Raw genomic sequence first — 72,089 nt, 5'->3', positions numbered from 1 at the left:
TAAGTATTAAACAACATGTTATTTCGCCCTACTCGTCATATTTTATTCGAATAACATGAACGTATCTGACCTAACCCCGACACGAATGTGTATATAATACGTAATATATATAGTGGTCCGATTCAGATGACCAACACCCGTGTTGTATTTAAGTCGTATATAATACGTGTTATACCTACTCAAATCGCGAAAAACTGTAAAAGGTCTTGAGCCCTACGCGCATATTATATAAAATTGGTATTATAACCGTTATAATAATATATAGGTGTGTGTATTATACGGGCCGGTTGCCGACGTGGCGGTGGTGGTCGAATAATTAATAATTTTATTTAAGACCCTATAGCCGCTACAGCCACGGCAGAACGGCACATCCCACACACACACACACACACACCACACACACACACACACTGGAGCGGATGATCGCACCGCGGCACGTGCGTGCGCGACGACGTGTAATTGGACTAGTGCAGTTTAAGTGTGTAATTCGATTTCGGCGGCGTCACTAAATTGCTTTGCACGCGCCCGTACACCTTTACCCAATCCTCTTAGCGGCGGCGTCGTCCGCAGTGTACGACGAAATCCTTATAAGTAGTTAAATTTTGGTAATTCGCGGTGTACAGTCGCGGGAGGAGCAGATGAGCTCCTCGAGGATAATGCGCAGTGCGCGTGTTTAAAATATAAATTATTATGCACTACCTATGTGTATATATATATATATATATATATATACATAGGTCTCGCCGTGACCAAAAATATTTTGATATCCTCCTAATGCCGCCGCCGTAACAACAACAATAATAACAGCAACAACAGCCATAATACAACTTGGCTTTTTTCCCGCGGTAGATTATCGCGCGCAGACGTGCAGCGCAATAAGCCGAGCGACCCGCGGCAGCCGATTGACGCGTAAAACAAATAAATACGATTTATATGTACACACGATTACAAGAGTAAAGCGCGGTAGTATATATAGTTGCAGGGTGCAGTATAGTTATACAAGTATAGACAATAACAACGACGCTGCATCGATAACGGTAGTAACCACGACCGTAGTTTAAATCACATATATGATATATATATATACACGTCTTTGTGTGTAAATATGCATTTTGAGTTTTACAAACGCAATTCTTATTTAGGTACCCGCTTTAATAATATTATATTATATAATATGACTTATGTCAATTTGTAACTCATAGTACAATACTACAATGTCTGCAGTTAACTGCAATATTATATAACAGAATACGCGAAAAACACAATTTATATAAAATTCATAACATATTAACATATTGACACACTTTAACTGCACTGCTAGCTGTTACATACATTTTTCTCTGAACACTGCACTTTCTTTCTGCGATTGATATGTACAAACATTTGTTAAAAAAATAAATAGCTAAGCTATACGTTGCAAATTATAAAAGTTATAGGTCTATTTAGCATGCTCTGTATATGTAAATAACTCATAATATTTCATGGTCACCATCTGAGGTTATACATTTGAAACTGTTTGAACTTTGTAGACGTTAAAAATATGGAAATTCACGCTACAGTAGAAAGTTTTCGTCTACTCTTTTTGTTATAGCGCTTGCTTATATTATTTCAAAATATCTTCCACGATTCGGTCTAAAATGATTCATTCGAATACGGCGAGTTCCATGTGTTTCTGACTTTCAACCACTCACCTGGTGATGACCAGTGTTGATCAAAGATAATTAAATATTTATTTAGATAAAGATAAAGATAAATATAAAAGAACCAATATAATATTATTTTAAAGCTTTAATCTTATTAATTATTATAAAAATAATCTGATACATATGCATTTGTATTTTGTAACTGTTATTTTATTCTCATATTTTATTTAGTAGGTAGGTAATGATAAAAAATAAAAATAAAAATAAAAATAAATAAATAAATTCATTCAATTAATACTGTTTTCAAATTGTTCTGACTTTATTATATCACTATAATGTGACTAATATAAATAAATATCACTATGCCGTGTATCTATTGAACACAAACTGTATTCCAGAAAAAATCGTTAAACACATTTTGACTATTTCTCATAAGCACTGCAGTGTCTCTCAGCTGCAGAAAATGTATGTTAGGCATATGGAAATAGGTTTAGCACAAGCAAACATATTGTAAAGAATCTATAAGAAGTGAGCACTCAGCGCGATATGTATTATTATTTATTGCTAGTCGAACAAATAAGAAATTTCTGTGTAGTTCCATCTATATTATAATATACTGAACACAATCGTTAATCGTAAATGATATAATATACCTAATTGTATTGTAGAATATACCTATTCTATATTATGTTATCTGAGTCTATAGGTTTATAATATTCACGGTGTGTACCTAAACGATAAATTAAAACATAAAATACCCATGAAAAACAATATACATTATGTTATTACTATTATACGCGTATAATATATTCCGCTGTTTAGTATATTATATTTATAGTGAATCGCTGCCGAGTGTCAACTGAAAATATACGATTATTATTATTATTATTATCTCCTTCTCCAGGTTCCGAGTTCCCCTCGTTTCCACCAACCGGCCATCGTTTCCCATGGACCACGCGTTATTATATCGTTCCTTCCAATACTATATATACCTATATATAATATGTATATATTATTATATATTATGTATTATCCAACAACGCGCGTATACCTATTATAATATCGTGTGTGTGAATAAATATTATTTTAATAACGTCGTACGCGCCACATCCATAATATTTATTATAATTTATAAATAGAAGACAAATATTGTTATTGTATACATTATAAACGCACGCGATATAATATTTAAGTATATCATAAAAATATAATACAATAATGATAACTTATATACGCGCGCGCTCGTAACTGATGTATCCGCGCGTATATAGCGGTTGGATTATAATAATAATAATATTATTTAACGACGACAAAGGATTAAAAACGAAATAAAAATGTTTAAAAACTGTATACACATATATACCTATTATAATGTTTGCTCCAAGTCGGCGACAGTACCGGTGGCGGCGGCGGCGGAAGCGGTGCACCTGTGTAAGGTTCTGCGAGTGCAATGTGTGACAAATGTACACGACGCGTGTTTGTTTTCCTAAGCTTGCACGCTGCAGATGGGCGAGCGAGCGACGGGTCCGCTCGTGAAATAATTTATTTGTCGAAAGAGCTACCCGGCGGGGTTGTAATAAAAACACGAGAGGTTTCGCGAAACTGTCGTCGACGCGGAACGCCGCTATATGGTTCAGTCCGATCGTCCGCAATGACATTAGATACCTATATTTATTTTCAACATAGTCCGGTATTTTATTGAACTACTTTTATTACTTCTATAAATATCCAAACCTTTTGAAAATTAAACTTTTTTAAATTATAATATACCAAAATTTTTTTTTGTTTAATTACTCTGATATTTAAAAAAAATAGAATTTTCAACATTTCAATTCAGATATTAATTACAAAATGTAATTTTAAATATTTTAAAATTGTATTTTTACGACCAAAATATATGATATATTATATGTATATAGATGAATAAATAATTAGATTTCGAGTGGAGCAATAAAATTTATTGAACTTAATATAATGAAAGATTTTTTTTGCGTGTGATGTCTAAAGAAATTTTTTAATTTTTTTAGAAAAAAAAATTCCAAATTATCAACTTTGAGGGTAATTTTTGGTTACTTTTTGGATAGTAATTTGGAGGTTAAAAAGTAAAATAATGGAAATATTTACGTAAATAATACCAGTTTTGGATAAAATTAATTTTGTTTTTTCACTGTAATTCAGAAATAAGAACTATAAAACTATATGAACTACAAACTTGAAATATTATGAGTATATTATAATTATCATTTTATATTCACATAATATATTATATATTCCCAATATTAGTTATAGGTATATATGAATAATTAAACGCGTATATAAATGCATAATATATAACAATGTATTATTTTCTCTCTCTTCGAGTTCGATTATATTGCGTCTCACCACCGCCATAATTTAGATGCCATTGTTTCGATTGTGCCTTATCAATCAGATGACGTTAACGAGTGGATAATAAACTCAAAAGTTTACATGACAATACGATTATATATAAACGTATATCAGCAGTTTCTAAAGCATACCTACAAATGACTATACCAATTATAGTCTATATATAAGTTAAAACCGCCGATTATAAACACTAATAACAATAATAACACACATATTTATGTATATAGTATATATATTATGCATGTAATGTGGCATAGGTATTATGTTAAGGTAACGGATATAATTGCAAAATGTTTTTGGTTTCTAATTTTTTAGGTATATCATAGTATATTATATAGGTATAAAAAACATGAGGATTTATTATTATATCCTCGTGTCTTACGTTTTTATTCATAATTAATCTGAAACTCAAAATATTAACGATATTTCAGTAACTATATACATAGTATATATAGTGCAAAAGTACACTATTACTATACATATTTATTTATTTATTTGTTGTTGTTATTGTTGTTGTTGTTGTTGTTTTTTTTTGTTAAATTAAGCCGCGAATACAATTCCATATATATATTATTTCTATACTACTGAAAATGAAACATCAAAAAATATTTATCTCTGATACATACAACAATACATTTCAAAGTATCAAATATTTTGAAAAGCTACCTTGTTAAAATTTATATTTTAATCTTTCAGAATTTACCCTTATACATTGTAGACGGTAAGGTATATTAATATATTATGAGGCCATGAGGGAAGGATTTCGTTTGGGAAAAATACCTTTTTGTATTTTATTCTAAATTACTTATGCCGTACTGACTGTATATTATATATAACTACAAGTATAGAATTTATTAGTCGAGTCGGTTTATCGAAGTAAGACAATATCATAAATCGGGTTAAAATAAATATCGCAGTTTATATAAAAATGTTTGCGGACATCGACAATCGACATATTATTTGATCGTCGTATTAAACTGCAGTGTTTCTCAATAAACTTTTTGTCTTGGACCCCTAAATTTAATATAAAACTGTCAAGACCCCCTAAATCAAAATCATTAACTATTTTTTCTTAATTTATACCTACTAAATTTGCATGCATTATTTCACACAAAATGTATAGTAAATAAATGTTTTTTAATATATTTTTGAAACAATTCTATAATAGTATATTAAACTTTAAACATAATATATAAACAAAAAATTAATAAAAATTTTTTTTTATATTAATTGGTAATAAGTAATGTAATTCCCATAAAACAATACAAAAATATTCAGTAATAATGTTAATGATTATTAATGTGACGAGTGGCCTTGTATATTTCTGCATAACATATTTATGTCCGGTGTGATAACTGAAATACGCCAGTTTGCTTCGCTAAAGACTTTTGTGAAATGAAAATGCAGTTTTACAAAGATATGTCGATGCGAAAGGAATCACTGGATACTCTTGCTGTAGTCTTAACCAAAATTCAGTAAGTTCTTATTCATTAAATTCGGTTTTACACTGCGTAAAACGATGAGAATAACGTCACAGAGAGTAATAATATCTAATAAATAATAATGTGTTTTAATTTGGATATCAGTTTCGACCGGAACAGGCTGAGGTCGATGCAGATTTCTATCGATGATCGTGCTCTGGGTGAAAAGGGACCGAAAAGGGTGAAAAAAAAAATTGAAAACAAAAGTATATTCGTTTGATAATATACATATATACATAATATTATGATATAATATACGCGCGGCCGTACATAATATTATTATTATTATTATTATTATTATATGCGCGTACTATATACGCTCGCGGAGGAAAAAAGGTTTATGGCGACAGCTGCTGCGGATCCGGCGCGACTTCATCCTATATTATTGTATATATATACGCGTAGGTATATATTATAATATGATATGCCATGCGACGCGGATAGGTGTTATGTGCATTATTATACGCGGTGTAGCAGTAAATACGGCGGCGGAGATGAGTTTTCCCGGAAAAACACGCGGCGTTGGAAATAAACCGAAAACCGAGAGCGACTGTATCGTATGTTAATATTATTATTATTATTATGATTATTATAAATATAATAACGATGACGAAAATATCGCGTCGCCCGCACACACACACGAATAATAATATTACATTATGTTATTATTATATAATTCCCAAACCACATACGTATATATATGTATCATTATCGTGTGTAACAGCTATACCAGCCCGCGGAGCTGCGCAGTGATGGTATTATACAATAATATATGTAATATTATATTAAATGATATTGTCATATTCATATATTATATTATAATATCATGTCGTGCCTTATCGTATATATATATATATATATATATATATTGTGTGCGGTGTGCGGGCCGGAAAACGGGAAGCGTTTCCGCCGTGAAGTTTTTTCCAGCTCACCGCCGCCGGAAAACCTCTTTACGTCGTCGTCTTCGTGTCGTCGTCGTCGACGTGTGTGTGTGTGTTCGGGAATGCGCGCGTGTGTACGAGTGTGGTAACAAAATGGCTGCCGCCGCCGCCGCCGGGATCAATATATTTCTCTCTCCACACGCACACACACACGCGCGCCCGCACATACCTACTACACACATACCGACACGAGCGCACTCGTAAGTTTTTATTATTATTATTATTTTTGCTATACTCTCCGCGACGACGATCGTGGGGGAGGACAAAATAATATATAGTGCATGGCGATCTCCGTCATTCGACCGGTCAAACCATGACGACGACGACGACGATAAATATATAATATTATCATGATGTGAACACGGCGATTTTACAACACACGACAATAATAATATATCGTACGACGATATTTGCCACATTTTTTTTACGATATTTTTTTATAGTATTCGTTTCGGTTTATGGCGAATCAATTAGCGACGACGACGACGACGACGCGATAACAACATTTTAATAATAATAATAATATACAATACATTAAACTCGGCCGCGTTTTTTTCCCTCGCCGCCGCCGCCGCTTTAATGCGCGGGATTATATTTCGCCCCCGTCGCCCGTCCGCAATTAGCACAACATCGGTCGAGTCGCGCGCACATACATATATATATATATCGTAGTCGTGCGCACACTGCACACAAACGCATCGCGCGTATATAATGCACACGACGTGTATATATGTGTATACATATACAGTATAAGATATTTTATTATTATCATCATATTATCATTATATATATATATCATATTATTATTATTGTGTGTGTGTGTGTGCGGGTGCGGCGTATTCCCAATTGGTTACGCCGCGACGAGGAGTATCGAATTACCGGCGTGCATGTGTTGTATATAGTGTTCCAGAGACGGTGTGCACGCAGCGGCGGCGTCGCGGCGAGGGTCGTCGTGTAATAATATCAATCGCGGACTTAACCGCGGTATAGTCGTACGGCGAAAAAACTACGTATACTAATAGAAATCGTGTGCGCACTCGGGGCTTATACTGCGGTTGCAGCGGGGGCGCGACATATGGTCCATTATAATAATATTACACGCGCGCGTATATTGTGTATGTAGAATATATGATTTAGGTCTGCATCGTCGTCGCCGGTATATTATTATACAAATAATTAAGTTACATTATATTATTATCTGGTCTATTGCGCGGTAGGTATACCTGCTGGCTGCTGCGTATATAGTGATGGATATCGTCATCGGTTATTGACGATTTAAATACTTGTAAAAAAGATTAATGTTATAGTGCAAATCGTATTATTTTTAATACCTTTTTCGCTTTGGTAGTATATGTCATATATATATATATATTGAGTATAACAGGTGTATAATGTTATTAGCCTGGCGCTTAGGTATATGTGTGTCATATTATAACCTACGAATTGCCGTTTGCCACCCAAATCGAGATTTAGTGCGGTAACCGTTTTTTTCTTTTTTTCTTTTACTCGTCTCACCTCCGAATTTACTATATACTGCTGTGATTCGAATGTATATAGGTGGTATACCAACACTATAATCGGCGATATCCGATTGCGGCTCGAATTTTAGTTACCCTCTATTGGCTCTGTTGCGTCCTAAATATAATAGTATCCCGTTGTGTCCCATCACGAATTGGTTCCCAAAACAACGTATAACTATATAACTACACATAAATAATATAAATATCTACTTAATAAAAATAAAAATATATTATAGTTTTTATACACAGCGTTACACAAATATCAATTTTTATAGTTAAGAATATTATTAATACAGTCGACTTATAATAAATATATATAATAAAGTTGATTTTATATTTATTAAAAGTTGATTAAATATTGTCTGTTTCAAGGTCGTTTCAGTCGAAACGTTTCACTTAACCACGGTACTTTTACCCTCTGCAGCAGGCACTCACGCCATGATGTCATTATGGCAAATAACTCCCCTGATTGTGAGCGATTATAGTCAATCTGCTTTGTTATACATTTCATTATAAAAGTTATACCCAGTATATGATAGCATAAATGCATTTAAATTAAATTAAAAATAATTATCCAAGTGATTTGGCGGTTAAAGTATTTCAAAAAAATATTTATAACTCATATAGTACATTATACAGAAACATTTAACTGCCTTTTAGTCTATAATATACACCTATATAATTATGTAATCGGCTTATTCTGATGTGTATTTTGAAGAAATTAATAAATATATAAAAGTTATAACTTATAATAGTACGAATAATAATAAGGGTTGTGGTTATGAAACAAAAAATTATTTTGCATATCGATGATATATTTCATTCTGAATTAAAAATTAGTGAGATACAAATTTAATTCAAATAATCAAGAAGTTACCATTTTATTAACACAAAATTGTAGGTTTATTGCTGCATATATTTGCATATTTTAGAGTCAATACTTAATATTATAAATGTAGGTTTATCATACTGTTTTTTTTTTATTGCATATATTTTGTGGAAAATTGTTTAGCCAGATTTGATAGGTATAATAGCTTATTATTTTTACAGTACTAGTATATTCACACATAATATTTGAAAAAGACATTTTAAATAGAAACATTGTTTTAGGTACATAAATTCTTTCAATAAAAATATTTTATCAAATATATACGTATTTTTTAATTTTCTTTTTAGTATACTATATTTCATGTTTTTTTTTAGTGTAAAAATACTTCAACCTTGCTAATAGTACTTATATATATATAATAGGTATTATATGCAATGATAAAAGACAACTGACAAGCAATATTAATTTTTATTTATTATAAATACGAACCCATCTGACGACAGACTCACGCGCGATGATAAAAATATGTCGTTTTATCTGCAGCTGTAAGCTATATGTAATTATGTTATATACATATAAATATAAAATAATTCAAATTTGTTTTTATTAAATGCAGTTATAACCATATAAATATAATTTGAGATAACAAAATACAGCAAGTATAATTAGGTTAAGATAGTATAAGATATATAAATTATATTACAATTTTATATTTTGTGGTATTGATTTGAAAGTTTGAGATATTTGAATAGATTTACTGTAGATTATTTCGGGTCTATAGACTGGCAAAAAGGGAGCTCGCCGAGAGAGGAAAGAAGTTTTGCCGTTTTTGCTGGCCATAAATTACGGTATTCAGTTTAATATGATGTGTTGGACTGCCTGCAGTTATATACGCCACAGGTATTGCGAATAAGATACAATTTGTATTTATCGTGCGTACAACATGAAATAGGATATACCATGCTGTGTGCGTTTTAGCATTTGGAGCAAAATTAACTTTACCACATTTCATCACTTATACACTCATACCTACCTGACAATAGGTATACTAGCGTTTGCATCACGTTGTGTAAATACTCCATTTATTTTGTGTACAAGATTTACACCACGATAATATGATGGGCATATCATGTTACAGTCGTGTAACTACGTCACACATAATAATATATATATATACCTAAGGTGTACAAGTACCTATGCAATACCTATATATATATATATATATATATATATATATATATATAGTATATACTATTTACACTATATGTGTCGTACACTAGTATACTTATTACGTACATATGTTAAATCAATATATAAATGCAGTGCACCATATTATCGATTATTATATTGAATAAATTATTACTATTTACTAATAATAGTTCATTATAATATATTATAAAAACTGCACTGTAAAATAGTGTTATTTATGTTAATAATATTGTTTCTATAATACTGTATAGGTACTTAGTAGTCAGCAGACAAACAATATAATTATATAGAAATAATAGTAATACTTCTATCATATTATGTAATTTATTTACACAATAATATTCATATGTTTATATACATATAAAACTATATATTAGGATATATAGGCTGGAAATGTTGTAATTATACACTCCAAGGAGTGCCTCGCTAGGATAAACACGTTTTAAACGATAACAATATTTATTTACAATAACATATAATGACATAAATCATGGGAGTATCTGCTTATAGACTAGTTATTATAGTAGGTTTCGAGTTTACTTACTTTATTATTGAATAAGTCATCACTAACACTGGATGAGTTAATACATTTTAATTTAATAATTATTCATTGGATGCACAAAATGAATCTGAACAGAGACGGTGTGTTTCTAGGGGTTTTGTTTTTAAACATATGTTAACTATAAATTTTACAAGTTATATGACGGTTGGTAGGTTAAACTTGGACAAATTATTGATAAAAAAATTATCGTAAAATCTTCATATATTTTATAAAATAATTATTTTAATATTTGATCAAATAAAATATATTATTTTCTTAAGTCTATGGACGATTATTTAGAATGAATATACCTATTCGTGATATAAATTGGCAAACAACAAAATCAGTAATTATATCGCAAATAATCAATATCAATCATAAAAGTATTTTTTCTTCTATAAAATGTGTCTTCAGATATATATAAAAACCGCATATATTATTGTAAAATACTAAAATCAATACATTAATTACTCCGTTTAGAAAATCTTAAAACGATTGTAAAAAAATTTCGTTTTTTTTTTTCAGATTTTTTCAATTTAAGGACGTCGTACACTTTTCAGTGATTGTTGTGCTTTAGAACGAAGAACCCGCTCCATCACTTAACACCATAAAATAATATCATAATACATTAATACGTATGACTACTGACTATACATAAAAATAAATACACCATCAATCGTCATGTTTAACGCCGCCACCGTGGAACAAAGGCAAGTGATGCATATTATACATTAAATTATTATATTATGTAAAATCGCATTTGCATGAATTTTAAACTTATCCAATTACTCCTCCGCTCAAAGATCTATGAACTTTGTCTTGTTTTTTTTTTTTTTTTTTAACTTTTATTAGTCTTGACATATTTTATTTTGAATTTATGATTTGTATTCGTAGATCAAGCATAACTATAATGAAACCTAATTATTCTACGTGTACATAAAAATTATTTATATAACTTTCAATTTTAATTATTACACCTACAACTTACAAGTCTATCGTGTAATTAATGTGTTACAAAAAATGTTAATGACCTATGTCAGTTGTATCTAATTTGTATTTGGTCAAAACTACTATTCAAATGACTGTAAAAAAAGGGTATAGTTATCATTTAACGGGGTTATAAACAGAATAAATCTACTGGCATTATATATTTAATTGTCACGTGCAACCCAGTGTTGGATAATATACTATATATTTACAAAATAGTTTTAATTGAGTAAATTATACCAATATTTTTCAGTTGGCAAATGAACAAATCGTTCGATGATTTATAAATAAAAATATTAAAGCAGTTTTTAGGTAAAATCAAAATTATTTGCAGTATACATTTACATTTTTAGAAACATATAGTTTAATTTGGCAAATGAGACAAAAATTCGAGTATTCAAAGCTTTATATCGCCTTTGACGACGCCGCGCTTAGTGCCTATAAACATTATAAATCATATTATATCTAGAGGTTATATTGTATTATTATTTCTATGGCTCAAATATGTTTTCAAATTGTTGGCTTAGTTTTTGTTCCCATCCTATTATTTGTTGTCGTTGTGATGACAGTGTGAGTACACATAATATTTTTTTACGTGTTTAGGTAGATTTGGGTTTTTGACGTTTTGCTAAAGATTTGTTCCCCAAATTTTATGAAAATCAACGCGAATAACAGGGACGTACAATAATAAGAGGAATATTATACACACGATTTATATATATCAGCAATGTTCGCGCTATCGTTTCTCCTATAATATATATACATATATATATATATACGGATATGATATTGTACGATGTACACATACAACTGAAGAAGCCCCACAATCACCTCCTGTATATTATATGAACTATATATTATTATATTAGGTATGTATACTGCTGCGTGCTAGGTGACCGCGTTGTGGAAGTTACCCCGCGTAATCATACGGCTTCAACGCTGCGGCTATAATAATCGATAAGAAAAAAAAACTTTAATTATTATACCATTCATATGTTTATGTCCACGTGCGCGCGTGTGTGTACTCTCAAGTAGGATTAGATTTCTTTGACGGACAGCCAAAACCAATACTGTACTTTTGCGTACTTTCGATATCTCAATATATCTGCTGGTCGACAGTAGGACACTGTCGCAGCCAAATACTTTTGACCCAAGTTGAACAAACTAATATACGTAATATATATATACTATATACGCCAACATCATTATCTAACAGATTTCCCTTGACGATATGCTTCCTAGTCCTACCCGCAGAGGGGAGTGAGTGAGATTTGGGCATAAATAACGTTCTTATAATATGAAAGAATACAAAAGTAAATTGTTCATTAATTCGTATAATACATGCTATGTGCATCACATGGATACTAAAATAAATTATTATTATTATATAAATTAATGTATAACTATTTATTATAATATGTATATTATATCATATGCTTAAATAATCAAGCGCAAAATATTTCTACATACGGTCATAGCCCGTTTGGGCGCAGTTTAAAAAAATTACCTGAAAATTGTTAACACGTTATTGGGCGCATTTTTATGAAAACACTTTAGGGCACAATATTGAATGTTGTAACTAGTAATCAAAAGTCTTGTGTAATCTTATCTGAAAAAATAAAAGTTTGATAAAAAATGTTAGGAAACTTATGAAGTTGAAAAAACATTAAAAAATATAAATTAGTAATAATTACGTAAAAAAATTAGAACCACGTTTTGCGGCAAAAAAAATTATTAATTACCTTTTACCTACTTAATAGAAAAGATTATAATATACAATAATATTATTACTAAATAATGAACTAGTTATATACAAAATTACATTAGGACATTTAAAAAAATTAATCTTTAAATACTTTTGGAAGACTTTTAAGCCAACCTCCTTGCGGTGTCTTCTGAGTTAAGTTAATAGGCTCAGATTTAGTATAACATTCTAATATATGCAAAAAATATTTTTGCTCAAACGTGCTATTATGAAGGGAAATATAATTACGCCCTCAAGTGTTCTGTTTTGGGTAAATGCGCCCAAATGTATTCCCCCAGATTACATACCAATGCAAACCATCGGAGGTCCCAGAAAATTTGTTTAGCGTTTCTTATAACGTCTCTCCTTTGTTTGAAGAACTATAAATTATTACCCTATTATGCACACTCTTCACATGCAGATGATGGCTGAAATAATTTAAATTGCTTATTATTTTATTAATCTCATTTGCGTTGATATCGTGAAATTATTTTAATTTACCATTCATACGTATGATTCTCAGTCATTATATTATAATATATAGTAAAATACAGCAATCACATTATGTTTATCATTTCTAATAATGTACTAAATTACCTCTAAATTAATTTTGCTTACGTATAGGTACTAAAAACTATAGAAAAATTTTAATTTGTTTTTGAAAATAATTATCTAAACCTCCTACAGTTCTATTAATTCTCTCATTTTTAATGTTAGATTATCTGTAATCAGATTTAGTATATTTTCCCAGATGTTTTCCCGTGATGATCTTTGTATGTACCATAATTCAGCTTCATTAGGCATATCACCGTATATCAAATTACTTTATATAGTAATAATTGGTAAAATAATTTACTTTAAGATTGAAGATTTTATTTTCTATGTCTCACATATCAAAGGATGTGTAATAAAAAAATCGAAAACTCCAAAACGTTATTATTAGAAAACCTCCACTCTAATTGTCGTATTTCTTACGAAGAATTCAGTTGCATTTTCCGTATTTATTGTTTTATATTTGAGTAAAAAACGTGGCAATAAACGGAGCGTATACAAAATATGACGTAAAATGCAACGTATAGCCCTATATATATATATAGGGTAGTATATACAAGCTAGTTATAGTAATAAGACATTTTAAAATGCGTATTAAATACAGTTATATAATATATACCCGTAATATTTAAAATTATAAACCTCACCAACCATAGTCTTGGAGTAATTTAGTTTTTATATTTTCATTTTTAATAATATATGATTATTTTTATGTTTATTGCAATTATAGTTATCCGATTTCGTTGTATATTTAATGTAGGTACCTACGTATTTAATAATGTTTTATATTTTCTGTCAGTTTAATTTTTCTTTGTGTAATTGACCGAAGATATCATATAACTACCGCGAGTGCCGAACGACAGGGCTAATATTACACAATAATACAATATACCTACTGCGCATTATATAATATTGTACCTACAACTGCAGTAATAATTAAATTCAATTTCTGACTCGACAGGTTAGTTTGTAAATTATTAATATTATTGTAGTCATAATTATGACATAGTAACTATACTATACAATCCAATTATTAATTTTGATGTACCCAAATTATTGATGTCTGACCAATTTTTCAGCTTCTCGAGTCACTAAAAAAGTGTCTCATATAGTCATATCATGTTACGTATACTTAATGTTGGTTTTCACGGTACTTTATCATTTTTATTCTAAGTATAATCATTTAGAAAGTATTTAGTTATGAATGATGACTTTGGTTTGATGATTGATATAAACGCATAAATAGTAAGTACATATATATTATAGCAAAACTACAGCAGTCTCGGACGCATATATTATAGAAGAAAGTGAAAAAAAACAATCGTGCGAACGATGCCCCTCCACGTGTGTAGATATGATAATAATATAATATTATATTAAAATGTATCATGCGGAAGAACAGAGCTAAAATCGTTTCGTGTTTTCGTTGTGTATAAAACTATAAACTATAATAAATGCATGATATATATAATGTGCGTGTATATGTATACTATACGTATATACCTATGCGCACTATGCCGTCGCGGGCACGTACGCATTGTAATGATGCATATAATACAACTAGCTATATAATATGCGTATGCGATGATCAAAGTTGTTGCTCTTCCTCGCGATGCTTCTCGTCGGCTTTTTTCGGGTGTAAAAAATCGATAAACGTTTCGGATAAAAGGATTTAACCACGCCGCGAAGACGGTGGCGGGTCACCGTCCCAGAGTATATATATATATATATATAGGTACCCAAGGCGGTAGCGGCGTGCAGTCTTCCATATATATATATACACGCATCTAGAATTAATATATATTATTATACATATATACGCTAAGACATATACCTCGCACGCCCACACGACAGAATGTATATGTGTGAACCGTGTAATCCCGACCGAAAAAATATCCAAACTCCCGGCCGTACCAGATCGGTAAAATAAAAAAATATATAATATCACACGCGCATAGTATACACACGTACGCGACTATTATTGTAATGTGCATACATATATGTATATAATATTATTGTTATTATATTATATTGTTACAATAGGTACAGCCCGACCGTCCGGCGATAGTGATGTATAAAAACAACGACGCGTGGACTTTGGCGGGAAGGGGGTAACGCGGACGGGCTTGAGCCGCTTGCGGGGCACAGTTTGGGGGGGAGGAGCGGGCGGTCGACGGTCGGTTCCCGCTGACCCGCCGCCGCCGCCGCCACCGGTTTTAATCCTAATTTATGAATCGGATTCACCCGCCGTTCACCCGCGCGTACACCACGCGTACAAATTGAAATGTCATTGTTTTCCGCACCGAGATGTATATTATATTATACGCGTCTATCTGTATACACATCGGCGACTCCCCTTCGCTGTATTATTATAATATATAAACACGCGTATAATATCTAATATTTATTCATATTCGTGTGCAACGTATATATTCGTCGTGCGCGCGCGTTTGAATGATTTCGTCTCTGGACACCCGACTATACAATAATATAATAATAATAATAATAATAATAATAATATAAATACGTATACCTAAACAACATCGCGCGCGGCGGCGGTTCGGGCGTGCACACGCGGATAATAAATCACGCGCGCGTTATCTGTACCTAATCGATCCCGGGCCCGAGCGATTAGTGTCTACCGCCACCGCGTATCTCCTGCCGCTACCTCGTACGTATATAGTTGATATATTACGTGTTTGATATACATCGTATATAATATTATATATAAACGCACACCCGAAACCTGCACACGGGTACACGTAACGTACACACACACACACGCACATATATAATATATATAGTATTTTCAAACTTCAAAGTAGCTGTATCATAATTTTTGACGCGATTATCGATCGATAGCTGATGTGTGTGCGTTTGTATTACGGTGGAATATGAGGTATATATATGTATTATATATACCGACGACGACGACGACGGCGGTCGGAGAAACAAACGACTGGTACCCATAGAAATCGACGAGGTCGTGGGAGCCCGACGACTTGTACGCGCTGCAGAGACTCCTTCGTTTATCTATAATAAGGTGCGTGTGCTGGGTGCGTATTATACGACGATGACGATCTCGCGCGACGACGACGATCCGCCGCGGTACGTGCCGATGAGCCGCGGCCGACACACGCATTTATTATATATTGTGCGTATATCATAATAATAATATTATCGACGTCAAAATACCGACGTGTCCCCGGACGGCGATCCATCAAGTCGCGCGCGATGTACCCACAATAATACAAAATAAATAACGAAATCTCGGGGGACCGCTACGTGCGACAATGATATACACGGGTATGCCGCACATGTATATAGGTACACACGAATACGGTGTGCACCTACGCGCCGGGTGACAAATCGTCCGGCGATGACTGGGCGAGCCCGCGCGCACGTCGATGCGAAACCGATTTCTGTGATGATATATTCACTGCTGCTGCTGCTGCTGCTGCAGCAGGTAGGTACACACACTGCAGGAATACCTGTGCAGCAATCGACGGCATTGTTACAAGTGCGTGTACGGCATTACCAATGACAATGGAAATAATCGAATGGTGTACAATATGATGTTATGTAAGTATACTCACCCGTGTTGCGATCGCGGTGAGACCCATAGAAGAATCGAAAAATACTGTATGAAAATAATGCGGTACACGCCATCGCAGCCGCGAGAGATAGACGGCGTGATGGTGTGCCGCAGACGTGTATTATACACTGCAGGTACGAGTGTATATTGCATGATGACAACGCCAATGGGAATACAATCCCAGAAAGCGCGGTGTATTGTCGGCGAGATGTCGATTTATCGTTCAACTGTTGAATTGGCCAATTATCCAGTTACAAAATATTATAGATATCTATATATTGTCTAATGTATCGTGTAATAGTAACGTGACATTATATATTATATTATATGGCCCATAGCGTTTTCTCGTTTTCCTACAACTGCAGGGTTAGTTGAATGAGAAAACGGAAAGACATATACATATACAGGACGTATATATAACACACACACACACATCACGTATATAATATAATATGCAATAGGTAATAGTGTAATTATGCGCTTTTTCTCGATTATGAAAAAAAAAAATTAAACGCGGACAATTTGTTCTTATTGTCTGCGCTTTACAAGTGCGCGTATATGTATAGATATTAAAAGTAGGTATATTATACGGCAACGAAAAGGGTTTTCTGTGGGGGTCCCTCTGTAGCACTAGCCATATGAACATGTATATATAATATATATGCGATGTATATATATACTACAGCCAACTGCCCGAGGTCTCTGTCTGTCTCTCTCTCTCTCTCTATATATATATATATACTCGAGGGATTAGCGCGTTTGATCTCTCGTCCTCGTCGTTATGTATATATATAATATATATATATATAGGTACACGTGTATTGAATCTCGTATCACCACTCGAAAACGAGGATCTTTTCTCCCTCGTAGGTACAGCGCCCGAAGCTGCAGCTCATATATTGTTGGCAAAATTTTCTTCTCGTATTATATATATATGTATATAAATATTATATTATGTCTTTATTTCCATGGCTTTTTTTTTCGTTTGAAAATATATACATTCACGCGGGATGGGTAAACGGTATAGGTATAAGTATTTTTTCACCGCAATATACGAACAATATTCATCATACATAATATAACATTAGCTGCCGCGTTGTAACGCTGTTATATATTCAACTGCCTATGTATTATATATATAGGTGTACATATTATTATTGTTATACCGGGAACAGACCTGCACACATACACATATATTATATTATATTATATTATATTCGACGTTGTTGTTTGGTTAAGCATCGTCGCGCCCGGAGCAGCCGGTACGAAAACAATAATAATAATAATAATAATAATAAAAAAAAAAAACAGAGAAATAATAATAATCACGATTTGACGACTGCAGACTATTATATACGACGGGTTGTTGTTTTTGTTTTTTTCCTCTTTTATCTCGACGATTATGATATTAATCGTCTCGATGCAGCTGCGGCTTTCCGCGTGGAAATGTTATGGAATAAAAGTAGGCAGATATAATAATATATATATATATATATATATAATAGATGTATTGTAATAATATCTACCGACTAAAATGCGTGAAAATGCGTGTATTTTTCTTTTACAGTCCATATTATTTTTAGAACGTTTTAAACTATTAGAACGGACGGTTTTTTTACGCGCGGGGTGGATTGAAATGGTTTATTATGTGCAGTAGGTACCAATATATATATACGTACATACTACATTATATATGTGTACATTTATTTTTACTTATATTCAGTTGCGGCCGTGTTATATCAATGACATTAGAAAATCTGCAGCATATATGTAGTTTGCCTAGGGTTTTGTAACTTTAGCCGAGCCATTTTAGCATATTTTCATTATACTATGTTATGTTATATTGAAAATATTTATAAACCATGGATTATCAAGTATATAAAGTATAATAAAACAAACTATGAGAAATCCATACTGCATAATATTGATCCATAGTATATATAAATATTTTGTTTGTTTTTAGTTTATAGAGCTTATTGTGAAATGTGTAAATATCTTTTTTATAATAAGCAAAATTGACGTTTACAAGGTTATAACCTCAATTATTTATTTTATAAATTAGCAACATTTTAAAAAGACTGACGACTTGAGTGAAGGATCCATCCTGCAGTGATGCCAGTGATGGAACTTTAGTCAAAAATAATAATAAGGGCGGGTTTTGTGTACTTAAGTATATATATAATGAACGTTATAATATTTTGGTTTATCCATGAATAAATAAATCGACGATGATAAAAAAATAAATAATAACTTAATAATATTTCAATATTTAACAACGACTTATTGAAAATGCGTGTCATACGTCACGTGAAACGTGCAATCGAGCTTAAAATGATGTGAAATTTATTTTTGAGTATTTCATACTGAACTGATGGAATTTTAGGTACCTTATACTGGTAATATTTATATAATTATGTTTTAAATAATAATATGTAGGCTATTATAGTATATATAGAATTTACGTATTAGATATTCGCTCGAATTGAAAGAAAATACTAGGTAAATATAGTGAATAGTGAATTAGATGAGAAATGAAAACATCGTCGTGATTCCAAATTCATTAAACATAAATATTATACATGTAAATATATACAAAGAGCGTATAAGTTATCTGTATGGCAGTGGTGATTATGAGGGGAGAGGAGTGGTAGCTTAGCTTCTATAAAACCACTGGGTATAAATTCCAAAAAATAACTTTAAAATAAATAGAATTATAATTATGCACTCGTCCCTGCTTCCCAATTAAATACTGTTATGGTGCCACTACTTCTATATATATGCATAATATAGGTATACATGGTATACATATAAGTTATACAATACGGTTTTATGTTTTACAGCACATGAATATAGTTATTGAAGGAAATTGTTCACTAACAATAACAATTCAGTTGATAATTATTATTATAATCATTTTAATTTATTATATACATTATATTGTTCAACTATCTATACTATATATAGATCAATTGAATTTATTGTATATTTAAGTTTATCACGTCGATAGTTTTGTGAGTATATATATCTATATAGTTTATTTCACATTATTATCTCACTATATACGAGTATAGCATATTATATTTGTGTACACATTATATTAACACGAGGTGGAATGAGGCCGTTTCACATGGACGCGTATGAATCGTGTATTCACGTGCGTTTCGTTACAATTTATATTGTTTAAGTTCATATTACGTGCCATCCCGGCGCGTCGACGCATTTCCTTCGTCGCAACGGTGCGTTTATGAAGTTATTATAAAATATAATATATATTGCGTACCAATGTAAACCGAAACGCGTCCATGCGAAACGGGCTTTGAAATATACAAAACACGTTTCCCTTATATGAATTGACGAACAATAAAACATATATTATATTATATGAATCGAACACATAATATATAGGCACAGTTAAAACTTAAAATAATACAAAATTATATATATATCATATTAATTATACCTACCACTATAGTATACATATATATACTATAAAGTGACACAGATACTGTAAAATATCATATACTGCATATATATTTACACCTATACAGTTATACTCAAATATATGATGTATAACATCGCATATATATAATACTACCTATATCTGTATACAATAATAATATATATATATATATATATATATAGTATGCCTGCAATATAATTCAACTGCACATGCATTATATATATATATATATACTATGTATATATCGTATAATATTATATTATCATATATATACCTATATATAATATGTACATATCAATTTCTCTTTCGGAACGCTTCCTTTCGAGAATTTTTGATTTTTTGATTTTTTTACCATCACTGTTATTATTTGCTATATTATTACTATTATTTACGTATGGAGCTGTGCGGCGTGGGTGGGCGTGACCCGAGCTCCGCGATTGGTCCGGCCGCAAGAGCGCCGACCGTCGCCGTGGTGGTGAGGGGGGCAAGGACGGCGGCGGCGGCGGCGGCAGCACCAGGTGAACGACGCGCGTATACCGTGGCAGCCCCATCGGGAACCGCGCGCGCGGTGCACGGAACCGCCACCACCGCCGCCGCCGCCGCCGCATCACCGGGCGCGCAACGGCCGGCCAGCGCACGAGCTCCGCCCCACGCCCGTCGAGGCGTTGGTCGCCGTAGTACCGCTTTCGGCCGATAGGGCGCAATCACCGCCGCCGCCGCAGAACGACAGCGGCAGCAGCAGCAGCACCAAACCGCGCATTACGGTGAACAGTTTACAGCGATCGGCCCGTAGAATCACGTCGTCGTCGTCCTAGTAGTCGTCGTCGTCGCCGCCGCCGCCGCCTGTCGTTGTCGCGTTCTATTTCGAGACGGTTATCGCGGTTCGATCGTTTTCACAACGCCGTAATATTAATAATATTTATTTTCGGTTTTTTTTTTTTTATCATCTTATCGAGTACGCGAGAAAATAATAAAAATATCAAAACGATTTGACTGACACGCAACGACAATTCCGTGTCGTCGCCGCCGCCGCCGCCACCCACTCGACTGCGTACGACGCGACGCGTCCTTTGCCCTTTTCACACCGGCGCCACACGACCCGTTTGTTTACGACACAATCAAAACCGCAGACGGCCCGAGACAGCTCCCGTTCGCCCGCCGCCGCGTCGTCAGCCGATGTCAACTGCAGCACGGCGCTGTAGTCACGACGCCGCCGTGGTCGGCAGCCGACGTCGCCGCCGCCGAATCTGTTCCGCGCTGCCGCTGTCCGCCGCCGGTTCGCACACGACTACTGGTTGTAGTGGCCACCACCACCGCCGCCGCCGCTGTCGTTCCGACTGAACATCTGACCGACGACTGCAAACTGTACGGGGTGAGTCGTCTATATAGTACAGTACCTACACACAATATCATCATAATAGGCTTATAATAATATAATATATACCGTAAAATAACACATCACGACTTACGAGTTTGTGCACAGACTTAGTATTGGAAGTGTTGGAAGTATATGTAGTGAGTATGTATACGACGTAAGACGGATGTCGTCGATCAAAAAACTCGTTTATACGTCCCGATACGTTTGTCGTTTCGTATATATTATACAGTCGCTCTGTATACATTTAGGTTCTCCAGTATGCATATTATACCAAACTGCAGAGACTTATATTATTTACGCGTGTCATAATAACATTTCATCGCACACTGCACTTTAACTGACCCGTTGACATTCTGAAAAACATGACATACTCGTATATGATATGCAGTTCTGACGAGGTTACGTATATAGGTATATTGCTTGCGTTATTAATTTAAGACAATAATATTAGCTGCTTAAATTGCTTGCAAGTATTCGTACGGTTTAACGGATTTTTACATTATATGATGTGATACATTTTTGAGGCGGTTAAACCTATTTAATAAAATAATAATATATAGAGCACAATATTATTATGTTACTTATAAAATTATTGCTAGTCGGTTTTCTAGAGCTGCACGGTGTTTGAATTATTAGGCAAAGAGTATATCGGCCTACCGAGTGTTAGGATATCTAAAGTCTGCAGATTACAGCTACGAACTAATGCACAGTTTAATAATTCGATTCAATTATATTTTCCGCTGATGTCTACATTAATTAATCACCTTATTATTTGTTATTATAAAAAATAAAATTACGATTTAACACTCATAAACTGGTTGTTATTTTGTGTGGTCCACCGAGATTTTCTTATTAGTAGCTCGCCGGCTCAATCCGAGCCTGATCAGGAACCGTCGTGATGGTGTCAATGTGTCATCATTACATAATGTATTTATAATAAACTTTTTCAGTGCGTATCAATCATATTATTTAATATTATAGGTATTATAATATGTATATAATATAAAATATGCATAGGTATACCTCTTGTATTTACAAATACTTAACATATTAACTGTCAATTGATAATAATAAGTTATAATATTCAGGTATTACAACACGTGAACAGTTATTGTTTAGATTTTTAAAATTTATTTTATATTTCACATAATATAGGATACATGTAGGACGTATAGCCGTATAGGTAGTGTTTATATTATAATTCAGCATAATAAGGAAAACGCGTGTTATTGTCTGGTTTATTTTAAGGCTTTTTCTCTATCGACTATTATTTATTATTATTATACGACTTTGCGACAAAGCAATGACTTTAGCGAAATAATTTACGACGATAAAACAGTTCGGTCGATAATCTGTGAAAATGTATTTTCAAAACTTTATTCCAGTTTCATTAATTCGGCGCAATGTTCGATAATGATTATCTCATTATTTCATATATAATATTGTTATATGAAACATCATCCCCAAGTTTTGCGATTTGTATATAATATTAGCATAGAAATAAACCCAAAAATAAAATTTTTTTTTGCTTTACAACATTAGTCATTGTCATCGTATATAATGCTTAAAAAAATTAGATGCTCAAGTACATATTGGTACAATAATATAAAGATAGTTATCTTTATACCTAAACGATAATAAAAATATTAATTAAGTACGTTTTGTACTGATAACTTTGATAACTGATGATATTATAATATTGGCGTGTGATCTATTTCGATGTTTTATTTATGATAGACGATGATAACATAATATTTATATATTTTTAAATCTTTGTTAGTATATACAAACTGTAAATATATTTTGTGCTCTTGTTATAAGCGTATTTATGTGACGTGCGGTAATATTATGCAGTCTGTACATTTTGTATTGTGAGAATTTGAAATTAAACATAATTTGACACCGGTCAGGTTCCCGGCGGAAAATTGCAATTAGCTTTTAGTGTGGCCGCCGTATTTATACTATGTGGTTTTAGCTGCTTATCTGTAGAAGCGCGTGCCATCAGAAGTCAACGACACTAACGGAAGTAATTCACGATAAGAATATTTCTGCTACTGCTGTTATAGTTAGCCTTGCAACCAGCAGCAGGTATGGCAAAACCGCGTCTGACCGGATGCATCATAAAAAAAAATGTAAACAATTAATAAAATCTAAAAAAATATCATTAATTATTATCGCCTATCGACCTGTATATAATAATAATAAGTATAAACAATCGTCCTTCGTTGTTGTCCGCCGCCGTTGTGAATTCCGCTATAATATTATATCACGATACCACGACCGCATCCGACGACGACAATGTTTCCGCCCCACAAGTCTATAATAGTAATCATTTTGCAAGTAAATAATAAGATTTTATTATAATAAAGTCGTATAATTAATGGTGGTAACAGCAGTGGTTTCTAATTTTTTCTATATGCGATTAGTTTTTTTTCATGACTATAGGTTCAATCTAGTTCAATTGACGTTTGACAAAACAAACTCGATTGGAAGAAAAAATAAATTAAGTAAAATTGTCTGAAATCAGTCATAAATATATTTGATGAGTGACTTTTCTATTTACTCTCTTTGCACCGTTATGTTTGTCATCTATTTTCGCGTTACGTCTATAGGCGCCGTAGAACAGATTTACCAAAGTGTATAAAATTAATCAAGAATTTACCTAGCTACAGCTATAAAGTTAATATATTAAATGTTTGATCACTATTAAAATTACTTCAATCAGACAATATTCAAAAAAATGTTTACAGTATTAGTTATATAAAAAAAAAATTAGTTATGTACGAGAAAATACTAATTGTTAGGCACATCATATTATCTGTATAACTTTCATATATTGAAGCCAAAACAAGTTTTGGAGTACATTTGCACGACGTATGAACTTGATTTTAAATTTATGATTTCATTTTGTATCAACGTTTCATCGAGACAAAAATCGTGTGACGGTACCAAAAAAGTATCTATATATTGTTAATAATAAGTCCTATTTTGCAATAGAATAATCACGGTCTCCAAAGCTATATTATCTTATTTAAACTGTTGTTTAGACACCACAAGAACTTTATATAGATAGGCAGACGTATTATGATGTAAACGTTTTTTTCTTTCTATAAAATAATATACGTCATCACATCTCGGCCATTTCATTTTTTGACGGGTTTTGGCTGTCGTCGTTAATAATGAACATCGATGGAAATACGAGGCAATACGAGCGACGGACGTTGCCCGCGGCGGCGAATAACTTATAATCTCTGTAACGCGGTGGTGGCGTCGGATCGAACTTGCCGTGTTCGTGTTGTTCCCCTCGACGTTACAAGTGTTTGTGTCGCGTTCAAATAGTTTGATTGTTGGCATGTTAATAAATGTTATATACTGTCGTTGAGGTGTTCGAGCGTAGGTAGTTGAGATTGCGGGCCTAAATTATCTCGAAAAACTACGGTGACCGATAACGACTACGCCGCCGCCACGTGAGGCAGAACATAATAATACGGCAGTGTGCGTTGTGTTGTAGTCGAATGAGGGGGGAGAGGGGGGGGGCGATAGACTAGTGTTGCGAAACGACGGCGCGGGACCGTATAATGTATATATATATATATATATCGATGTTGTCACTTGTCGCGTGTAGTACATTCGCGTCGAGTTTTGTGATGGTCGTCGATGGGGCACCGCTAATAACGACACGTACAACCGTTGTCGTCCCGTCTTCTATGATAATATTATAATATTATAGTAAATCACGACTGTTTCAATAGTATTATATGATAATTATTATTATACTCGGCTGCGTCAGATCGTCGAAGTTCGAACGTCGCATTCTTTGATAACTTGCCGATGTAATATATTACATATACAGCTGCCGATATCCGTGAACTCCGCGACGTATAATGTTGTAAGTGTTAATTAATTTTTAATTCTATTTATATATATATATATACATATATTTTTTATCCCGACCGTTATAAATTGCTATTATTATTATTATATATTGTATTAACGACGACGGTTTTTTTTCGTCTCTAATTCTGTCCCCCTCTACGCGTGAAAATCAACCCTTTCCGAACCGCCTCCCCATACGTCGTATGTGTACGTCCCTTTTATACGCTGCTGCGTTCTAGCGCGGTGCAGGTAGAAAAAAAAAAATAAGGGTTACTCCGACGAGTGTGTACGTATACCTACCATTCTGCCCGGGTCGCGATAATTTATGCGCGATGCGTATTATACTCACGAGCTGTACGCGACGAATGAACGCGTCGGGGTTGTGCTACGAAAATCTCTAGGGGAGGGGGGACTCGGCGTTTCGCAGCTTTTGTGTGCACAATAAACAACACAACGAGGACAACGGGACAATAATAATAACTTTTTCCTCACAGCTGACATCAATAAGCAGGCTATAACCCTGTATCAATACATAGAAACGTATGACTTTATGTGTTTGGTTTAGTATCTGTACATTTTCGGATTATCACAGTATAGAACAGTATATATAGCTACTGCTCATATTTATATTATATTATGGTCGCGTTTTAAATTTTCTATTACATTATTTTTCATTATATATACGCTGCAGCGTCCCTCTACATATGCATATATAATGTATGGTAATACTATATAATATGGTACCTATGTATTGTTTTTAATGGATAGTAAAGTTATGTATATCATAATAATAATAAACGCCTTCTCGTTGCTTTGACACAGATAAGAAATGCAACGTACACGAAACGCTAGCAATTATATTATCTTTAATTATAATAACCGACAATATCATAATGTACGTAGTGATATGAAATATATGCCTAGTGCCTACCGTACATTACGATAAATTATTTTTTGCACTCGACAACGGTGATTTTTGGCCGTTTTGCAGATGGTATATAGGTATAGTCGCTCTGCGGCGTTGTAGGTACCATATATATAATATATAATACTATTAATAGACATATAGGTACATCTACTAGCGTATAATATAGTGTAGAAAAAACCGAAACGTGCCACCGCGGGTTCCATGTGCGATGGTAAATATATTATGACGACGACGATTGCCTGCGCGGTGGCGAACGCATAAAATATATAATATTGACCGTGTACACTGTACAATATAACGCGCGCCCGAACCGTTACCGCCGGCTCGTTTCGCCCGGGCCCGCGCCAATAACAATATAATATAATATTATGTATGACGCGCGCGCGTTCGACAAGAAGTTACACACGCGCGTTTTCCCCCGCGATGCCGATCATCACGTCATATATTATATAATATAATGTATATACCTATATGTATTATACTGCAGTCGATATAATATTATGTGTATAATGCGCAAACCCATTGTTGGCGCGTAAATGGCAGCTGTTTGGAAGGCTAATTTTTTTTTTTTTTTTCTAAAACTAGGGGGCCGGTGTTAGTAAAAAAACCCGAAACGAAACAATAACAACGACAATAGCCGCTCCGATACGACGAGCACACACAATAAGGGAAAATTTCCCCTCTCGCGCCCGGTCCCCCTACCGCCCCGCCGCCGACCGGGTTCGCGCAGTCAGTCGACTCGATGATGGCGGCGGCATCGTGATGGCGGACGCCTCGACGGCGGTTTATATAAGTGCGTCTGCAAGAGCGCTGCCGATACAATAATATATAATATGATATTATCGAAATTATATATTATATATATTATTATGTTTATTATGTGAAATATCACGGGCGCGCGGGGTTGTTAAAATTCGTGTTTCTACGCGTTTTCTGAAACAAAAACTCTGCTTTAAACGACGAAAACCTGTTTAAAAAACAAAGCAAAAAAAATAAATAAATACCCTGGGCGGTACCTTTTATTATGTATACACTCACAGTATATAATATAATATATATATGCGGAAAAAAATATTATAATCGCGTTGCTCGCATCACCGCGCGCCGTTCGCCGTGAAGTCGGTCTCCCGTTTTTTTTTTTCTTATTATTATTCATCACGTTCGACTGCCCGTGGTTATCGAGCAAATACTCGTGTATCTATAAAAATATATTGTTCACTGCAGCTGGCAGCAGGTAGGTGTATATATATATACGATTGCGAAATTGCGAGCACAAGCACAAAGCTTATTGCAATGTTTTCAGAGTTTTTCCCCTCTTTTGTATCGTGTATATACACCGAGAAACCGTGGAATATTTAAGTAGGACCGCTTTCACGGTTGTATATTATTATATATTTTATGTTCCGCACCCGTTCGCGCCGCGTTCATCATTTATTGATGGAGTAAAATGTACAAGAAACGCGGCCCCCGAAACTCGGGTAAGGGAATCCTCTCGTCTGTCCCTCGCGGACGAGGGCATCACGGAGTCATTTTAATGGAAAGCATATACACGGAGCTTTACAGCCGGGTATAGCTCCGAACTACGCGGTTCACGCAGAGGTACTTTATTATTTTATGATTATATATTTAATTTACACGCGTCCTATATATATAATCGCAGACGTCATCTGCAGTTAAAAATCGATTATAAAATTATCTTTTACCCGTACGGATCGTATATATAATATAATGCTTATAAATAATTACGTCTTCGGTGCAAATATATTGTAAAAAACTGATAAACATGATAAATTAAATATATTGCTCTATATATAGATATACGGTTTTGGTCTTTAGGTTTTAGTGCCAATATTTTAGTGCAGCTTATGATAATGGTATCTAATTTTGCATAATACAAACAATATGTTATAAAAAAGATACTAAAATATTCTCACAAACTATGAACTATACACTATAGGTTTCTGACTATCCGCGATTAATAAACATAAAGGCTCTACAGTAAATATGTAGACTTAAACATGTTATAATTTTTACACTCTGCCGATATTGACAGCAGTTATCACTTTTTCGTAACTGCAAAGTGAATGTGAAACAATGATATAACATCCGACAGTTAGTTTTATTTTAAACATGGTATTTTATAATATAGTACTTAATATAATATAAAACTATAGCGATGAGATTTAAAAAAAAATATATTTCTTCAATCCACAACGGTCGTCGTCGCCAACCGTTTGTCGAGATGTACTTCGTATTAAAAAATTTCACGTTATCAGAGTTTGATAACAATCGTATTTTCCGTGTTTGCTGTCCTCTCGAAAGTTATAGGTAAAACGCTCGAGCCACCGCGATAAACCGCATTGACACTCGAGTCACTATCAAAAACACCGAGCATTGTTAATACCGATTGTTGACACATCGCACACATATATACTATACAAAACACTTGAATAGCCTACGATTTTCCAATCGAATATATAGTATATTTGTATAATATGTAAATATATTATGTAAATGAAGGTAAATATAAAATAAGTCTAATTTATATCTAACATATTATTTAATAAAACAATATACAATATTATGTACATTATATAGAACCTATATCTATTCCGTAGCGTTTTTTTTTATTATTATTTAACAAGTTTTTTTATAGTATACAGGTTTAATTATTAGAGTGAACATTTAAAAATAATAAATCTCTTTAAGCTTTTCAAATACGCGACGTATTGATAAATTATTTTGTATTTTTTTAAGAAAGATTTTAGCAAATCTCTGTATGTTTTCTTTACGATAACCCTTACAGATAAAGATCATCAAATTAATCTTAAAATTTTTACACCGGAAACGTGTAACAGTATTAGAAAAAAAAACAGTAATATAAAAGAACCCTTTTCGTCCTCAGATCACAAAACGCCTCGCCAAATCGTTTCTGGTTGCATTGATGTACCACCTAATAATAGATATGACATTTATGTCACCGCAGGTGAGGGCGATCCCGCGCCGCGAACAACAAAAACGCGTGACACGCCTGCAATAGCCGGACACCGGAATCTTATTGTACATCATAATACACAGACGGAATACGCGCGCGCGCTCGCGTTAAAATCAAATAAAAATCTCTTTATTATTATTATTTTTTCTTTCCAAAAATGCGTTCCGAGAAGGACCACGCCGGTGACAGGTACTCGCCGTATAATGCGTACGCGCGGGACAATGCCCGCCGAGTCGCCTCGGTGAATTTGTAGTGTTTTTTCGTGATAATAACGCGTAGTAGGTATAGGTACACACAGTGTTCCCTCTATATTATAATATTATAGCGGCAGCGATGTGTAGGTACTCTACGCGTACGTGTATATTATTGTAGAGCCGTTCTCGCAGCATCCGCCGCCCCCTCGTCGACGATTTTATTATATTTTCATCCCGTACAACGACCGCGACGATGATGTACATTCGACACATCGGACCGCGGCAAACACCCCGCCCCTAAACGTTTCGCGGACCGAGCAAATAGGCTGCTGCAGTGTGCACATGATCGACGTACGCGCGCCTTTTATAACAATAAGAAATATATTAATAATATGACGTGTTATAGCCGACGACGTGGGTTATATACGTGTAATTATATATTTATACATTATCATTGCCGCAGCTATCGTCGAGCCTATCGTACAGCTTAACGACGGCAATAATTATTGCTGTAACGGTGATGGTGTCGTGTTGTCCACTCGACGGCGGTCTGCTCGGGTTTGTAGTGCGTGCACCTGTGTAATATTATAATATTACTACATCGCCATCGTCATTATAATATAATTATGTATTAATAATTACTATTATATCGTGATGTGCATTAACGGACTGTATATATATGTGTGTGTGTGTGTATACTCATCGTATAATTATTATTATTATTGTACACGATAATCGCACGACACTCGACCGCGACCGCTCTCATTGACGTCATCGTACAGCGATTGACGTACGTGTTTATTGTATTATAATATATAGGTACCTGCACGGGCGCTGTTATAATATATTATTATAATATACGATATACAACGATTGTCGACGAGTGCTGCAAAGTGGTGTGTACCCGTATACGGTATATATATATATATCATAGTTTGTGTAGTACCTATAACAGTTGTAAATCTAGTAGTAGGTATATAATAATAATAGTAAGTATATTATATAGCGTGTAATGCCTACATAATCTCCGCGTGCCCATATAGCCGTAGCACGAGTACTCGACTTTTGTACTCGACGGTTTTTATGTCTACGCGACGGTTTACCCACTGCTCGTCTCGCGTCTACAGAGCGCTGCAAGTGTAATAATATCATAGGTATCGTCGGTTGATCGTGGTATAGTGATAATTTATATATATATATATATGGGGTATCGAGACGCGGTGAGTCGACAAATCCCAAATACGTGTGTGTGTGTGTGTGATGTACAGGTCTCTTATGGTTTTTTTGATTATTATCGCGATGGCGCAGATGAAATTCGATTATATCGTCTGCGCGCGTCCATTATCGCTCGGCGTAAAAAACGCGTTTCGGGGACCTCGTCACTGCTTATATTATACACTACATATTATCTATGCGTCGGAATAACGTATATATACCAATACTAACAGTTTTTTTTTATTTTTGTTCTGTTACAGGTGTCATCGACATCTTATGTGGCCAAATAGCCTGTCATCTGGGTAAGTTTTATGTTATTATTATTATTATTATCATCATACAGTCGTGTTAAATATTATTTTTTCTGTCCGCGCATATTGTGTGCGTACCCCTAAACACGGAATTATATACCTATTATATATGCACGCCTACTGCTCGGGGTGCCGTATACAGAGTAGGTACCTACCAACCGTATTTATAATATATTGTATATTCGTTATCACGCGTTGTAATTTTCTTCATTGTTTTACGCGTGCGAGTTTGGCGACGATATCGGTGGCAAGTGCGACACTCGCGGCGCGGTCGGTTTGGCGCTGTCCGTAAGTATATATGACTTCATTGAATATAAGCGTTGGTATATGTATTATGTGTATCGTCGATTGTTCGGTCTTGTTTAGCACATATACGACGTAATAACGCGGAATCCGGTGTATTATATCATATATAATATACCGTGTAGTGTAGTACAAACGTTTACCTCCCATTGACCATTGTGCTGCACGCGATATTATAATAACAACAATAATAATTATTATCATGGTCGGCGGTGACCATATTATAATAAGAAGAGCTGCAGTGCGTATCAAACCTAAGGGCGGTTGTAGGCACGAGTTTTTTTTCCCCTCATCCGTGCGTATATAGCCGTGACGATATTTTCGTTGTAAACATTCGATTTTTAAATTTTTCCCGTTGTGTCTCAAGACTATTCTCTCCAAAATCCGGTACCGACGCGCTCTTGTTATTTTACTGTAGCAATGGTAATGTGTTATTATACATCCGCCATTGTCGGTAACGTATATAATAAAATATACAATATTATTATTATTGATCGTATGTAAAAGACGCATTTCGTTCAAACCTGAGTGTTTTTCAAATAATAATAATAATGATAATACATTTACCAATAATAATAATAATAATAATAAACGTACACTCGGGTTTATTGTCATTCATCTTGCTGGTACGTGCCATGTACAAAAAAAAACCGTCGTTAGAGATTCGGACGATCGGTCCTTTTTACAACAATAATATAACTATATAATATATTATAATATAGTGTGACAATGAAAATGCCACGCCACTAGGTCTAGGACCCAAGCCATCCCAACAGTACAATCTTAATATCATATCGCGTACCTACATTTATGTTATAATAACATGTTTGAGTACTGCAGCAGACTGTACGACGACAACTCATAAAATAAATATCATAAGTAAAATTTACTAGGAACGAGTCAAAGAGATTCTGAGATATCCGATTTTTAAACCCATTTAATTTAGTCCCGTGTTTGTCGGGACTTCAAAAACCGCATTCGTTTTGTATAATCATTATAGGACCTATACTTTCTTGGAAATTCGGTACTTCAAAACATTATTATAATATTGAAGAAGAAAAGCCGTTTAATGGCTACAATTAAAACGAAAATAAAACTAAAAAAAATCTTAAGAGGACGCGTAGAAGTCGATATTTTATGTTTAATTTTGTGTATGCGAGTTGTGATTATAGTTATATTTTAGTTTTTTACATATTATACTCAACTTGCTTAAAAATTAAAATACCGTGAAAAATCATCGAGAGGTAACAAATAGTGTCCTTACCTTTAAGTTTGACCATGAGTCAATTCACCCTAATATAATATTAAAGCTAACAATCCGAAATCGGTTTTACTGAATGCAAATTTGGTATAAGTAGTACCGCCAGTATAGGTACCTACGTTTCTTAAGGCGGAGACAACACGTACGGGTGTAGTGTCCTCTTAATAAGGTGCTATTGTGTAATGACTCCTAAACTGTATTAAGCTTTTTAATTGTTTTATTGAGACGATTATGTTCTATGACCATAATCTTTCAAGACGGAATTATGGTATTAATTATTGTTGTCTGCGTTGTCGGGATAGACAGACAAATTTAAAGAACTAGCTGCTGACCTCGTGATATCTGATTATTTTACGTGTACGTAAAAGATAATATATCGTAACGTCAATACATATTTTAAAAAAACGGCTTTATCGACTTTATTCGGTTTCCGAGAACCGTTGAATAGATATGTATATCTGAAGAAAACGAAACGCTTTAACGTCGTAGCAAAACAGAAAGATTCAACAGAAGAATTACTGGTAACTTTTTGCGCATCACTACAGTTCCTGTGTTCAATTCGTATGATCTGGATCCGGTACACGGGGAAAAACATCAAATCACAGCACGTACAATGACAATAATAGCGCCTTCACGCGGCTATGGATATAGATAATCACGGCCTGACACATGACACGTATATATACGTATATATAATATATAGCGCCGGTCTATTTGTCGGCGAGCTTATTCTTGCTCTACATGCGTGTGTTCGTGTGTGTGTGTGTGTGTGTATGCGTGAGACACAAGTGTAATAATGATGTGCAGGTAATAGGTATAACCTACCTAACAGTTCCGGTGGTCGTAAAAAACTAACACACGTGCACATATGCACCTAACTATTGTGGTGTGTGTGCGATTCAACTATATACACATAATATAAAATAATATAAACACACACACACACACAACACTGTAACGTATATACCTAGTTTCTCCGCAGTATACTATATATACAGCGGGCGCGTGGGTGTTCGTGCCGGGGACCTTGTCTCTGGAAGAAAAAGAAAAAAGACGATCTCGGACCGTTTGTTGTCCGGATGCTGACAGCGCTGTATAGGTCCCCGAGCCCTCGAGTCACAATCACACACAAATGCTATACCTATATAAATGCATGGTAAAAATATACGTATACGATATAGGTGTATATATATATAATATAGCGTGTACAAGTTACACGTCATATTACATGCACCGTTTATTCGGAGGACGAGTACGACTGTGCATAGACGCGCGCGGACGGGGCCCTTACCCGCCGGCAGCCGAATACCGGAAAAGACACGTACGCGTTCGCCGCTAACAATGACCACCGCACACGCACGCAACTATAAATGTGTTTGTTCGGCCGTCCGTACATTATAATATCCAATATGTATATCATCACGCGCATACCCGACTTGTGTCGGCCATTGAGAAGTAATGCGTACGGTTAAGGTGTATAATATGTGTATATATAGATAGGTATACCTAAGTATACTGGCGGTATATAATAATATTATATTATGCTGCAGTGCCGACGACGGTCGCCCTCGCTTTTCGTTCACGCTGCAGACACGTTGGCGCGGCCCGTTCGTATAATATATATAATTATATTGTACCGTAAAAATAATACGCACCGAAAATCAAAATCTGTACGCACCTAATCGTCACCATCGGTATATATATTATGTTTCTCGGATCCAATGTGCATATATTTTGTTCGTATATTATTTTCATCGGTTTTTTCCTAGACCGTTTCAACGAGGTCCGTCCCTCACGTCATAATGCCGTAGCGCAGTCGTGTGCAATTTATTGATTAGTCGTTATATACGCTTAATTTTTCACGTACATAATACACTCGATTGATTATGAATTATGATACCTTTGTCATGTTTTGTCATACTATCTTTAAACACAGATTTTTGTTTCTTTTGGATTTTGTTAAGATAACTCGATTTTTTTAAGCACTTATATATATTAATACACCAAAAAGCGAGTTTTCTGTTCATAAATTATATTAAAATTAAAAATACAAAAATAATTTTGCACCAAAAACCATTTTAAATAATTCCATAACATCTTTGAAGTATATTTTAATAATAAGCAGGACTATGATTTTGGAAGAAAATGCATTTCTTTTAGCTTATTACTATACCTATTATACCTACCAACGAATTAAATTCTGTAATTTTTCATTGTTTCGATATATATAATAATGTCTATTAATTAAAACTGTTATACAGATTTTATCAATTATTAATTAATTTTCGTCATATACATAATACATATTTCACATACTGTTTTGTTTAATAGGTACCTATCTGGTAAATATTGTACCGCTGTACTGTTTAATTAATAATATTTTTATTTTGAAATATTTTACACTGGCTAAATTCATCTTTAATGTAAACTACATACTTGTAATTCATTACTTGTTAATACTTACCTAAAAATAAAAAAAATGGTTTTTTCCTTTTTTGAAACTAACTAAAATAATCAAATAACAATTAAGTTTTTTTTTTAAGTAAATGTTGATAAATGTATATAATTTTTAAAATTATATTTTCGGACTACTATGTAGACCTACCAATTATTTATACTATATTGCATTATCGATCGTTAGTAGGTACGTATTTAAATAATACAAATAGTAACTATACCAGATTTATTTTATATGATAATTTTATCTATTTCGCAAACACGTTTTTATGCGTTTATTGTTTTTATTGTTATCATTGCCTAATACCTATTTTAATCATATGCACTGAGTGTTTTACAACTTTATTAATTTTATATGTGAAAGCTCCAATATTTAACATACCAATAATAATACAACGAAAATTAATTTATTAAAATAACAGCGACAGTGTACATTTATTTTATACACGTAAATGTCAACAATCTTAGAACTTACACCATATAGTATAATCCTAATATCCGTGATTGCTAGTGACGTTCTATCGCCAAATCAGTGACGTCGACTAATATTATTATCCGACTTTTATGCGTATGCGTTGTTTGAACATGTAACTACAATAACGGTATAAGCTATAAATACAACCTAAAATCATATATAATATTATGACGATAAAATCGACCGCCGCTAATCCATATCGGAGGATATAAAGATGTGTTTTCAAACTAAGCCCGATGTGGATAAATGCGCAAAGCGGCTCGTCTTATGTTCTTAGTTAAATTTTGTTTTAATATATTATAATATTATGTTATGTATGGTTTGAGTAGGCAGTATTATACAACACAACGATTTAAATTTAAATAAAATAATTAGTGAAATAAACATAAAATTGTAACGGTTAATGAAAATCGGTAACTTTTCTTAATTTGAAGGTCGAGTTATCTAATCCAAGTCTGTGTTGCACTCGAAACCCGACGGAGCGGGTCCTCAATCGGACCGTATAAAACCATGATCGGGTAGAGTCTTATGACGTGTGTTCCATTGTTTGTTGCACTGCATTCGGAAGAATCTCTCATATCCCACGCGTTTAAAGAATTTCTCCGCATCTTCTGAATATATTATGATACCTACTCTATTTTTATTGGCAGTGTTATAAATTATAATATTTTAAGTACCGCTGCGAGTAAATTTACAATCGAGTGCTTTATTATAGCAAGCCACCTATATAATTATATAATTATAAAATCAGTTTTATTTTATTTTTTACTTTTGTACAATGCGTACATGTTTTAACATTTGCAATTAATCACGTTAAATGATAAGTAATATTATTCAATTACATAATTTAAATGTATGTCAATGCAGAAGACAGTTAATTTTGGTATATATGAAGCTGTAAAAATATAAAATTAAGTGAAGAACTTCGATTATAGCGTTAAATTTTTGGCAAACCAGAAGAAACTTTTGAGAAAATTACACGAGAAAAGCTAGCTAGCTATTTACACTTTTTGATATTGAAAAGCAGACGTACGTGTCGCTTTAACCTCGATATACAACCAGCGGTGTAATACACTTAAAAATAAACCTCAAAAATTATTCAATGTCAAAGTGGTAATAATTGAAGAATATTTCCTCGTTTCAACTAAGAATATGGACGTGCCAATTATAATATAAGGGAAGTATCCTGGTTTGTTGACGAAAAATGAGGTATTATAGTTACGATGTAACGAGCCGATGACGGATCTGAGAAGCGCCCGACGTAATTTTGGATTTCGAGTTATATCATTTGGTTCAGTACTACGAATTTCAACAAAGTATTAAAATACAATTGCATGAATATTATAATAGTCGTAGGTAACTATAATAAAAAATTAATATTTTTAACGTTATTATTAGCCATTAGGTACACCGGCATAGTTGTTTAAGTAGATAATTGTGATACGGTTTTCATAAATAGCTTGTACGAATTCGAGTCGTAATGTTATTATGTATTTATATGTGTATTTAAACGTTTTACACAATGTATAATACGCATTAATACCTACGCGTGTGTCTATAATAATATAATATTATTATGTAAACGTTTTAGTGCGCCATCTCATAACTATAGTGTACGATATAGAAAATAGGTATATATTATATAAATTTCGCCGTCGGGTTTTTTATATGCCTCGACTTTTAACGTGTTTTGTTTTTTTTTTTTAATGACACTAAAACCATCAACGCCTTTACATCGCAGTACCACCGCTCGATATATACGTATATAATATTATTATATTCTTATAATAGGGTTTTTATTTATTTTTTTTTTTTATTCCTTATATATGTTTTAAATTTCTTTACTCCGCACCGTCACTGTCATTGTCATTGGCTATATCTATTATTTTTGTTGTAAAAGCACTGGTTTTTATTAATCGTTTGTTTTTCGCATTTTTTTTCTGTTTTTCTTTCCACTCGAACAGATGCAGCCAGGAGAGCGGCGGGGAGTTGGGCGGTTTCCCTGCTACTGCCGCGGCCGCAGCGTTCGCCGCCGCGGGTGGCTCGGGCGGCGCGCCGCCGTCACTAGGCTCATCCATGCAGGCCGCCGCCGCTGCGTACCACCTGAAGACTTCTGCGGCGTCTTCGCCGTACGCCAGCGTCAACAGCATCGGGCTGATGGACACGCTGCAGACCAGCATGGGCTGTTACCCGACAGCAGCTGGTCAGAACTATCACCACCATCATTCCACTACGTTGTCCCTGTTCAATCACCGTAAGCATAATATATATATATATCAATATCAATATCAGTAGCCGATAAAAAATCAAATCATTGTGTATATGAGGACAGAGGACTTGTAGACTTATAAAAACACTATAGGTATATGGAAGCACGTAGTGTGCGCTTAAAAACCATGTACAAACCAGTAACCAGTCAAACTTGGTTATCTCGAACTTTTTTAACTCGAAATCGTAGATACCTCGAAATTTTACTCCGGTCCTTAGAATTTCCTATTTAAACAATGTAAAAAAAATCTTGTTTAACTCATTAGTCATTAGTGTTATCGTTACCGATAAGTGGTTACTAACACTTTGTCAACTTATCTTAAAAATAAAGAAACAATTTTAAATAAGTTACATAATTCATAAATAAATACATAATAAATTTAATATTTTTTATTACATTACTTTATTTATAATAAGTACATAGTAATAGAAAAAAAAATATTAATTTGGATAACTCGAAATTTTTTTCCGGTCTCTTCAGCTTCGAGTTAACCAAGTTCGACTGCATATGTATTTAAATTCTTAACCTAACTTTTATTTGTATATACTTATGTTTTTGTACGAGGTGTGCTGGTGTACACTCATCTGTGTGCGGGTATGTTTAAATTATATAATAAAGGAATGTCGTTTTATTGACAAACGTCATTAAAATGTACAATAAACACTCCAAAATAAAGAGCTACGTCTCAAAAAGTAAAAATAAGCATAAAAATGTATCTAAAAAATCAAAATATATAATATAAAATTACAGATTTGGATTTTTGCCGTAAAATATAAAATATGTATCTGTAGTTAGTAATGTATTGAACGATTGTGCAAAACAAATATGAAAGTACTAGAAGTCCTTTGTCCTATTGTGATGTACACTACTGCGACACGTCCATTGTTTGTATAGTAACTGCAGTTTTGCGCAAAAAATAACCACTCAGATTTGTATAACAAAGTTTTTGTATTTTGTATATAATGCCAAAAGAATAAAAATCGATCCGACACGGAAATTATTGTATTCTGTAGTTCTGTATTAACATCATATGCGTTTTTTTTGTGTTTCTTAACCAAGACCGTGAAGCCTGAGTGCGGTTATTATTTGCGGAAACGGTTTTTACATACTATTTATGGGTGTAGTGTGACAAATTAAGTGCATAGTGGTTAAAGTATAAATGTACTATGTACAGCTTGAACGCCATATTGTATACGCACAGCGGTAGTCGACTCAACGCGTTTTCCCAGTATATACGTATAATACTATTATTACGGGAAAATGCGTTGGTACATCCTATATTTGATGTAGGTAGGTGGTCGATTTCCGGCCGTTTGAATGTATGTATGTATGTGTGTATGTATGTATGTATGAGTGTGTCTTATATAATGGAGGTGTTGAGCAATACACCAATGGTTTGAATTTTGTAAGAATTGTATCAACAATTTAATAAAATCCGATAATATACAATATCCATTATTATTACCTATATATTATAAAATACTATATATGCATGTTTGATCATATAATAAAATAGTAATAACAAATTAATTTTACAATTTTAATAAATCATAGACGTTGTACTATATGGTTCCATTTATATTTTCTATAACAATGCAATACGATTAATTTCATCTTCTAGTTTTTTTCATAGTCAAATTTAATTTATTTTTTACAAATAATATAATTAAATATATAATTATATAATATATAATTAAGAGAAATTTATCGATTTTAAATCATTGATGACATTTTTCTCATCGGTCAATCATAGTTTTCCCCCCAACTCTTATTGGTAGATTATAAACTGTATATTAAATAAAAAACCAAATAGTATAATGGCTTATTAAAGTATGAGTTTTGCGATAATGATTAACTTTTAGCAAATCGATTTATCAGGAAAAATATTTTGTGTGCAACTGTATATGGTACTGTGAATGTCCGCAATTGGCGAGTGCTGACAATCACCTAGTGAATGTCGACATACGAGTATACCTACTAAATTGGTGAATGTTGAAAAATTAAAAAAATATAGACATGTACTAGTAGATGTTGAAATTTACATTAGGATTTTGGTCAATGTTGAAATACACAACACGGTTTTGGTTAATGTTGACATAGGTTACGGTATTCGCACATAATATTATAGTATAGTACTATAGACTATAGACAATAATATAAAATAAAAATGATATGTTTAGTTATAAATATTAATAGTTACTTTTATTAATTATGATTATTTTTCCATACAAAAATTATTATTTTAAAACAACGGCGAAAATTGTTCTACTTATTGCAACATGACAAACTGTCATGACATTTTGAACTGCATAAAATGCCAAAATTTCTTACAACCACACTTTTTTGTGGTGCACTTTGTTTTGCAATTTCATCTTGTATAATATAGAATTTTAGATAAGATCAGATTAAATTATATCGGCAGTACCGACATTCACCAATATCGTTATATAAATGGTCGACATTCGCTAGTAAATGTTTACAAACAGTACGAATTTAATCAATATGCCAACATTCGTCAATGAATTTGGTGTATGACGACATTAACCGGTGACTGTCAGCACTCACTAATTGCGGACATTCGTAGTAACACATGTACTATATTATATTTGTTTGATATGAAATTCTATATTTCTTTATGATGTTACATCCGAATAATGCTAATTATACGTCGCATTCATTTTCGTGTATTTCGAATATTAATGTTTGTTACAATATGGGTCACAGTATAGTTTGAATTTAAACACCCATACAGGTTGAGTATGTTCGAAATTAACTTATACTATTAAATATACCGTCAAACCGACTGTACTTTAAAGGATGATCAAAGACCAAACCATCACTAGCACGAGTACACTGCAGTTATACTTTTAAAATATATATTTCTAAGTAGTTTTTCTGAGAATCGATGAAGAAATAATCCTTTGTGTCTGTCCACCCCTGCTCTATACTATAAATGTACGGTATACAAACCACCATTAACTGTTATTGTTGAACGGTTTGCTTGTACAAATATAGCGACTTACATCGTTCTAACATGAATAGACTTATTGTATAGGTCATACCTACCACTGTTTTATAATATTTCACACCATGACACCTTGTGTGCAATAATAATGGGGTATTTTTATTTTATATAAACCTGATACAACAAAAAATCTTTTACAAATAATATGAAGAAAAATAAGATGTGTGGCTCGGAACAGTTGGAAAGATTTTCCCTTTTATCATTGCGCCCTATAATATAATGTGTATCCACACAGCACCATATCATCTCTGGTAGATTTATTTTTACTTACAACCTATAGTATATATATAATGATATAATTCGGGTGTGCCAAATCGGAAAATATTTTTACGCCCCGCCATCAAAATGTTGAACCCCGACCATTATTAAATAATATCATACAATAACGGGAATGGTTCACGGTAGGGATTATAATATAATAGTATTATATAGTATATATATTATAGTTTGTGTGTGTGACGTATGTATGTATGTATGTATGTATGCATGTATGGTATGTATGCATGTATGTATGTATGTAGGTTGGTAGCAGCTAGCAGTTGACATTAAAAATGACTTGTATATAGAACACTTTCAAGTTTCAAATATAAGGAAATCAGAATAAAAAACAAGTACCTATAACAATATAATACTTATGTACCAAGAAAACTTATATAGAATATGACCGCTTATCGTCTGCAGAATGCTGCAGTAAATATTTCTTTATTCGTTCTGAACAAATCAATATATTATACACAATATTTTACTAGCGTTATCGTGACATATATGTATAGAAAAAAATATGTTAAATAATGTCGAATACAAATCACTTGAAAAGTATTATAAAAGTGTAAAAAGTAGATACCTTATAAAAAGTACTTAAATAACTTTTATTAAAATACTCAACAAGTCTGGTAGTTGAACAAACGTGTACAAAAGTGAGTATTATACGAGTATAGGATTTCATTAAAACCGTGTACATGATCCATAAACATAAAAACAACTCTATCAACAGAATTTTTTTTTTTGAAGTGATGTATTTTTGTTATTGTTTAGACCTATAAAAGTCTTCTTAAGCCGGACAAAATTATAACTCAGTACTTCAGATAATCCGATTTTAATTTGACTTATTATCTTTTAGATTAATGTGTAAATCTATTTTCGTTGTTTCAAGTATAGAAAAAATATGTTTAAACGTAATTTTTTTGTCAAAATGTGAATTAATAGGTACTAAAATAAATAAATGAATATTTACGCCGATGAAATAGAAAAATTAATTAAAAGCCGATATGTTTAATGAAAACTTTACTACCATAATAACGTTGAGAACTCAGAAAAGAGAATGATCCGCTCAAATATTTTCACCGAGTTAAAAACGAATAATTCTAGGAAGTCGTAACTGTATTAGGGTTTATGGGTCTGATTCTTTGCTCATGTGTAGGAAACAGCTTATTATTGTAATATTCTACTGCAGTACCTTCTCTTATCATGTGACATTGTTTGCGCGTTGTGTGGGCCACACTCCGATTTACTCGTACAAACAATCGTTTACTTCTCATCGTACAATAAACACGATGCCGCGTATATGCGTAGTAATAGATGCACAATGCAAGATTGACTATATTATATACATACACACGCGCACACACACAAGGCACAACCCCTTAATAAGTTGCCGCTTTCAATCCCCTTATAATAATATAATGCGCGATCAACGATGCCGTTATAAAATAATAAATTACTAGACTTCAAAAAACTTGATTTATTAGAATACTGCAGGATTTTGTCCGATTTGTCAAACGACACCGCTCTTGATATCACAATTATTTCGATACATTCATTTTTTTTCCACAAGAAAGAAATCCTTGTACAATTCGGCCTAGTGAATGGACAACAACTGACCAACTGTATAGAGTCAATAATGCTTATAATATATATATATATATATATATATGTGTGTGTGTGTGTGTGTGTGGATGAGTCAACTGTGTCTTCTCAATAATAATGTGTGTAATATATATATATATATATATTGCCGTCTGCACGTTAAATGTAACAATAAAATATAATACAAAGTGTACAAACCCACCGAGTGTTTGAATATATGATATATAATAGTAGTATGCTTATATTTTCTTCACGGTAAAAATGACCGATTAAGCATAATTCCTGCAGATAACCAAATAATAAATATTTTATAAGCAATATATTTAAACGAACCTATAGATACACTTGACTTATGTTTATTGTCAAAATGCGTATAATGACACATATTGCAGGCATATATTTTTTTACAATTCACAATTTACCGAGTTAGTAATTGTCAAATACATTTTGAAGAATTCTGAATAAAACGAATTTAAATATTATTCCACATATATTTTAGCGATCTACACTTTTGTCAATAATTTCAAATTGTAGTATTAAATATTAACAAATGATAAATTTGGAATCTTTTTATAATTAATAAAAATATTACATATATTGTAATGCATAGGTACAATATAATAATAACAAAGTACTATATGGCGATTCGTGTATACATAATTTATTTTTAAAATCTTAAATATCTACATATATACCTAGTAGCTTTCTTAAAATGGACCATTTTACGTTATTATTATATAGTTAATATTTTTAACACTAATATAGTTACGTAATATATTAATAGAACATAAAAGGCAAAGAAGATTAAAAAATTACAGTTTTTTTTAAAATAATTTTATGCCGGTTACCAAAAATTTCAATTTATCTTACAAGCGTACGACTACAACTTATAATTCATGGGGTGCGTGTTAATCCAACATATTTTATGGACCATAATACTCGATACGGTTTTTATCTCCGATTGCGCAACCAAGTAATAACATATCAATTTGTTCTTCGAGGGAGACCATTGAAACCAAGAGTATAATTTACTATACTTTGATTATATATACATACTATACTGTATATTGTTATATTTATTTATTATATATATTGTAAACCACAAATTTGTAAAAGAAAAATCATAACATGATATTAAATACCAGGTCGTTCCACATATACGAATTGGATTTTAAAGCGATTTTTACAGCATACAATTAATAATATTTTAGGAACAAATCGTATGCAATAAATCAATTGCAGTTGTTATAATGGACACTCGAGTGCGGCCACGATCCCATTCAGTATGATGTACTAAAACCTTGGATTTTTTATAGGTGGATATTGGATATGCGACATTGCGACGTATATTAGAAAAAATGTTTTAATCTTTCAGCGTTTATTCAGAATAAAATATAGGTTATGGCTCACTTAGCTCAGACCAGGCCCGGATAGGGCCGGTTAAAATCCTAAAACTCGGTGGGCCGATAATTGCCTATCCAGCGCTGGCTCAGACTCAGAAAAAGTATTCGTTCATAATATATTAATTATTTACAATTTACAGTTTGGCCAATGTGTCTATCTATTTGAAATTAAAGTTACAATTATAAATTGTAAAAAAGTATAATAAATATTGGTAATCAATTTATATTAAAATCATTTTAACAAAATTAATTTTTAAATATTATAAGTCCGTTTTCTATGTACTGTACTTATACATACTTATTTTTTAATAGGTACACAACAAAATTACAGCACAAAACTTGTGGACTGTGGTAACTATTCATCATATTTCAATTTTATTTACTATATAATTGCAGGCTTATTATTATGAATGATAATAACTTATTAGTACCTAGTGTAAACTAGGAAAATGGCTATATTAAAGTATATTAAATGAGCTTTGCATTTAACATTAATCAGCAACTTCGCTTTGACAGAAAACTCGTGTTTGTGCACATATAGGGTGCAATCTTTAATGAATATGAATTCTCGGATTTTTTTTTTTCCAATTGCAATTTGAGTCTTAAAGGGAAAAAAGTCATAGGCATCCCTCAAATTTAACTGCGTTACTATACATTTTCTCAATACAATACCGCTATAATGGTATGATAGCTAAGTACTAATATATATATATGTACCTAAAGCAGTATAGAAAAAACGGCGGTGTTTTACCCACGTCATCGTAATTTGATTCCTGTCTTTCGTACCGATTACGACGATGGTGACCTAATATTTTCAACGACTATTGTATGGCTTTTTACGTACTATCTTCTCGTCGGTTATCGTAGTCGATGTGAAACAATAATAACGCGCTCGAGCAAACATAATATAATATTATTATATTATTTATATATTATAATAAAGTCCGCCGCACTGCGCTATATATTATATTAAAACCGAAATACATATTTTTTACGCTTGCCTACCTGCTACATACACAATGTAACACAATAAACGCTAAGCCTCAGTTGTATATCGTGTAATATTATTATATCATATATATTCATAACAATAATAAATGGCTCGTGTATGAACACCCCTTGTAAAATTCGTAGAATCCAATAGCAAACGATTCATGTTTTTACCAAAATTCAAAGGACATAATGATGGTTTGACCATGTCATATATCAACTGATATTATATCGTATGAAATTCGACCCGTTCGAATTAAATCTTTTATTATTTAACAACAATGCAGTGTAAAAACGTTTCGGTTTACCCAAAAATTGTATAATCTTTAACGGTCTGAAAATAGGTGTGTGTGTGTGTCATAACACTGAAACTTTCTACAGAAAAAAAAAATACCGTGTTTTAGTATGTGTAACAATTTGTAAAACCTCTTCTACGGTGTCATGGTCACCACACAAAGAAAAGTGCGAAGGGTGCCAACTATATAACGAGTCCCCAAAGTGAAGGACCGGTGATTTTTGTTATGAGATTAAAATATATATAATATATTAGAACTTAAAAGGGAAATAAAATTAAATAAATACTGTTTTTGCAAAAAAAAAAAAAAAATAAGTATTATACATCTTTATAGATAATATAATATAGGTGGTCGTTATAATGCTCATGCATATCGACGAACAATTATTACTATTTAGCTTATCTGTACACATTGATATAATACATTTATTACGTCGTTGTATTAACGCGTGTGTGGGCTGACATAGAAAAGGCAGTTATAGTAAAATCGGCGCAGATGTCAATAATAATAATAAAACAAATTAAAAAAAAAAAACAAATTACTCGTGTGACGATTTTTGGAGATAAGAAATGTGTACCGACCGTGTCACAAACATCGGTGGTCGCCGATGTCCGTAAATGCCTATATACTGTCGTAATTATGATTTATGGTTTACACATGGCAATGGCGATAGTGGTGGTCACTGCGGTGGATAACATTTTGAATGCGTCGTTCCTAATGACTTATTATTATTTCAATTTTAGTACCGATTTCGTTATTGATGTAGCAGCTAGCAGCTTTACCACCCTCGGGTACACATCGAGTGTACCGAACCCGATGACCTATATATGGTTATATGTTGGCATATTTTTGCTCGTACACGTGTACACGAATTCAAGTCTCAAGACATGTGGCACATATTATAGTATATAGCTGCGTCGGGTTTGTTGTTTATATACGTTTATCGAGCGAGGCATTTCGGGAGATAAGATCACTTTGAAAACATGTCTTACAAATGCTCCAATGTGTCGTTCGATGCATATACGGTTACATTCGAAGAAACCCAGTTCGTTTATCGTGATATATATCGATTTTACATTGGCCGTTTCTATTCGTTTTCCGATAACGTTCGATTACGCGGAACCCGGCTCCCGAGAGTCCGCAGACAAGTAGTCATTTAGTATATTATATAATACGAGTATAATAATATGTACATATTATTTAATATATGCAAAAGTAAGAACTCGGCGAATTTAACGTTTTATTTTATTTTCTTCACATCCACTCGTGTAAAGGAAGAAAACCTCGCGCCGAACCGCTTTTCACGTGAAAACAAACGGCAGTTAACGCACTATAATATTGTAAATCGCATTATCCACGGGCTCTTTGACTCTTTAACCGCGCCGCGAATCCAATAAACCCGATCATTACCCGCCCCGCTGCCCTTTGAACTCGACGACAAATAATAAATTACGTCGCTATTATATTACGCGCGGCTGGTAGGGCGACGCGGAAACGGCAAAAGTCGGACCGTCACCCGAGTGTAGACCGATTGATTTATTCCGGATGGACGGACGACATCACTCGGCGGCCGGCCGGGGGCGACAGTCGGCGAATCGCGCATGAAACGAAAAGGATAATGCGATATAATATCTATATCGTAAACGTTGAAACGGCCAGGATCGTCAGTTTTCGGCTTCGGCGGCGGGGGAAGCGAACGCACGGTAAAGTTATACAACCCCGAATGCCGCCGTCGCGTAACCTTATTAACCCCATCACTCCACATCCTTCCCGACAACCGCAGCACCGGAACGCAATACGCGTGTAATTTAATAAATTGTTGCAGCGTATAACATTGTTATGTACATGCGGCTATATAGATGTAGATATAAATACCTACATAATACAAGGAGCGTAGTCAGTCATTATTTTTGTCTGTCTTGTAAGACAACGAAGCTTGCAAGGCCGATGATCTTTTTTTTTTTTTTGAGGTAATTCATACTTCATACCCATCACAATTCATACTTGAAAAATAAATATATACCTAAAGGATGTGGGCGGTTAATGGTTTTGTATAATATATCATTTTGATAGAATGCCGGCCATGTTAATACGACGTGTTAATGTTCAACCTTTATGGTTATATTTTACAATTACATGCTACGTTTGAAATAAGATAAGTTATAACTAAAATCATATACTTATTTTCAATCGATCCCATTGGTAGCAATAGCCAGGCCATTGCGGTGTAGAATATATTTTTACTTGTTGTTGAATTTATCCATTCGCTACGTACGCTCACTATACGTTTGTCATTGTATAGGTCGTGTATACCTTAAATTTATGAAAGAAAAACATATTACATTTTACAATATTAGTAATTTTTACAGAAAGATTATTGTATTGTGGTTTTCTTTCAATGCTTTGAACATTACGAGTTGTCTTCGGTTGTTCTGTGTTTATTCGTTGTTCGTCGGGTCATGCACTTGATAGTGAGCAGTGAGTACTGCGCTCCATAGGGGTTCTTGTTAGGGAATGAGAAATCTATATATTGTATGTGTGTGTATTTTTGTGTGTTATACAATGCGTAGATTTTATTATATCCACGTTTTCTTTTCTTTTATTTAGCATGGAGTTGCATCGAATTCTTTTTTTTATTACATTGAGCATTGAGTAATATTCTTTGTCATTTTTCTGCAGTTGTACAATATTGTGAATTAATATTGACGGTACATTAAATATTTAAATTACGATATACCTACTATAATAATATTATAGATAATAATTTGTTATAATGGACAAAGCTGCTGCATAACCGAACAATTTTATCGTAGTAAAAACAACACACGTTACCAATATCTAATGTAATAATTGATTTATAAAGTCATTATTTTAATCAAAAGTAAAACATTAAGAGAAAGAGCGTTCTATATTATATTAAACAGCTAACAATATTTTATTATTTTCAACTGACATTTTTTTAGGAACGCATAATATGATTTAATTTAGACCGTATTATACATAACGAATCTATTATATAATCATTTTTTATATTACATAAATAATAATTGGTTTTAGATGTTTATATAATTTTGTTTTTTATTATTAACTTAATAGTATAATAATAATATACATTATGCTTTATAGTTATTACTTATTACTTGTATAATTGTAATATAAGTATAAAGCATTTTAACTTTTAATTATTATTAATTGCTCAATAAAGGCAAAATGAAAAAATTAATAAAATAGTTTTAATCCTATGATATTAATATTGAAGTGAGCTTAGGATTATTCATTGCAAATGCTTTATAAATATAGGTGACACCGCCATAGTCATCTAGATTATAATAGCAATTTTCATCATGAAATATAATATTATTTTATACATTAAATTATTATCATTTTTAATTTTTTTTTATCATTTAAGATTTTATACTTTATTTGATAATAAATATAAAATTTAACTCGAATTTTTCTGTAAAGGAAAGTGGCTCGCAACAGTAAAAGTAACTGTTTACGATATAATATTATGTTTACTAATTTGAATTTTGTTTTGAGTATCTTTTAAACTATATTGTATTGCATGTATCACCAGCATCAAAAGTATCAAATAATGAGTGCTTTTTGTTTTTATATATAGTTGGAAACCCAAGAAAGCAACGACGTGAACGAACCACATTCACCCGGACGCAGTTGGACGTGCTGGAAACATTGTTCGCCAAAACTCGATATCCGGACATATTCATGCGTGAAGAGGTGGCCCTGAAGATCAACTTGCCCGAATCAAGAGTACAGGTAATTTATTCGTTTAATTTTATACTATTTTTCAATTGTTTATCACTGCGAGTCGAGTTATGTTATCAGTTTAGAAACAGTGTAGAAAGATGGGGGGGGGGGAATATACTAGAAAGCCAAGAATCGAAAATATTGGTAAATACTAAATACTAGTCGAATTAGGGGACAGTGTACATATATTTACTATTTTTGTCTTATCGTTTACATTATAATGCGTAATATTATAATATATAGACGTACAATATAATGCCCACGTTCCAAGAAACATCATTAAAAAAAATGTATATCTGAGTGGTATAACATACTCGATGTCTGACCAAATATCACAAGACTTACCAAACATCTTAATCTATCCATTAATCGAAAATAAGAGACTAATCCTCGGGAATGTAAACATATATTTTGTCGTATTTCGACTTCGAGATGGAGAAAATCGGTAGGTACCTACCAGCTATCTAATTATACAATGCTGTTATACAAAATTAGGTTCAAGAATGAAAACCTTTCGAAAATCCTCTAAAAAGTATAGTTTGCGGACAACGGTAGTGAAAATAATATCTGACGGTTATGAGAACTTATCGCCACCACAATTCTACCCTCTCATCCCCCTATTTCATGAAAACGATAAAGGCCGTTGCAATGGGCGATTGGGGCGGCGCGCGTGCAGCCGAATAACCCCCGTCTGCTGTGGCAGCGTAGAAGAGCCCCAACCCTCCACCCCGTGGTATGTACTTCATGGTGGTGCGCCTGCGCCGCTCGGGGAGGATAATTCTCGCCGTCCTTCCTGGTCTTGTATATATATATATTTATATATATATATATATATGTGTATGTATACAGCTCGTCCGTCATCGGTTAATCCCGCCTCCTACCCCAATTCTAACCACCCCTTCTAACGGTGTCGCCACTGGTATGCTTTGAGTGAGTTCGTGAATAATCGCCGCCTCGCACACTTCCGGCGAAAAATGATGTTGTTATCTGCCCCGTCGGTTATACGTCGCCATTGTAGCATATCCGGCACACTCCCCTCACCTATCTTCGCTAAACTTTTGCTTTTTCCCCGTTACAGACATGCTTTTATATAATATGACGTATACTGTGAAGTACGACTAAGCCGACCGAGCACAACCGATTAGACTTTCTCTGGCCGATGGTATTATTTTAACAATATAATATTAGGTGCTAAGATCTTGATGTTAGGTTACTTAGTGATGAGAATATTAGTGAACTTTCTGACTTTTATTGAGCTAAATAGCCAAATAGGTGCACAAATTTAAAAATTGATTCTATTTAATTTGAAAATGAATAATAAGTTTTACAGCCGAGTCGGTGGACATTTAAAATGATCCTATTCAGCCTATACCTAATAGTATAATTATATCCAATCATCCGAAATAATATTATTATAATTGGTAAGATGATACGTTCGTATTTAAAAGTCGATCGGACGATCGTTCTTTGGATCCCCTAGAAATCGATTTGTGATTATAATGTATACAGCACGATTCGCGTCATCCCAATTAATCATTTGGACAAATGATGAAGACAAAGTCGCGAGTTCGACAGCAAATTTTTCGCGATCGATATTTCGTTGGGTGTATTATAATATTATGTACATATTATTATTGTGTAGCTTATTTGCAGTTTTTGTTATTTACACGCAAACCGGTCGGGTCTCGCTATTCCCTTTCCGCCAGTCTGTGTCTCTTTCTCTAGCTGTCGCCATCGATCGTGCGGCAACCACATACCTAAGCTTCGGTCCGGTTTTCAGACGAAATAATATAATATTATATTGAATTCGGTACCTATGTAGTATGTACCCGCTCTGCCCGGCCGCGACGGCGAGTCGCGTTCGTGACACGGAACAATACGTACGCGCGGCCCGCCGACTGTTTAATAAAACATATTATAATAGGTGTGGGTAGGTACTATATATTATACTATACAGTTTACCGCGGCTACTATACTATAATATTCCGGTGCATATACCCTCCGCCGCCTATACCTTACACAATACTTATAATATTATATTATATATTAACGACGACCGAATATTCGTATTCGTATTATTATTATTATTATAATGTCGTGATAAAAACGCATCTGTACGCGCGCACGTATATTGGTTAGTACACGGTCGTAAAACCAATGCATCTCGTGCGAGGTCACGTTTTCCGCCCGCCGCGGCTGTTACATTATAAAGAGAACCGCCGCCGCGAAAAGGGATAGCTCCCGGAATAAATTGTCTTGGTAAAATATTCGTCGCTCATACAATACATACAACGACTTAAATTATAATAATATGTCGTATAATAATGCCGTATATGCGCACACGCGGACGTTTTTCTTAACGACGACGATCATGATGCGGCGTGTATAGTATAATGATAAATGCGATCACGTCGTATCCAAGACGACAATAAATTCAATATTGTATTATGTAGAAAGTGAGTGTAATAATAATTATACTGTGATATATTATTGTATATTATCAAATTATTATTATATACGCACCATGACGTGTACGGATTTTGAACTATATATAGTTCTCTCTACGATGCCACTCGGCTGGTTATAAAAATTGATACGATATAGCCGCAGGTTCTTGGGTGTACCTATACACGCCTGGTGAAACCGTCGTTAGCGAATATTGGTCAATCGTGCGTACGCAAAAAAAGTGCTTGTTGCGTATTTGCCGAATTTTTTTTTATAACATTCGTCTGTATATTATGAACTTTACGCTAAATCCAGACTCGTTAGACAAACATTTGCTGTCGTACGCTATCACGAATCACGCTTTTCGTAAATACCTGCCTTTCGGCACGTCACGGTTATCACTGCAGCAATACATTATTCCGAATACATTTTAAGTAGAGACGGTATAATAAATCTTTCTATATTTATTGAATTTCATTCGTCTCCTTATTTATTAGCAAGCGCCTTTGAGTCGACAGATTTATTTTATGAAATATTTATTCAAGCAATTTGAACGAATGGTATAACATTTGATTTTTCAAAATTGCACGCACATTATCATACGATGCATCGATAACTCGTCACACATGCAGCTATAAAAAAAAATAATAATAAAACTAAAACAACTCACAACAAGCATATATTATACTTTTGGAGATTGTCGCTCTTATCATGTGTAAGTATTACAATCGGCCGATTGCATTTTGTTTCGTCCTCTATCCTATACATATTATAACGGCTTATATTAGTAAGCTCTGTGCGTGCGAGTGAATTTTTTTGTTAGCGCACAACAGACAAAGAAACTAGGTTAACGTCGACGTTGGAAATAAAATCGATACGCTATAGGACTTGGTAGTGGTGGTGGCGGTGGCGGCGTCGGAAAACGGCTAAAGGTTTTTTGTATTTTTACACGACGCGTGGACGACCGAGACACTGCTACGCATCGGTCATCGCGCGTAGTGTGTACGGCTTCGCGACGAACTTCACGAAATTGATACGCGTACATAATATAACGTATACGGCGCGGCGTGATAATCCTCTGCTGCCGCATTGCCACTGGACTCATTGGAGTTGATTTGTTTCGCAGAACAAAAACGCTATATTGCGTGTATTTACGAACTACTTTTCGTGTTATTGTAACCTCGTTTTTCAGGGATGTTTTCGCGTATGTCAAATCGATTTGTAAAATATATATACCACAGCGTGACGCTCAACTACACTATGTCTGTCTTGAGTTGTGACATACTTGCTTATGTGTCATCGCGGGGTAAAGTGGAGTAGGCACTCGTAAATGAAATTAACGCGCTAATAAAAAAGAAATAGAACAAGTAAAATGGTAAAACAAAAGTTTTGTTCTTTTGTCATGTATATTTGTCATGGTTATAGTTTCAAAAGTTTTGTGCTGGTTCGTCGGGCCATCGATTAAACGTGAGAGCTACGACCAGGCGCGTGTCTAAATAAAAAAAAGTAGATTACACCCCTCGAGTATCATATTATTTTTTTTACTTAAGTTCCACCTCGTATGCCCGAATTTCGGTTAGTCGACTCCTCAGACGATTATTGCAATATAAATCTGATCTACATGGGCGTGATGGTGTGTTTCAGGTGTGGTTCAAGAACCGGAGGGCCAAGTGCCGGCAACAGGTGAAACAGAACCAGCAGCAGCACCACAACGGCACGGGAACGGACAAGACTGCGTCGTCTAGAAACAACTCGACCGGCAACAACGGGCCGAAATCGTCGGGGAAATCGTCGGGTGGCGGTGGAAACGCACCGGTCAACAACAACAACAAAATGTCGCCGACAATAAACGGCGGCGTGGGCGGTGGTGGCGTGGGCGGCGGCGGCGTGACGAGTTCGACGGCCGGCAACTCGCCCGTGTCCACCGGCACCTCGCTGTCGTCCAGCCGGCAGTCGCCGCCCGGCGGCGGTTCGTCGTACATTAAGCCGATACTGAGCGGCACGCCGCCCATACAACCGCCGCCTTCCGTGTACCACCCGAGTTCCGGTAAGTCGAACGGTCGCACTCGTGTTATCAACAACCACCCTGTTAACCGTTTACCCCCCCTGCACCCACACTACACTTTATTGTATCTGTTCGGAGTCGCGCGTCCTCCGCGCGAGGCATTGCAGATAAACATCCTCGAGGGAACAAGGAGGTGTGGTGCTGTGTGCGGTGACCGTTTTCCTCGTTATACGAGTTCCCCGACAGCATAAAATCCCGTATATGCGTATTACAGTTTACGAACAACAATATTATTACTATATAGGCGTGCCATCGGTTTATTTTTAATGCACGTGTGGTGAGTTTACAATTCGAAAAGTGGGTGGCGTAGAAGAAGGGGCCTGATGCGCGTGTAACTACGTATAGTGACGCCCCGGGGACTTATTGTAGGGTCATTTATCTGGATCCGCCTACATCCATACACTGCACGGTCTCGGTGCGAATATATATTTAACCGTCATGACGTGGGATTTAAACGTTAAATCTGTTTAGCTTTTACTTACTACGTTTCGACGGGCTAGATAACCATTACCACCGATACGCCTATATCTTGTCCAATTTTTTTTTCTCTAAAACCGCCTCTTCTACGGTCTGGGCTTTATCACTATAATATCATAATGTTTTATCGATTCCGTCGTTCGTTTTCTACTCTCTCGTCGGCATATTTCAACTCCTTTTATTATATAATTTTGTTCGCTACAACGCGCAGTGGTAACGTTTTACATTTTTTTTTTTTGATCGTACAGGCGGTGGAGGTAACACGCCAGGATCGATATGGAGCCCCGCCATCACGGAGCCACCATCGGGACTGGTGGATTTGCACCATCACAGCACCAGATCGTCTCCAGTAGGCTCCAGCGGAGGCTACTCGACCAACGGCAGTACTGGTGGCAATTGCTATTCGTCTCATCATCACCATCACCAACCGCATCATCACCATCCGCACCACCATCACGCGGCGGCGCATCATCACCAGAACTACGGCGGTTACTACTCGAACATGGACTATCTGGCGCCACCGCCGACAATGTCGTCGCATCAAACAGCCGTGAGTTGGCGTGAATTGTTTTATTAGTAAAATATTATTTATACTTCGACTCGTCATTTTTTTTTTTTTGTACAATGTCACAGTATAGAATTTCGCTTAATTTTAGCCAATATCACTTGTAGTCGATCATCTGTTTATGATTTCTATTTCTTTAATTTTATTTTTAGAAACTGACGATTTAGTTAGACATTTTACCGCGTGTTTAATATTTGAAATTGGTTTTCTAAGCCCGTGACCATCCAATTTAGTACTCGAAATAACTCGGTAGTGTCCTTACGATATAAACCCCAATTATTATGGCGTTAGACATACATTCTGCCGTACACGCAATTATTTTACGGAGGACAGAGTTGTGACTTCGAGAAGGGTAAAATTTAAATCTCTCGAATACCATGTGTACACAGTCGCTGGGGCGAATAAGGGTGTTGTGATATGTACCCAAAGGAAAACCAATCTCGGCCGAGGGTGAAGGGTTTGAGGGTAACGGCAGCGATGTCGAACACCACGTCGCGTGAAAACATGCATAAAACAAATACGATATGCAACTAAACGGGGGAGGCTAGAGTAAATCCATCTCTATACTCGTTATCACTGGGCGTATAAACGAGGAGTGTTTTATAAATAATTTCGTCATGCGTCGAATGCAAATGCGGCGTACGAACATAAATGCAGCGCTTTCGCTTTCGAAAATTTCAAACACCCGTTATGTTTGTGCTGCAGTGTTGACACGAACGGTATGGTTATGGTAAGGCGACTCGGAAATGACATATAGCTAGTAGTTGTGATTTGTCTGTTGCTGAAAATTTTTTTTAACATCACGCCCAACTTTTTCGTAGTGTTTCCCCGATTTCTCCGGTAATCTGCAGATTTTAAACGGTACATGAGCTTAGGTATCTATTGACACCCGAATTTTATATCTACCTAATTTTATAGCGTCTCCGAGATATCCTCTCTAGGCGATTCTATCGTAATACTAGTGACAGTCGGTCGATTTATATATTATTTGATACATTAAAATGTAAAAATGTAATCGACGATTACAACAGCGGTCGTGTTTTATTTGTGTTCACAGGAGAATGGTTCGGAGTCGGCTTGGGTGAAGCGCGAGGACGCGTCGTCGTGGTTTTATAACTCGGCGGGCTGGGAGCGCAAGTAAACAACTGAAACCAGGGCCGGAGTCGTCGCACGCCGCCACTTATGTCTTTCCGCGACGTGGCTGCCGTCAGTCGTGGGTGGAGATGTACCTTTTAACGCGGTGGCCTATACATATGTATATATAATAATTTCTTGTAAATACATTATCATATTCGCGCCGATGCCGAAGACGACGCTGGCCAACACGCAACAGCTGCCGGAAAACCACACACAAATATACATGAATACTAATTATGCCAACACATCATATTATTTCGACTCGCCGCGCGCGCACGTCAGACGTCTGTAGAATATTATGATATAGTATATAATAATATTTTATTCGATGTGTCCGCACCGCCGTGCGTGCGTTTACTGCATAGGTCCGCAGATCCATATATTGACGATCTGCAGAAGTAAAATCAAACGAAATGACGACGAGAACAACTCTGATTCAGTATATTATATATTAATTATTAATATGTTATCATATAGTATGTGTGTGTAACCGGTAACGCGTATAATATGACGTGTAATCATTGACGTATAGCGCAGTGAAACCTCTCTCGCATTAAATTAATAAAATGGTTTTAATTTTTTCAACCGTGAATAAACGCATATATAGATAAAAATATTGTAACGTTTTGGGAAACGATTTCCAAGTACGCGTCTGCCTCCAAAGAACAGTTTAAAATTGCTAATTTAAGACTGTATATTATATTAAAAATGTTTTGACACACACACATATATAGATTTCGTGTATACGTTAACTCATTCAGGGATTGAGTGTACAGAGAAGTCCATTACTTTTTTATTTTTTCAGAGGTTTCACTGCGCTTATGATATATAGTAATGCGAATGTCGTGTGTATAATAAATCTTCAGTGATCTCGTTTAACTTGTTAATTTTCGATACAAACCGTTAATGTATTTGCCATAAAACCTATTCTTATATACGCGTGGATGATTCGTTAACTTTCACGGGTCGTGTTAATCGGCCGATCGAATACTTTCGTGTATCATTGTAACCACTACGTAGCCGATCTAAAGTATCTTGCAATAACCGAATAGTCTGCAACTAACGTTTATTTGCATTTGTGTACTGGTAAATTCTGGACGGGTTCCGAAATCATGTAAATAACAATATTTATCCACTAGAAGAGCACGTATCTCCAATGTAACAGTAATAAAAACCGTTATATCAATGAATTTGTTGAATTGTTGTTGCGTGTATCGATCACATTATGTAACAACATGCTCATACTGTACCATAAATAAGAAATTTCTATTTTGCTCGATTATTAGATTTTTTCCAATAGTTCGATCGATTATTTAGGAACAAGCCGATAACCGATGATTTATTATGAAATTGCATAATCCCCCGGCACTATACGCGATCACCCCTCGGCCACGCCCATAAACCATCGCATGCGTTCGCGTACGGCCGTATATTATGTTATTGTCGGACGTTAAACCGAACGCGAGATGATATTGTACACACGCTAATATAATAATATGACGATACGACAAGGCAGGGGCGCGGTTTCAGATTTTCAATAGGGGTCCGATCACTTAATAATAAGCGAACCACTTTTTTTTTTCCATCGCCGGGGGATTTGCAGTACGATAAAAAGGTTAAAAAGCAAGGCTAATAAAAAATCATTGTCACATCGTCACTATGATAATCTCTATGTGATGTTAAAACCATTTATTATTAAAATTGACTTTTCAACATTTGCACTCCTATATAGCTTGCATATAATTTCCATAATTTTCGAGTGGGAAAATATTGATATACGTAGTCGACACATCAATGATGTTGCTCAATGATTGTTTTGCATATCCGGGCTACAGGGAAATTAAGTCACCCGAAAATGACGTATCGCTCCTATAATAGCGTCGTTATTATAGGGGCAGACTATGTGGGAAAAGTGACTGGTTTTTCTACAAGGATATTTGGAGAATTAAAACAACACGCGTTTTTTTGTTATAAAAATTAATTTTGTCTAAGAAGATAGATGGCATAGGTACATTATATGGTTTATAGTCGCTTATACCTGCCCAGTGCCCAGGTTCTTTTAATGATGATTTTTCAAATTCCTAACTAATAATACGTCTGTTAGCACAGTTTTTTTTTTTCTGAATGTTGTCATATCGAATTTTAAAGATCACAAAAATTAAACAACTGGAGTCCGCTCTACAATCATATATACGTGCATACAGTGTCGTAACTATCTAGGGGGAGGGGGCAATATAATATATTTACTATTATCAAAACCCTGATACCCCTCCCTCCCGGTTAAAATATATACCTTTATCCCTTCAAAAAATTGTCAGGGGGCAAGTGCCCCCTTCCCCCCACAATCACGCCACTGCATGCATAGTAAGTGTATTAACCATTTTTTGAGAACAAAAAGTTTTAAGATTTTCGATTGTTAAGAATATATGAATATATTTATATATCATATTATAGTATATTAGTCTATAATCTATTTAAACGTCTTTTGAGATGGCTTTTACAATATGGGGTTTTCGTCTTTACAGTTAGCTTCTTTCAGTTATTTCAAATTTAATTTTCAAAACATTAAGTTGATCAAACTGCCCATATAAAATGTGTATAAAATATACTGTTATATAACTTATAAAATAATTTTTCATAATATTTGTATGGAATTATTTTATGATTGTGTATTTTTATTTTTTAACTTACAAAACTATATCGATGTTTGTAGGTCGGATTCTAAATCTTAATGAACAACATTCGATGAAACAATTTTTTTCAATTTGTTTGTGTTTTATTATTATAACTGCTTCTACTACTACTATTATTATTATTATTATTATTATTATTATTATTATTATTACTATTATTATTATTATTATTATTATTATATACATGTACATATTATATACGGTGTGAATTTGGGGAGCGATAACTTTTTTTTTATTCTGAAGGGCTTGTTCCCCCTCCATAAAGCCAAATCTTATATCCGCCAAAACCCCACGCTCTCCAAAACAGCGCCCCTGCAACAAACTCACAGCCCTATTATCGAAAAATACCAGATGTGATGTGTAACGCGTAATCTTTTCAAAAACAAAAAAAACCATCAGACCCATGAACCCGTTGAGTTTTTCCTTCTCGTATACCCGTGTTTACTTTTTATTCTTTCATCACCTTTACAATAATATTTTATATATTTTTTAAACTGTGTTCAAAACCGCACATTTAATTCTATACTTACCAAAATATAAATCGCTTCTATTAATTCTGAAATTTTCAAACAATCTTCGATTCAAAATCGAATGTTTGTTTGTGTCATACATTTTTTACTTACAATAGCATTTGAAATAATTATACAAGGAACATAACAAATAATTTTTTTTTAAATCATCATATCATCATCATTATGCGAACAAACATTATTCTACCTTATTAGGAACTCGGTCAGTGTTGTGAATTTGTGATTATATAGGACTAAAATGAACTCTGGTTGGATATATTATTATTGTATATTATATTAAGTTGCACTCAGTAATAAAATAGTCATACTTATGACTTCGTTAAAAAAAATCTACGTTTTTGAATGAATCAATAAAAGTACATATTTCCATTCTTCAGTTACATTTAAACAATCTAAAAAACTTGGTAGTAGTTACGCAATGTTTTTATTTATAAGTTTAAAATCGAATTTCCAAACCACCGTTTAAAATCTCTTATTATATAGAATATAATTTTTCGTTTTAAATAAATAAAAAAAAAAACAATTATAAAATAAAAAATTCAGTGGTGGATTTGTGCGCACCCACTCCATTAGACCTGCGTGCTCGCCTGTTATTAATGACGATTGCGCAAGGGTGGTATTGTTTATTACCTACTCGACATTATCATGTAAATATTATATTTGAGAAAAAAATGAAAAAAAAAAATGTTTGTTTATGTATAAAAAAAATGTTGTGTACATTTCTCCATACATAGGTATATATTATTATTATATAAATATTGTATTATTAAGCGAACGGTAATGAAATTTTTTTTTTTTAGTTTATTATAAAAACATAAATTTTAGATAATTATTGCAAGTTGTATAATATTCTTATATCGAAAACAATATAATATAAATGTGTATAAAATATGTGTACGTTAGAATCGGTCTTTCTTTTTCAAAGACACGAACTGTGTTCCAAATTTTGTTTTTTTTTTTCGCAATTAGTTTCATCGTATAACCTTATATTACAATACACTATATCTATATATTATATATAAATATCATATTATATTGTACATTATTACGGTTAAGAATCAATAAACTATGCAAATTATTTTATAGTGTAAAATAAAAACTCAATCTACCGTATGAACGTTGTGTATGTGTGTTTGTGTACCTATCCTGTATTCCTATTTGTATATATTGTATAATACATAATATGTTATTATTAATCGTGTTCCAAAATAGGTATTGTATGTACATTCTTCAATTGTATAATAAAAAGTAATTAATACAAGATCACTACACGATATTTGATATTAATATTAATGTACCGTGTAAGGTGATGACGTACAACGAGTACAACAGTATAATATTATTATAGTCATCTACCTAATAAATACACTATTATATTATCAGATGAGTACCCTACGCATATTGTATGCAATGACATGTATTCGCTTTTACTTAAAAATTTAATTTAATAATAATATATTAGTGGGCACCCTTAAACATTTATAACTTCAAAAAAATTGTACCATTAAATTTTAAAGACTAAAAAAATGTAAAATGTATAATTGTTTACAATAAAAAAAAAAAAATAATAATTATAATGTAATAATTTATTATACCTACACATATATATTATATATATACGGAGTGATTCTTTTATCATGAACCACTCATTATTTCGAAAAGTATTCATGTTTTTGAAAATATTTTTTTACATAATATCAAGTTGTTAAAAAATCAACGTTTTTATTAAACAATTATATTTTTAAATATTTTTTATCCTTATATTTTTTTAAGTTTTTTACTTTTTTGAATGACAGCATAGAATTTTAATTTCATGTTCCAAAGCAGAATAATTTTCTGAGTATTTTGATACATAAAAATCGAATTTAGGGCGATTAGTTTATGAGTTATACGTATTTAAAGTTTAGACAAGCAGAGTTGTGGACAAACATATTGCGGGGTAACCCTGTATACCACTCCACTCCGCGCATCAAAACTTTAAATACTTATAACTCATAAACTACTCTCCCTAAATTTTCTGCTTTGGAATATGAAATTAAAACTATGTTGTCATTCAAAAAAGTAAAAAAATTAAAAAAGTTAAGGATAAAAAATATTTAAAAATACAATTTTTAAAAAAAACCATGATTTTTTAACAACTTGAACCAATGTAAAAACATATTTTCAAAAACATGAATACTTTTTGAAATATTGAGTGGTTCATGATAAAAGAATCACCCTGTATAATATATAAACGCTGTAATTGTTCAAGATCAAGAATACCCAATATCAATTATTACTACTTATACCAATAGGTGAATTTTTTCGGCCCGGGAAATATGGATTAAACCGGCTTTGCGCCGCAAATGTATAACTTCCCTCAAAAAGGGCTTAATTTTATTTGAATTAAAAAATTTGTTTAGTTTTACCCCTTATTTAGTAAAATAATATTATATAATACTTATAATTATAGCAAACAGTTTTGAGCTAGAACTGAGTTAACCGGTTTTAACTTGAACTTGAAGTTTGATCTTATTACATTCTTAAATATTTTGTAACTAATAGACATTCAAAATAAACTTTTATTTAATGTTCTAATCCTTTTATAGAAATATTAAATACATTTTATTATTTATCTTACTGTTTTTAATATATTGGCTTTTCTTTACAAATTTACTAAATAAAAATAATTGAAAATTTTTAGTTTCTTAACTAAATAATTAAATTAATAATATGTAATTACATTTCTATAACATAAAAATATTTTAATTCAAATTACTTATTATTAAGTAAGTAGGTACACCTTAATAACTAAGTTCTCTAAAAAGCAATTTATTCTTGTTTTTCAATAGTTCAATAACTTGGTCAGAATCTATAATGCTCTAAATATCTTTGTTCGAAGCCATAAGCATAAAAACTTCTTAATTCTAATTTATCTACGTTCATATAATTTCCCATGCGAGATTTAATTACTTTTAAAATTGAAAACGAATGTTCGCAAGCTACCTACCCAAGTAACAATTTTCAATGATAAAGGTTTATGAATATTTAATTTTAATTTAACAGTTAATATTTAATTTTAAATGGGTCGCTTCTTATTCGATACCTCACGTCCATGGTAATTGAATTTATTGTGCATTTTAGCTGTATCGATAGATTGTTTATTTCTAATTAAAAAAATATATTTCCATGACAAAAATATTTAAAAATTAGTATTTGTAGTTCACTATTTAATAAATAATTATTACAATAATAATTTAAATCTATTTAATACTTATTAGTTAAATTATAAGTGGTAACTATTAAATATATTTAAATTAGCTCGTACTTCTTATTATAATAATCAATTAATTTTATCTCATAACACTATTAAAAATACCTGGAAATAAATAAATGAGGCCACTTATTCAACCAAAAGGATGAAGCTCCTAAATATTGTATTGTAAGTAATTCAACAAATTCTCTTTTAACTGATAAAACTGACATCCCCCCCTTGTCATAGCAGGTTCACTGTCATGCCGGGTATGTGCTAGTTTTGGTTTTTTTTTTTATTTTTTTTTTAACACCTTTATACTTATATTTGCTTAAAATAAGACATAAATTGGTGTATAATTCCCCTCAAAATAAGTCATCATATAGTACAGGAGTCACCAACTGGTGGACTGCGAACGCTTTTTTTACGGACCTTTATCCGCGGAGTAGATTTTAAATTTTTTTATAATATAATACATAAATACCAATTATTTATTATTTATATTACGACAAAACAATTAAATAAATCTGTATTGAACAAATGTATAAATAAATCAACATAAATACTAAAAAAGTGGGCAAGTGGGTATCGCTCTGCTGCAGTATAGTAGAGATGGAGAGTAGGTCACTGGTCGTGTGGATGTGTTAAATTTGAATGCAATGACGGGTATCATTGTATACGAAAAACGATTCTGAACGGAGATGATTTGTCAGTCAATGATAATTAGTTGGATATATTATATTATTATTACTTATATTTAAATTGTAATATATCGTTATTTTACGCGATTTCGTAAAAAATTAAATTTCATACGCTCATAAAATGTTTTCTATATTGACGCTGGAATTTTTTTTTACAATTACTTAAAGGAAAACTTATGGATAACATTGTATTGGATTTTTGAACCTGAAGTATAAATCACAAAAATTGTATGAATTTTCAACTTCAAAATTCCTTGCAAATTTTCGCGATTTTGATATATTTCGTAAATATTTGAACTTTAAATGCTTATAAACAAAAATTGTGACAAACGATTTTTGATTTTTTTTTACTACGATAAGTACAACTTATAATAAAACTTGTATTAAATTTTAAAGATTTTTTGGATAGCCAAATTTTTTTTATCGACATTTTAAGAAAAAAAACTTAGAAAAGTCAAACATTTCAATTGTCTATAAGTAGCTTAAAAAAGGTCAAAATATTTTGAAAATTTAATCGTAAATATATAACGCTAATATGAACATTTGGTGAAAATTTCAAGTATTTACAATGATTCGTTTTTGAGTTACAGCAATATCAAAAATTCGATTTTGTCAAAAAGTGGTTATGCGTAAAAATTCCCGTTTTTCCGTAATTTTTTCAGGGTTTTTTCCGACGCTTTTGAAAATTATTGGAAATTTTTTACCAACTAGATTAATTTTCCTTTTCAAAGAGGGGCTGAAGTCAAAAATCAAAGCATTATTACTACTCCAAAAAGTGATGACAGGCACAAAAAAAAAAATTTAAAAAAAACACACATCATTGTAAAATCAATACATTCATCACTCCGTTCAGAATCTAAAAAAATATATTCATTAACGTGTGGTAATTATTAAAACTGTTAGGGATCACGGCCAGTATAATAAGTTTCGAAACGGACCTCCATATAAATTAGTTGATGACCCCCCTGATATGGGCGTGCACAGCCTCCCGTTTTAGGCGCAGCAAGACATTACATCGGCCGATTTTTTAAATTATTCACCATTAAAACCGGCCCATATAGTTTCACTTTTTTTTCTATTGAGTATCAAAATTAAAATTGTATAGGTTATTGGTCTTTTTGGATTTTGGTTTTCCACAAGCCTATAGTTAATATTCATTATTTATAGTATGAAAAAAAAATAAAATAATAATTTGTGGAAATTTAATTTTACCGAGGCCCATTATTTAATATTTGCCGGCCCCGGTAGCTCCATAGAAAGTCCAGGGGCAGCGTATGCTGCCTCTGCTGCGTTCGTGCGCACGCCTATGACTCCTGATATAATATAGCATTGAGTTTACAATATATTATACCTAAGGGGATTCCATACCGACCGTTTTCAAGGAGTCGAGTATAGGCAATTTTTAGACAATCTGTAAATACGTGCGTGCGTGGCGTGTATGTTGTGTGTAGTAAATGATCATGACCGCCGATTACCGACGTGCAGCGTGTCGCGTCTAATAGATCATTTTTATTGTCTTTATCAATATACTATGACTATTTAAAACTGTGCCGGTACGTTATCGTTATTACTTATTCCGCTTTTACGTATTGGTCATACTACTAATGACTATCGATAATTAATATTTATGCATTATTTATTATAATACTAAAAAACTCACAAAATTGATTATCATAAAATGAAATTATTGTGACTCGACAGTCTACTTTTTCTATCATGAGATTATAATATATATATATTTATATTTTGTTATAAAATGTACAATGCAAAATTATTTTGTTTACATATTATGTATTGGTATTGAAGATTTTTATAATAGAAATATTAATAATATTAATGTTATACGAAAATTTATTTTGTTATTTATAATAATTTGGTTTTAAATTATTTTAATTGTTAAACTTTTTTTTTACTTTGTTCATTAATTTTCCGTTTCGCTTCCAGTATATTGATTGGATTTCGAATAGGCATTGATCTTGTGTGTTTTGTGTCTACTAACTCCGGTAATAAACAATTGAAATAAAAATCATTTAGTTTAGGAAACATTTTTGTTTGCCACAAAGTATCATCTCTTTCAATTGTTCATACTTGATTCCTTTTCTAGTCCAACAAGCTATAAGTCCATATTTTCGCTTAGTAGTTAGTTATGTGTAACTGTCCTTGAACTTGGTAGTAGTATTTGTGATTTCTATCTATACTTATTATTTCTTTATTTTTGTTAGTTTTCTAAATAGTTATTTTTTTTTTTTGAAAAATTGCTTTATTGCTGAATTATGGAATTTATTAAATCTAATAAAAATAAACTTTTACGGCTTTATGGCTTCAGGCTTGTCTCAATATTAGTAAATAGTAGATATAATATACTTGCATGTTGTCAGAAATTATTATTATTTGTCCCCCCGATATAATGTAATATAATAATATAATATAATTTGTGATCACTGGCGGCCCAAGACATGGGCTCAGTGCGCCTCCAGAATAGGAGCGCCGGAAGTGCATTTGAAAATGCTCAAAAAATCTTAAAAGTTAATGTCATTTTTATATAATTAAATTTTTTTTTAAATAAACACAGTGTGTAATAAATAATAATAATACATTCACCTACAATAATAAATCGTGGTGCAAGACCATAAGTGTTATATAAGCTATATTTTTAAGGGCGCCTTTTAAAACTTTGCCCGGAGCACCATATCTTGGGCCGGCACCGTGTGTACCTAGAATGCTGCCATAATATAATATTCATGGCGTCTATTACTCCATATTTAAGATTTTTATTTTTATATATTTCATTATTTCATTGTTTTTTAACGTATAAAGTTTCGAGACTTTCCTTAGTTATAACTTACGATTTGGGTTCGATACCTATGTGATTATATAAACTAGTGTTTATCATAAAAAAATCACATTAAGTGTAACCACATTTTCTAACATTCTTGCCACCTTAATAATGCATACAGTATTAAATTATTCGTGCTTAAATGAAATGGCGCTGATTGCTTTCTTCGATAATAACGAACAGAAGATATTGTTATACACTCATACAGGCATACAACGAATATTACGTGATAATTGATAGACAAACAATTATAATAAAAAAAGAGGTCCTAATTTGGTCCTGGTTAATAAATAATAATCAACTATTGCGTAAGGATATTTTTAATACGTTTACCTAAAAGTAAAGTTTCAGATACAATCATAAAATAAATATACAGCAGACATATAATAATCAAATACCAATTTAGTTAAGTTAACCAACCTAATATAACCAAAAATATTCAAATTATGTAACCAAATATGAATTTAAGATATTTAAAAAAAAATTATGGTTAGATTAAATTATATTATTAGACATACTCATATTGTCAACCATTAATATTAATTATCAAAATTATAAAATAAAAATTAAAATATAATCGAATGTATACAATGTAAGACAAACACTATTTGGCTAATTAAAAAGTATAATTTGCTTCTGGCACGGTAGAAATACCTGCAAGCAAATACTTATAAATAAACAAATAGTCTACACTGAATAAATGATGAAATACGAAACGATCACAAAAAAAAACGAGGAAAATTGTTAACTGAGTTTTCGGGGGGCTTAAAAGAATATTCTATGGAAAGTTACATTGGGTATTCTACATATCAGGCAACATTATGGTTTTTCTAGTCTAACAATGCATTGTTTGCATAATCATACATGTCCGCATAGTATTATTATGTATTGTGCCGTGTTATTTTGAAGGCATACAATGCATCTGATTCATCATTGTTTCGTCGTGGCGCCACTGAATTTTCATCTAAAAAACTATAGATATAGAACTTAAATTATGTACATTTAATAGGTAAGACAATTGAACAACGCCTTGCACTTTCTACATACTACGTATCTAATCTAACAGTACAAATTAACAAATCATCCCCCTCGATGAAAACCAGAAAGATAAATCCCGCTCCCAATCGTCGTAGTCTCTTTTTCCCATTGAAATTCGTATATTAACTTTCTTCATCTCTATTCTCACTCTCCTCCCCTTAATCTCTACTAATTTTTATCTTCAAGTAGAAATTCATTAATTCACTGCAATTGCAAAGGTTTTTATAAACACAACACTTATATAAACCGTATTAAATATGAACAAAATCCGGACATTATCTGTTTACAAGAAATCCTCCAATGGAAACGGATTCGCCTTTATAGAAAATAACAAAACTTCGATGTTCAAACCTTCTCGAAAACAATGGGCGAATGTGTGTAACTTTCAGTAAGTTTAACTATACACAGTGTCGATTATTCTTAAAATTTAAGTTATTATAAATTTAAAACCAATAAATACTTACATATTCAAATGACCATTTTCAATGCTTTTGCTATTTATTCATTATTTCATGCTTCTAAAATTTCTTTACTCAAATTGTCATGTATGTCACAAATTTTAGCAATGATATGTCGTAAAATTTTCTTGTTAACACTCCATAAAATTCTTAGAATTCTTTTAGATGAGATCACACAGTATACCACTTTGCACTATTTTCAAAACTGAAATAATAATAATTATAATTAATAACAGGTAATGATTATGATGGAAAGGTAATATTTCACTATATTGACATATATTACATAAATATATATATATATATGTAGGTATAATGGTATGAAACACCATTACAGTGTTTGTATTTTATTATTATAATATGTATATATATATCTATGGTAGACGCATTCATCTTCTTACACAGGTATTTTAGTCTGTATTATCACTAGATAATTTTGCACACAACAAGCTATATAATTTGATTTAATTAATAAAATCGAAAATAATAAGTAGTTATGTTCTTAATAGGTATCATAATATAATATTTTATAATACATATACCTTCTTACTGTTAAATTTATAAAAAATAAAATTAAGAAATGCATAATCCATAAGTGAATTTTGAATTCACAATGATATATCGAAAAGATCTGATTCTAGTATCAGGGTCTATGGCAGTCAATGAAGAAAAGTATATTCCGATAAAATTAGCAGGGACACCACTAGCTTCAACAACTAAGAATAAAATTGAAATTTTGAAAAGTCATGAAGTTGCTCCACTAATAAAACAACTAAAAAAAATTTTTTAAAATAAAACAAACATTTTAAATCCAATATTGGAGCAAGTTCAATCAAGTTTAGCAATTAAAGAGGGGTCTAACTTATCACCCACATTTATTAATAATTATTCGCAATCAGATGATAGAGAACCAATTATTGAATTATGGGACGGCACAAAGGATAAAGAAATAATAATTCGGTTAAAATTAAATATGAAAAAAATATTTAATATCACGTCCTATAGTGATAACAATGATAGTTACTTTAATTTAAAATTCTTTGACTTGACAGAAAAAACACATAAATTATTATATTCGTCGAGCATTGGGTACCACGAAAAAAATGGGCTAATGTTAAATTTGATGATGGAAACTCATGACGCAATAGGTATGTAATGTAAAACACAAAATAACACATAGTCATGTACCGGTGGCAGGTGCTATAATTTCAAAATGTATTTTTAATTATATTATAAAAAAAATGGGCCTTATACAATTATACAAAGCGTGCTAAACAAGTTTATAATAAATACTACATATATTAAAATTGTTTTGCATATCTTATAAACTTACATTTGTCTCATTTTTACCAATAATGTGAATTATAACTTTACTAATGTATTGTGTATATTTTATTTTGTATAATATATTAAACTTTGTTTGTATACCTTTAACATTATTAATATGCATTATGTATAGACTGTATGATATTTTGTTAAAAATTTGATAATTTTATAAATTAAAACCTCACATACAGTCTTATACTAATGAGCAGGTGGACAAAATGAGTATTATAATAATTTCAAAACTTTTACTTTTCATCTGATCAGATTGAAACCTATTCCATTAACATCAGTGTGTAACTTTCAGTAAGTTAAACTGTACACAGTGTCGATTTTTTTTAAATATAAGTTATTACAAATTTAAAACCTCACATATACTGTGATACATATGGGTTGTACGACAAAATTTGCATTATAACACGTATGAGACATTAAAAAAAAAAATGAAGCGGACCAAATTCACGTTCCAAATGATTACTTTGATTTTCTGTGTGTGTTCATTCTAATTGATTAATTTCCGTGTATTGTTTTATTTACATACATATCTAAATTTAATTTACAAATGTACTTATAAAAAATAATCGTATTTAAATATTTTTAAGAATTTTTTAATTCAAGTTCAAACTACTTATGATGAACATTGTATTTAATTTTGATACTTCAGATATACAAATTGAAGAATTTAAATATTTGTATTATAAAATACTTGCAGTTGGTAAATTTTTATAATTTTGACAAATTTTGTAATTATTTGAGCTTTAAATGCATATAAGAAACATTGTGCATATATAATTTTATAATTTTTATAAGAATAACTTATTTTAGGCCCTGTATTAAATTTTTAAGAATTTAGACACAGTGAACAATCATAATTATACTTCTTTTAATTTAAATTATGATTGCTAAACTTACTAACCTAGTATTTAAAATAATAATAATATTGATTAACATGATAAAGTTTTAAAGAATACATAGATAAACGAACAATACACAAGTTAAATTAAAAAATGTGTTGGTATTACAACATGGCACCCAGAACCACAATATTTTAGTGCATAATTATCAATCAATGTAAGCAACATTAACCCTTTGAGGAGCATGGACGTATATGTACGTTTTTAAAATACACTGTCAAAAAGAGCATTGACGTATATATACGTTTTTCCCGCGAATTCCTTTTAGTTTCATTGTTTATGTTTCCTTACGATAAAATACCTTATATGAAATATGTGATGCCATCTGTGAAGTTTAATTTCAACTAATCATTTTATTTTCATTTATCAATACGGAATAGTTATTATCATTTTTATCAAGACATCTAGATTTTTAAATAGTTTATATTGCCTACCTAATCGATATTCTAAGGGGCGACAGCTGCTTTGATTACAACGATCGATTTTATCAAAGCTCGTTACAATATTTTAGACAAACAAAAACAATTTTACAATTGTCGCATGATTTTAATTTATATATTTAATATTATAATATTGTAGTCTGTAGATACGTGTATTGTTAACTCTTACAATGAGTCTTACCGAACAACAAATTTCAGAGTTAGTTACCAATATTGAATCTGGCGATGTAAGCGATTGGTACGATAATGTTGATGATAGTTCTTCTGATTCAGAAGTTGAAGGTAATTTGTCTGATAGTCTAAGAAAAAATATTTTTAATATTTTGAATGAAAAACATTCTACTGCTAGCAGTACTGTAAATATTGATGATATGCCAATAGTCTGTGAAGACAATGTAGTTATTCCTCCTGAAATTTTACCTCGCACTACTTCTGATCGACAATTGCCTATAATTCCCCCAAAAAAATGTACTGTAGAAGTTTTTTCTGACAAATGGATATTTGACAAAACGTCATTATCAAATTTTCAACCGAAGCATTTTTTATTTGATTCATTGAATTCCGGATCCATGTTAGAAGATATACCCGAAAACTTCAAAGAAATTGATATTTTTAAAGCCTTTTTTGATGAACATTTTGTCGATCATATTGTTGAACAAACCAACAAGTATTTTAAGTTTATAATAATTAATTTTACATTTAAAAAAAAATCTAAGCTACAGTATTGGAAAGACACAAATTGCAATGAAATGTATACATTTTTAGCGGTTTGCCTCTTTATGGCACACGTGAAAAAAAATAAAATTAAAGATTATTGGTCAACATCATTTTTGCTGTCAACACCCGCTTTTGGACAATTAATGTCCCAAAATCGATTTTTGTTAATTCTGAGATTACTACATTTCAATGATAATTTCAATCAAATCCCGGGTGATAGAATTTATAAAATTAAACCAGTTATCGAGACACTGAGAAAAAAAATTTAAAAACTCATTTTCTCCGGGCCAGAAAATGTGTATAGACGAAAGCATTGAGGAATAGAAAGGTCGTTTATGTTTTAAACAATTTATTCCTTCGAAACGCCATAGATTTGGTATAAAATTGTTTGTTTTATGTGACTGCGAATCTGGATACATTTTAGATTTTTTGGTGTATACTGGAGCTCAATCTCAAATAGACTTAATTGAATCTTTGGAAATGTCAGGTTCTGTAGTATCTACTCTAATGAAGCCATATTTTCATAAAGGCCATATTATATACTTGGATAATTGGTACACGTCACCTACTCTTTTTAAATATTTATCACGAAAAAAAACAGGAGGCTGCGGAACAGTG

General features: G+C 32.8%; 1 protein-coding gene across 3 annotated transcripts; it reads left to right on the top strand.

The window, feature by feature from the left end:
- Positions 1–21,627: 21,627 nt before the first annotated feature.
- Positions 21,628–60,925, top strand: LOC132924286 (homeobox protein OTX1-like). Of its 3 annotated transcripts, none has more exons than XM_060988504.1 (8): positions 21,628–22,262; positions 31,737–31,778; positions 38,248–38,537; positions 45,159–45,197; positions 49,755–49,909; positions 53,990–54,392; positions 55,136–55,437; positions 56,510–60,925. In XM_060988504.1, the coding sequence occupies exons 2-8, from the start codon at positions 31,753–31,755 to the stop codon at positions 56,591–56,593; spliced, it is 1,299 nt and encodes a 432-aa protein (XP_060844487.1). In that variant the 5' UTR covers positions 21,628–22,262; positions 31,737–31,752; the 3' UTR covers positions 56,594–60,925. The 3 variants fall into 3 exon arrangements, with proteins under 3 accessions (XP_060844487.1, XP_060844486.1, XP_060844488.1); XM_060988503.1 differs by lacking the exon at positions 21,628–22,262 and adding an exon at positions 25,911–26,157; XM_060988505.1 differs by lacking the exons at positions 21,628–22,262; positions 45,159–45,197 and adding an exon at positions 25,914–26,157.
- The last annotated feature ends 11,164 nt before the right edge of the window (positions 60,926–72,089 follow it).

The sequence above is a fragment of the Rhopalosiphum padi genome, chromosome 3 (assembly GCF_020882245.1).
Source record: "Rhopalosiphum padi isolate XX-2018 chromosome 3, ASM2088224v1, whole genome shotgun sequence".
In the NCBI taxonomy this organism is placed as follows: domain Eukaryota; kingdom Metazoa; phylum Arthropoda; class Insecta; order Hemiptera; family Aphididae; genus Rhopalosiphum; species Rhopalosiphum padi.
The sequence above is the reverse complement of the archived record's forward strand: the minus strand, read 5'-3'. Positions and strand labels throughout refer to the sequence as shown.

What these genes read in the sequence shown, in the direction of transcription:
- LOC132924286 (XM_060988503.1), top strand. An exon ending in GTTGTCCCTGTTCAATCACC is followed by an intron (nt 38,538 to 45,158) that starts GTAAGCATAATA and finishes ATTTTTTAATAG; the next exon opens with GTACACAACAAAATTACAGC. An exon ending in TGCCCGAATCAAGAGTACAG is followed by an intron (nt 49,910 to 53,989) that starts GTAATTTATTCG and finishes GGTGTGTTTCAG; the next exon opens with GTGTGGTTCAAGAACCGGAG.